The following is a 72,089-nucleotide window of genomic DNA, read 5'->3' on the forward strand; positions in this document are numbered from 1 at the left end:
CAACGTGTACTGCATTGTCCCGCATGCTTTTGAATTTTTTTTCATGAGAGACTCATGGAAAAGTGCCCTATAATAAATTTAATTATTAATAGGTTCCGTCTTATACAAAATGTCACGTGTTGACATGCCATTGGGGTTTCTCCTTTTCTTAATATATATTTGTGTCATAAGCCTTTTCCTTTTCAATAGTCTATTTTTTATTAATAATGTTGAGATGGATACAAAAAAAAGATAAGATATATTTATAATGAGCATATTCATTAAAAAAAAAAGAAGAGTGAGCTTGACATCTATTATTGAGAAGAATAAATGGTAGAAACTCATTCAAAATTATTTGGACATGTACAAAAAAAGTTGTGTGAAAATATGGTAAGGAGGATGGGGCATATAATCTTAAGCTGTGTGAAGCAAGGTAGGAAAAAGATTAAAGACAGCACCCATAAATGAAGTTATTGAACGAGAGGCCTTTTGATTAACAGTATTCGAATACAATGATGTTATAAGACCTATGTAAATGACTATGTAGCAAAACAAGGCTTCTTTTTGTTGTACTTACCATTCTCATTAATTAATTCTTATAAATGCAATTCTTTATAGTCAGATTCTTTGATTCTTACCATTTTTCATCAATAAAACTTTAAATTTTAAATTTTATAGTGAATGCAGCCATTATGATAAAGACCTAGCTAGATGATGTCCTTATTGTCCACTGCAAAAAGAAAAATGACTTTCAGCAGCGACACTAAAAAGTCATCGCTGATTCTAAACTTTCAGTTTCTACGGCAACAAGATATAGTTGCCACTGATTGTCAGACTTTCAGTGGCGACAAGTGCATGTAGCCGCAGAAAGTCACACTTTCAGCAGCGACATCAAATATTGCCGCTGAAAGTTTAGAATCAGCAGTGACTTTCTAATGTTGCTGCTGATTGTCATTATTTTTATAATTTTTTTAAAAAATTATGTTACAAGTTTCAGCGGCAACATACATGTCGCCGCTGAAAGTCGAGAATCAGTGGCAACTTTCTAGTGTCGCCGCTGATTGTCAGCATTTTTATAATTTTTTTAAAAAAATTATATTGCAAGTTTAAGTAGCGACATACATGTTGCCGCTGGAACTCGAGAATCAGCAGCGACTTTCTAGTATCGCCACTGATTTTCAGCATTTTTATTATTTTTTTAAAAAATTATGTTGGAAGTTTCAGGGCCGACATACATGTCGCCGCTGAAAGTCGAGAATTTGCGGCGACTTTCTAGTGTCACCACTGATTATCAGCATTTTTATAATTTTTTTAAAAAATTATGTTGTAAGTTTCAGCATTGACATACATGTCGCCGCTGAAAGTTGAGAATCAGGGGTGACTTTCTAGTGTCGCCACTGATTGTTAGTATTTTTATAATTTTTTTTTAAAAAATTATGTTGTAAGTTTTAGTGACGACATATAAGTCACCGCTGAAAGTCAAGAATCAGTGGTGACTTTTTAGTGTCGCCGCTGATTGTTAGCTTTCTTACACTTTAGAAATTAAATTTTATGACAAGTTCAATTTTTGTGTTTTCAAAATTAGATTAAAGTATTTTCCATAGGAAAAAATATATTTTTGTTTTACCAATTTCATGATGTTCTTTTTATTTAAGTTTCAATTTATTTCCATTTCCATTGCCATTTATTTAACCAAGTTGTATGTATGTATGTATAGATACAGATACATATCTTATAATATTACAAGTGGAGAGAGGTTTATATTAAGAGAGAGAGAAAGGGCTATTTAACTCAATGCCTGAAAAATCAAAAGTCTTCTGATTTTATAGAAATTTAGAAAAATCATGGTTAAATTAGCTCTTTTGATTTGCTTCAGTTAATTTCCTTTTTTTTTTGCTTAAATTATTTTTTGACAAGATTCAACTCTTGTTTTTCTTTTGCTTTTTCTTTTTCTTCTTTTGTCATATTTTTTTTTACCCGTGATTTCTTGTGTCTTTCTATTTCAAAAAGAATTTGGATATTCTACACAAATATCTCTTTCAAATTTTTCTATTATTTAATTTATTCTATTTTCTATTTTTGATATTTCTATTTGTTCTCCAATTCTTTTATAATATATTTCTTTATTTCTACCTCTTTTACTTTTTCTTTAGGTTTACTATTTCTATTTGGTTATAAACTAAGACTCTTAAGACTTATTTTATTCTTCTTTTCTAACTTAGATCCTAATATTTTATCGAACCATCTCATATTTTTATTTCTACAAGTTTTATTTTCTATTGATATTGTTTTTTCTAAGCTTAATAGGAACAACACTGCCTAACTTTCCTATTCTTTCACAGGATTTTTGAATATTATATTTCTTGAATATTCTCTGTTTGTTACTAAACTTACTTGGCAATATCAATTTTTTATAAGTTATATGTGATATTATGTTCATGTATCTTTGTTGATTTTTTCAAAAGGGGTGTTATCTATTTCATTTTCTATATTTTCTTCTGCTTTTATTTTACTAGTTATATAGAAGAACAATAAATTATACTGTTTTAACATATGGACAAATAATTAATATTATAAAACTAGAGTTAGAAAAATACAAGCCCCCTCTAGGAAAAATAAAAAATGAAATTATATATAATATTATTATAAAAGATATATGAGACATAAAAAATATTTCCTGAAAAAACATAGAAAAACCTTTAGAAAAGATAATTTTAAAAAAGATAAAAAATTATATTTTAAGTTTCAATGGCCACATACATGTCACCGCTGAAAGTTGAGAATCAGCGATGACTTTTTAATGTCGCCGCTGATTGTTAGCATTTTTATAATTTTTTTTAAAAATTATGTTACAAGTTTTAGTGGCGACATACATGTCGCTGCTAAAAGTTGAGAATTAGTGGTGACCTTTTAGTGTCATCGCTGATTTTTTGCATTTTTATAATTTTTTTTACTAATGTATAATCATCAGTATTTTTACTATTTATTCTTAGATATTTTTTATGTTATAATTATAAATATGAATATTAAAATAAATAATATAACAACCTCAAGAAGTACAAAAAATTAAAGTAAATAATACAAATTATATTGTATCAATTATATTTATAATTTATTTTAAACAATAAATAATATAATTTGTAATTTTATAAATTAAAAGAATTAAATTGAAGTATTTAAGGATAGTAATGATATTTTATAATATTTAATATTTAATATTTAATATATATGTGTGTTTGTATAGTTCAATAATGTGTGTGTGTGTGTATTTAATTATGCAATAATAGACTACAGGTTCATTCCAGTTCAGTGACAAAATGGTTGGACACAAAAGGAGGAGATCACGAGTTCAAACCTTGGAGGAGATAACTTTTAAAATAAAAATATAAATTGATGATATAATGACACGTGGTGTGTGGTGAGAGCAACACATGGAGAGTGACATAGTGCCACATGGCGTAAGGTAAGGGCGATACATGGAGGATGATATGGCGCCATGTGGTGCGAGGTGGGGCCCTATGTGGAGGGTAACATGGCGCCACGTGGCGTGAGGTAGGGTGCCACGTGGGGTATGGTGAGAATGACACATGGAGAGTGACATGGTGCCAGTGGAGGGTGACATGGTGCCACGTGGCATGAGGTGGGGCACCGCGTGGACGGTAACGTGGTGCCATGTGTGTAAATGAACTAACATTATTTTTTAGCGGCAATTTTTTGATAGCTTCTGCAGCGATAAATGTCGCCACTGATACTTAATATTCATCGGCGATTGAAATAGTCACCGCTGATGTGTGGTTTCTGCGGTGACATTTGTTGCCACCGATTCTCAACTTTCAGCAGTGACTTTTATTGTTACCGAGATTGAATCAGCAACAAGAGCTCTCGCGATGACATTGTGACAACTTTTTGGCTTTTGGTGGTGATAAATGTCACCGCAAATTCTCAACTTTCAGCAACAACTTTTATTATCGTCGCAGATTGAATCAGTGACAGGAGATCTCGGGGTGACATTGTGGTGACTTTTTGTCATCGTTGAAAACTTTCAGCGGTGACTTTTTGATTTCAACGGCGACAATTTATCACTGCTAAAGTCAATTTTTTTGTAGTGGTAATAGTATATCAATAAAACTTTAAATTTTAAAAAATTAAGCATAAAAATTCATTTAAAGTTTTCGAAACTTATTCATATATGATTCTTTATATAAGTCATTTCTTATAAAACTAAATCATTAATTACTTTTGTGCGTTTTAATCCTTTTACAAATTTTTAGAGTAAATTGTTACACGAGTCATAAAATATTTGTAACTGTTGCATTTAAGGGTAAATTGAGAAATTCTTTTCTTTATTATACAGTATTATCAATTTAATTACCTCACCTTGATTCTAGTAATGCAATTAATTAAAAGTGACTTAGACATATATATATATATATATATATATATATGTATGTATATATATATATATATGTACACACTCCACCTGATCCTTAATCTAAGACGAAGTTTGAAAACTTTTCTAATCCTAAATATAAGACATAGTGTGATTAATGTTTTTTTTTTAACTTTACCAATTATTTATTATTTTCATTTGAATTTCTAAGTAACAATTAATTTATCACATTCATTAATTACAGATAAGGATAAAACTGAAAAGTTACAAACTAACATTTCTTAATAATTCCCAAGTTTGTTAAATTTATTTTAGAAAAAACATACATTTTAGTCCCTGCACTTTACTTGTATTTTATTATAGGTCCCTACACTTTTATTTTTCAGTGTTCCAAATTTCTAAATGAACAAAATAAATAATGTGTAAGTACCTTAGAACACCGCAAAATGAAAGTTTAGGGATCCAAAATACTAAAAAAAAGTGCAGGGACCTATAGTAAAATATAGGCAAAGTGCAGGGACTAAAAGATAAGTTTTTCCTTTATTTTATATGTACATATATATACATATATATAGTGTGTGTGTATATATATATTTATATATTAAGGAACGGAGTAGTATTGAATTGGAAGGAAGGAGTACATTGGAATCGTAACCTATTTCGTGTTGTTCTCAATTTAATTGGAAGGAAGGAAGGACTATTAATTACTTTATCTTATACAAAATTTATCTAGAATACTAGACTTTTTCAATATTGCTCGTTCGTAATTATATTTTGACTGAGCATTAATATATACGTCCAGATTGATTGTATGTCGGCTATTACACATATTGTAATATTTTTACCGTAGAAAAAATTGCTTGATCAATTTTATATATGATATGTTGGATTGTTGGGTAATAGGGTGCACTGGATATTTACAAAATCATTCAGAACTTACAGCCATTATTACATACTTATAATTTATTATCGATATTGGATCAGATCTTATTAATCAGTGTTTAATTTATTCGTATGTCGACCGAAGACCAAGAATACACTGGTCAGAAAACTCTATTAAGAAGCTCGAGAATGTATTTAACTTAATCACGTTCAATAAATCATGCCATGTCATCCATTCGTCTGAGTTTTGGGAGATGTGGTATATTTTTTATTTATATAACTGCCTTTTTTTTTGTGCAAGCTAGTTATTTAATTTAAAAATCTGAATGTCACAATCCAAATTAAAACGTGCTTTATACGTGAATAATTTAGACCCAGTCAAATTAAGTTTGTCAAAACCAACTCCATCTGATCATGTATTTTGTTTTTTTTTAGATAGTGTTTATCGACTTCTTCATTGATCGTTACCACTAACTAGATTAGTCAATAGAGAGGCATGCATGTGAGTGAGAATTGATTATTTGGCAACGTCAATTTTCCCCCCATGTATCTTTAATTAATTTGTTTACTTTTCTAGTCCTGTTATCTTTTTTTTGGACAATATCTCCATCAAGTGGGGCCTCTTCACTTGAAAAAAATATTACATATCATGAATATGGAATTTTAGATCCTGCACCACTTTTCTTCTATTTTTTTGCATCATCTTTATTAAATATTTCAAATATTAAATCTATTTGATTAAACTTATATCCAATTTTTTTTTCAATTTTTATCTCAAAGATTATTAAAATGATGAATATATATATATATATAATTGAATTTTTAATTGTTAAATTATTTTAAAAAATATTTTTTTGAAAAAAAATTACCACCTAAACCAAGGTGCTAGCTTCGCCACTATCCCTATGTTAGATTTGATTGATGTAACTTGAAACTAACTTAGCTGCTAATAAAATGCTTATAAAAATTTAACGTTGTTGGAAATTCTGTTTGAAACATAAGAGTATTAAACATGTGCAGTTATTTCAATAAAGATTTAAAATTAGAAAAATATAATCATTAGTCCCTATAATTTTATTGAGTTTTATTTTTAATCCCTATATTTTTTCCTAATAATGTTTGTTTTTCAAATCTCTATAGTTTCAGTTTTTTTTTTTTTATGTGTTTAGTCCTCATAAGGATTGTAAACACTCAGGGAAAAAAAAAAACTATAACAATTAAAACCAAAACCCGATAAAACTAGAAGAATCAAAGATTATGTTTTTTTTTTTAAAATTTAATTTGCTAGATTATGATGGATTGTAATTCCCTCCCATGCATCGACCCAACTGACGTTGATGGTTACAGAATGATTTTTATTTTTCCCAATTTAATGTAATATTTAAAACTCCATGCCTAAAAAAAAGAACTTTTACAGGTATAGCTCATGTTATAAAACTAAACTAAGCAAACATCCCAACATTTATTATATTTTACATTATGACCATTTGTTATATTTGTTAATAATATATTGTTGTGTATCAATGATAAATTTCTTATAAATCTTCAAATTTTCAATGATAAAACCTCTATATAGTAATAATAAATACCTTGTATATCAATGTGAACTAGTTATACTTCTAAATTTTTAAAAAATTGATTTATATTTTTTAGGCATAAGAATTTTTTCGGCCAATGAGCTAATTTATCCAAAAAAAAAAATATTAGGGAGAATCACATATAAAGATCACTCAAGAAATTTATTTGTAGAGGTGAGGACTAATAACAAATCTCATTTCAAAAAAGCTAAGTATATATTCACTAGTACAAAAATGATTTTTTACAGTGGTTAAAAATGACTTTTTATAGCGGTTAACGAGACGATGTTGTTCCAGGGGATGTAAAAAGTCTCTCTTTTTATATCGGTTATAAACCCGATGTAAAAATTAAATTTTTTACATTGGTTATAGAGCCGATGTTGAAAGTTATATACAAGAAAATTAAAAAAAATTTACTTTAACTTTTTACACCGGTTCTTATCCCAACCGGTGTAAAAAGTGTACTTTTTACACCGGTTGGGAGCAGAACTGGTGTAAAAGGTACACTTTTTACACCGGTTATGACTATAACCGGTGTAAAAAATATTATATTTTACAACGGTTGTGGTAATAACCGGTGTAAAAAGTATTTTATTTTTTTATATTATATTTATTTTATCGATTTTACCCATTCCTGTGCATAGAAATTGCCAAATCAGATAGCTCAATTAATTTACAATTGTTTATCAAGTATTTATCAACTATACAAAGCTATTTAACTATTAAAAAAACTAATAATTGTCTAAATTGTCAAAATTGCCATTCCTGTGCATAAAAATTGCCAAATAGACAGCTCAATTCATTTACAATTGTTTATCAAGTATTTATCAACTATACAAAACTATTTAACTATTAGGAAAACTAATAATTATCTAAATTGTGTCAACTATCAAAATTAAAACATGTCTAAAAGTAACAAAAAACCTCACAAGTTCTCCACAAAATAGGTTGCCCAACGTATGCGGATGTCTTCAATTTCAGCTTCAGAAAATGCATCCGAATTGTCGAACATCTAAAATTTAATTCATAAAGTAGGCATATTAATCAATTTCAAATAACATAATAAAATAAAATTTTTAAAAATATATATATTTACCTCTTTTGTAAATTCGGTCATGCCTAATGTGATAATATTGAGCATGTGCCTCATGATATATAACCGCACAAGTTCGTCCTCACCGGTTGTCTATGACTCTATATAAGAACAAATCATAAAAAATTAGTAAGAAATCTTAATGGTTGAATATATTAATAAAGTATAGCATCACCTTTGGCTCAATCCATGTGGGATCCTTGAGCTCATGTCCATGCTTTTGTAAGACTACATTTTGATATGTTCTCATTGCCCTATGATCAAGATTACCAAGTTAGTAAAAATATTCAAAAAAAATTAAATTAAATAGTTTAGTAAAAGTATTCTTACAAGTCTATCATCTTCTTCATTTCTTTCCCAAGTTTGTAATGGAGGGAGCATAAAAAGACGACAGTGTTGCTCTTCATTGAAAGAACAAATAACTGCCAATGGTCCCTGCTAAATATGATACAAGTTAAAGTAAATCCATATTAAAAAACTATTAATTATAAATTGATCCTTACGAGTGCACATATGGAGCCATAAAAACGTCCTTTTTGACTTCACATATTCTCTGTTGGAGGTACGCGGCCCTTAACTCTGGAGTATTACCTTTCTCTGTCATGTGATGAGGGCAAAGGAATCCAAACTTATCACCTTTGCCCGATATAATGCACAAATGATGAAGATACCTACAACAATGCAATTATATTAGTTTACTAAACTTGATGATTAAGTTTACTTACAACAATGCAATTATATTAAAGAAAAATATACTTACATCATAAATAGTTCAATGTGTGGTGTGGTAAGCTGATTATTTGACAGAAGTCGAACCAAATCTTCCGTTCAATTGTCACTATCATGTCTTTCTTGCCCACAACCTCCGGATCCATTTCTAAACTCTTGAACTTGAATGATAAATCATACGCCATTAAAATCATTCGCTGATGCGGAGTCAACGAGGGTTGTGGAAGCTTTGGGAGATTCGACGAGGAAAGCTTCTACATAATAAAAAGACAAGAAATAGTTAATAAAAAACATATATTAGGAAGTTGCTACATAATAAAAATTTATGAAATTTCGTACCACAGCTTGAACTAGATTCACAAGTCTCTTGGGCCATAGGATAAAATTGCCAACAGCTTCAACCACAGTCTTCACCTCATCAGTAGGGAATGGAACCAAAGCATCTGGCACTTTTGGATCTGCAACCACCACTCTTACTTGATCATCTTGAATTTGCTTGTGGTGGATGGTTGACCCCAAGCTATAGATGCTACCAAGAGCAACCAAGCGTTTATCAGGATCTTCTAGAAATATCTCACATGGTTCACCAATGTTGTCACCAGAAGGACCCTCTGACACATGCTCAAGAATATTACTCCCTTTTGTACTATGAAATGCAGGAGATGTATGAACTGGTTCAGCAGTTGTCTCCTGTCGTGAGCTCATCATGCTCATCATCTCCTCCTTCATTTGCTCTTTCATTTGTAGAAGCCGAGCTTCAAATGAAGCTTCAAACTCATCCTTAGTCTGTTGCCTCACAGTGGATATCAATGTATCAAGCTCTTCTCTAGTCACTACACCTCCTGAATTGGGACGTGCAGGTGCTCCAAAGTAGTCCTTAATGCCCACACCATATCCAACGCCCCTCACACGACCCGGATGCTCTGGCTTGCCTGTAGCAACTGTTAAGATATCATTTCTGCCCTCTGAAATGAAGCTTCCTTGGGCTTGTTGCTCCTTAAGAGTATCCTATAATATAAAAATAACAATATTAATTAATAATATATACAATTGTATAGAAATTTAAAGGGACAAGGAATAATAATTTTACTTACAATCCTCTCGGCAATCTCCCGTGCTGTCTCACTTGTATAGCCTCCTTTCTTGTACTGATGTCCATATCTCCATTTCTCCTCTCGAGAGACAGGTGATGGTGGAGAAAGGAGTATGGAAGGATCAGACTTGGCTTCTTCTTCTCTCTTCTTCTGTTTCTCTGCCATCAGTATATCATCAGCTCTAGCATAACCTCCACGAGATAAGGTGTGGGGGCATTGATTCTGCCGAGCAATTTCTCGCCCTTTAGCTCGTTTTTCCTATTAATAAATTGAATTTTAGATTTATAATTAAAGTAAATCTAAATAAAACTTAAATAAATTAAAAGTTAACAAACCATAGCCTTTTCAGAAGTCTGAATCCTGACAAATTCTTCCCAAGTATCTTCATCAAGGAACTGGTATGTATCAAGAGGATTGGGACGAGCCTGACCCTCTGGCACCTCGATAAAGATATATCTTCTAGCAAGATCAGTTTAAAATTTCTCCAACGTGTTCCACAGTAAGAAATCAATTTGTGTCGACAATCTTGATTAGATGGAACATCGTATGTGAGCTACAATGAAGACATAAGATAATAATCAATAATTGCCCAATAATATATAACTATAAAAAATTTTAATTTTTAATTACTTACCTGAATACTTTCCCAAATCTGTTCCTTCACACGTTCTGGCACATCAAGCCAGTCCTCAAACACAATAGGAGGCTTGGTACGCGAGAGGAGGCAAGAAAACTAACAAACTTGGCTTTATGTGGCCCTATCGGATTCCATCTCCGGTCAAATTGAATTGGTAACCTATGCCCAGCACTCCTACTTAATGTCAGATCTCTTAATCGTGTGCCACGTCTCCCCCTCCTCACAGACTGGCTCTGACTCGGCTCCTCACTAGGGGTGCCCTGACTTAGCTCCCCACTAGGAGCAACATCACCAATTGATTGGCTCTGAGTGTCATCACCTTGATTCTCCATATTCCTATTAATTCAAATAAATGAAATTAATTAAAAAAATAATCAAAGATAAGATAATTAAGAAAAACAATCCCACAACATAAATTTAATTGAACTAAATTAACATACTTTAATTTAAAAACTAAACTCATATAGGGATATTCTCCCATATCCCTTCATGGTGATCACTTCTTATGGCATGTTCATCATCTACTTCATCTACCACATCCAAAATTGGTAGCCCACTTGAGAAGTTAGGAGTTTCAGAAATATCAAAATTTGATTCATGATCGTCATTACTATCAATCATCCTTTTTCCTTTAAGTGCTATTGACCAATTTTTATTTGCTGGATCCGTGACATAGAAAACTTGTTTAGCTTGGTCTGCCATAATAAATGGCTCATCTCCAAAAGTTAGTTTTTTAAGATCAACCATTGTAAATCCAAACTTATCATCATGAATACTATTGACGTCAACCCACTTGCATTTGAAAACAGGAACTCTAAATTTTGTATAATCAACCTCCCAAATCTCTTCAATAACCCCAAAGTAAGTCCTGGATGCTAGTTTAGGTTTCATATCTTTTGAACTAGAAAAGTGTACGGCTTCAGCCATTATCATAACTCCACTATTTTGCACCGTACTCTTCTCATCCAAAGACTTTGTATAAAAGGAATACCCATTAATATCATAGGCACTCCAACATATAACATCAAAGTTAGGACCTCCAGCCAACCATTTAACTGTTTCAAAACACCACTTTCATTCAAAATTTTCTGCTTGAACCAATTCACAAAAGTCCTATTATGCTCTTTCAACAACTTTTGTTCTGTCATTCTCATTCGATAATTTTTTGCCTTTAAAAGTTCTTTATGAGAAGATATGTAATCTTTAACTTCATCAATATTATTCAAGATATATAAATGTGCTTCTTGTAATTCATCATGATTCATGCTCTTCACTGATACTCCACGTGTGCCTTGACCATATTGCCTTTTCTCATGACAAGATTTAGGAAGTCCAATTGATTCTGTACTTGACAAGTAATCAGAACAAAACTCCATAGCTTCTTCAGCAACATATTTCTCAACTATTAATTTCTGACATACCCTTTCAGTATTTTCATGTATCTCTCAACTGGGTACATCCATCGCAAATAAACAGGGCCACACAATTTTACCTCCCTTACTAGATGCACTATTAAGTGAACCATAATGTCAAAAAATGTAGGAAGAAAGTGCATCTCAAGTTGGCACAAGATAGTACAAGCTTCTTGTTCTAACTCTTCCAGTTTACGGGGATCAATAACTTTACTGCATATAGCATTGAAAAAGAAACAAAGTCTGGTTATTGTAAGTCTTAAATCTTCTTTCAATATGCCTCGAATAGCCAAAGGTAATAGTTGTTGCATCAAGACATGGCAATCATGAGATTTTAAGCCTACCAGTTTCAACTCTTTCACAGATACAAGCTTCATAATATTTGAAGAATACCCCGAAGGAACTTTGATTCCATGTAAACACTCACAAAAACTTGTTTTCTCAGATTTGCACAATGTATGAGAGGCTGGGGGACAATAAGTTCGTTTACCTTCTGGTCTTGGGTGTAAGTCTTCCCGTATTCCCATTTCTTTCAAATCCAATCTTGCATTCACACCATCCTTAGTCTTACCTGGTATGTTCAGAAGCGTTCCAATAATACTATCACAAATGTTTTTCTCCACATGCATAACATCAATACAATGCCTTACTTCAAGATTGCGCCAATATGGGAGGTCAAAAAAGATAGACCTTTTTTTCCATATGCTTTTTGCACCAGTATTCTTTTTAGTCTTACCGAAGACAATATTAATGTTTTTCACACGTTCATATACTTGATCCCCAGTCAAAGCATCCGGAGCATCATTGTGTTCTTGGTGACCATGAAAAGCTTTCTTCAATCTACGATATGGGTGATCTCGTCTAAGAAACCTCCGATGGCCAAGGTAGACTGTCTTCCTTCCATGTTGAAGTTGATGGTAGTTTGTGCTTTCTTCACAAATTGGACAAGCTTTATGACCTTTCACGCTATAACCAGACAAATTTTCATATGCAGGAAAATCATTTATAGTACAAAAGATCATAGCACGTAACTTAAAATTCTCCTTCTGATTTGCATCAAACATTTCCACACCTACCTCCCACAACACTTTCAAATCTTCAATCAGAGGTCTTAGGTAAATATCAATATCATTTCCCGGTTGTTTTGGTCCCAAAATCAACATGGATAGCATCATGTACTTTCGTTTCATGCACAACTTAGGTGATAGATTGTAAATCACCAAAAGAACAGGCCATGAACTATGTATACTACTAAGACTACCATAAGGATTCATTCCATCGGTAGAAAGTCCAAGCCTCAAGTTCCTTGGCTCATTGCCAAATTCGGGAAACAATTGATCAATTTTCTTCCATTGAGGAGAATCGGCTGGATGTCGAAGTTTTCCATCAGATATCCTCTCATTTGCATGCCACATCAAGTTCTTTGCATCATAACAAACTTGAACCTTGGTATAATTGGAAGATACCATAAGACTTTTGTAGGAGCCCCCTTCTCTTTGTACCGTGGTGCCTCACATTTCGGACACTTCTCCTCCCCTTCAAGCTCTTTTCTGTACAACACACAATCATTAGGACATGCGTGTATTTTTTTATACTTCATACCCATTGGACACAAGATCTTCTTGGCATCATAATAACGATTTGGTAGTACATTGCCCTTCGGAAACATTATTTGAAGTAACTCTAACAACCATGTGAAACTTTGATCACTCCACCCAGCTCTTGCCTTTAAGGTAACTAGTTTTAACACCCCAGATAACAAACTAAAATCAGTGCACCCCGGGTATAGAGGCTTCTCTGCGTCAGTGCACAAGTTATCATACACATGTGCTCGTTCAAAAGCCTCTTCCCCAACATCACGGATCATGTCCTCTAATCGATCTTCATTCATTTCTACTTCATCATCAAGATTATCAACTCCCACACATTGAGATGTGTTACTATAATTTTCCAATCGTTCACCATGCCAAATCCATATTGTATAATTTTTGCAAATCCCATCACAAACTAAGTGCTCTCTTATTTCGGGAACACCTAGTCTCCTCTCATTCAAACAATTAACACAAGGACAATAGAACCTTTCACTATTGTCAACAGCATTTTTCTTAGCAAATTCCAAAAATTCTTTCACCCCATTATCATACTCGTCACTCGTTCGTCTAGCATTCATCCAACTACGATCCATATGTCACCTCCTAAAGAATATAACTAATGTTATTATCTTCAAACTATTTTAAAAAACTAAGTTCCTAATTAAATTAAGATTTGAAAAAATTTCGGCAGAATCTCCCCTAAAAATTGGATCTCCCAAGACTTTTAAAAAAAATTTACAAGAGAAAATTGACAATTTTAAACCAAATAAATGATCACATACAACAACCTGAGGCCTTATGAAGCCACTAACAGCACTCCCAGCAACAATCAATATCATTAAAAACTAAATTTAAAAAAATTAAAGGAAAGAATAAATTCAAAAAAATTTCGACAGAGTCTCCCCTAAAAATTGGACTTCCCAAAAGTTTTAGAAAATTTTACACGAAAAAATTAACAATTTTAAACCAAATAAATGAATCACATGCAACAACCTGAGGCTTTATGAAGCCACTAACAGCACTCCCAGCAACAATCAATATCATTAAAAACTAAATTTAAACATTATAAAATTTAAAAATTTATATTCAACACATACCTGGGTGGTGGCAGCTGCAGCAACGGCTCAACACTGAAGAGGGAGGGAGAAGGAGTGGTGGAGGGGGGCAAGAGGGAGGGAGAGGGGCAGGGGCGGGAGAGTGAAGGGGTGGGCAAGGGGAGAGGGGGAGGGGGAGTGGGCAGCGGGACGAGTGGGAGGGGGAAGGCCGAGGAAGGGGGAGTGGGAGGGGGACGGGCGGCGGGACAAGGGGGAGGGGATAGGCGGCCGAGGAAGGGGTAGTGGGAGGGGGAGGGGGCGGGGTGGGATGAGGGGGAGAAGGAAGGGGTTGGGCGGACCTAGGGGGAGGGGAAGGGGGCAGCCGGACGAACCGAGGGGAAGGGGGAGGGGGCGGCGAGGGGAGGAGGGGGAGGGGGAGGGGGAGGGGGAGCGACAAGATGAGGGGGAGGGGCTGGGCGGACCGAGGGGAGGGGGAGTGGGCGGCGAAGGGAGGAGGGGAGGGGGCTCGGCGACAGGTGGGAAGGCTGGGCGGACGGGGGGGAGGGCGGCCGGTGAGGGAGAAGACGAGGGGAAGGGGGAGTGGGTGGACGAAGGGGAGACGAGAGGGAGGGCGCGAGAAGGAGGAGACGAGGGAACTGATGAATGAAGGGAGAAATGAATTTAAAAAACATTTTTTTACACCGGGTGTTCAGGCACCCGGTGTAAAACCCCGGTGTAAAAACTACTTTTACACCAGGTGAGGGATTGGGTGCCTGGACACCCGGTGTAAAAAGTGTTACATAATTCAAGATAATTATGCCACTGCCTTTATTTTTTACACCGTTTGCCTTCCAACCGATGTAAAAAGTACCCCATAAATTTTATATTTTGTACTAGTGATTCCTGTTTTGACAACAATATATTTCGTATCAATTTTTGTTTATAAATAAATTTCTTAAGTAGTTATTAGATATGATTCTCCCAACAGATTATGACATACAATCACACATTAAATCAGGATAACTTACACATGCTTATGTTTTTTTAACACCAAAAGTTAAAAAGCTAAAACCATGTGTATATAAGTGTATACGTACATATAGAAATCTATAAAACGTTTTCCAATGAAAAAAAATAAAAGAATATAACTTTTCATTTTTAACTTGCATCGGACATAAAACCCCTGCACATGAGGGCGAAATTGTGTAACAAATAATGAAGATTATGTTATATTCTGCCAGTTAATTTTTCCCTCTCAAGTCCCAAGGTCATAATTGGTCTTACCATTCAAGTTTTGTGAGGGCAAACTAGGCATCTCAAAACAAACAAATTATAAGCTTTTAATTTAAGCACGTTTAAGTTATCAAAGATAATAGAAAAACACACACACACCCTATTCTACAAGTAATAACTGGCTGAAAGGAACGAGTATTATGTGAGAGATCTGGACATATATTCAAAAGATTAGATATATGACTATTTGGACAACAATATTTATATTCTCTCTTGAGACGACTATTTGGACATGTAATTTGTAAGCGTTCATTGAACTTGAATATGAGCCACCGCTTGGTGTTATATACGATATAGACTCAATTATTTTCTTATCATGTAATAAATTTTAAAAAGTCAATATCATAGCTAAACATGTAGCTAATAATTAATTATCACAGATATGATCTGCCATGAATGAATGCTTAATTGTCTCCCGGCCATATTACAGTATACATCCAAACATTTACTATAATTATCATTTTCTTGTGATCATCATTTTTTAATAATGTTTTTCTATTTCCCCTAATTTACAATATTTAAATTATTTTCGCCAATTGGTGATGTATTTGAAAGAGAGACTGTGCCTCTAATTTATTTTCCTCGTAATTTGATTGATTTATATTTGTTTGATACTCTAAACACTAGCTATTAGATCTAATTAATAATAGTTCTTCCAATACAATTTTTTCATTTATAAAAAGTTTGAACTTCCAATCTTAAAAAGATAAAATATTAGTCATTATATTATCTACCGGACCACACTACATAGATCATGATTAATTATCTCCTCCTTTATTGTGTGCATATCTACTCCCTAATCAAATGCCAATTTATCCCTCAATGATGCTGACTCACACCCACTCGTTGACTAAGTATGCGTCTGATTACCATTAATAACTTTTTATGCTTTTATAGTTACATATTAATGTGCACATCTAACTCCCATTATTAAACTTTTATGCTTTATATTTACATATTAATTTTGCATCTAACTATCATTATTAAACGTGGATGTACTTACCTTCTTTTTTAAAAAATAACCTTTTGGAATAATTGTTAAATTTGAATCAAACAAATTTATAATTTTATTAAAAAATAGATAATATATAATTACAGATTTTAAAAATGTAATTTTATGACAATATATTTTTAAAAATATGTATATTTTCAAAATAACATTTAATTCAAATGTTAATGTTTAAAAACAATTACTTAATAATTTTTTAAGATTTAGGCTCTAATAAATTGAACATGAAAATCCAATTAATGAATAATTTTCTTGTCAAATTAGAAAAGCGAAGAAAATAAATTCATTTATTTTATTCAAAAAATAATTATAATTTAAATAAAGTTAGATCATTAACATAAACTAAACCATCTAAATTTATTAGTTTTTTTATTTTTTTTATAAAACTAGTATGGGTCCTCTGCATTATATAGACAAATAAATAAATAGTATGGCTTGTCCATAAATAATTGAAGACAAAACCAAACAGTAATAAACAACTACATATATTATGCATGTTTCGTTATATATATATATATATATATATATTGTAGCCTCTAGCCTCGCCCACAATAGTGCCTTGTACAGTGCGCGTGCAGAAGATAGCCATGGCATCGTCTTTGCCTGCAAACTTGATAATCTGTGATCCATCTTCGTTGAGTGTGCAAGAGCTCGTTAAGAATCCTCTTCTCTCTCTTCCTAAACGCTACATTCGTGAAGATCATTGTCAGCTCTCTGAAACCCTCACTGATGCAGCACCAATACCTATTCTTGACATGAACCACTTGCTCTCTGGAGAAAACACAGAGACTGAGCTCCAGAAATTGCACTCAGCTTGTAGAGACTGGGGTATCTTTCAGGTTAGAATTCGCCTTCTGCTGTTTCGTTTCTCTTTGATTTGAAGCTTGTTTGATCCCAACCTCACATTATTCTCTTGCTGAGTTCAAAGGAACATGATGATCACCGCCGTGTATAAAGCGTTAGAATATCAATTGCACAGTTCTTTTAGTTTGTGCTTCTTGATTGTTTCTTATTTTCATGATATTTTATGTGAGCAGGTTGTGAACCATGGAATCAGCGAGGAGGAGCAAGAGAAGATAAGAAACGAGATTGAAGGATTTTTCAGGCTGCCACTGCAAGAGAAGATAAAGTACAAGATAAGGCCAGGTGATGTTGAAGGCTATGGAACCGTAATTGGATCACAAGATCAGAAACAAGATTGGTGTGATAGGTTCTATATGACCATCAACCCCCTCCACAAACGAAAACCGTATCTTTTCCCAGAGCTCCCTTCATCCCTCAGGTTCTCTCTCTCTCTCTCATCATGCAAATATTCACATGTTTGATTCACACTCAATCTTAATCATGATATCTTGAATATATCAAGAAGTAAAGATGCATGTCAGCGTAAGGAAGGGGAAGGGAGAAGATAATAGGGAATAGACAGAAGATAAGAGAAAAGGGAAGAGACAGAAAAGGGTAAAGATAGAAACAGGATAGAAACAGAAGAGAGAAATTCAAAAGGAAGGCAAAGAAAATATGAAAAATAATTAAATAAAAAATGAATGGAATGAAACAAAATAATAGCAAAAAGAAATAACTATGATAGAATGACTTGAGATGAAGGAAAATAAAAATAATCAAGAATAATAAGAAAAAGAAATTGAGAAATGAAATAAGTAGCAAAGGAGTCAAATTGATGCAGAATTGGGAAGGAGAATGAAGAAGATAATAAGGAATAGATATAGAAGATAAGAAAAGAGGGAAGTGACAGAAGAGTGTAAAGGTAGAAGGAGGATAGAAACATAGAGAGACACTCATAGAAAAACAAATCAATATCAATTTTTATGTATTTAAAAGGCGTACAAAACTACCATTAACCTAACCCTAAAAATAAAAGTATTAAAATCATAATATTCTATAAACACTAATATTTAAATGCAAATATTCTAAATAATTTAAAAGATAACATAGTAATATAAAAGATTGCATTTATTCTATATCCCATCATTTATTCATTTTGGTTCCTTTGGTTACTTGTTTCGTTTCCTAATTCTTTTTTCTCTATTTTTGATTATTTTCATGTTCCTTCATCTTAAGCCATTTTATCATATTTACTTACTTTTTTCATTATTTTGTTCCCTTCATTTTCTTATTTAATTATTTTTCATATTTTCCTTGCCTTCTTCTACTCATTTGATTCTTCCTTTGATTTAATCCTAAAAAAGAGCCAAAAAAAAAGTAACATAATATTAAAAGGATATTCTATAAATCCTAATATTTAAATGCAAATATTATCAAATAATTTAAAAGATAACATAGTAATCAAAAATATTACATTTGTTCAAATCAAATCTTAAGATCATTTTAATAAAATAAAAATCTTAAATCTAATTAATTCTATAGCCCACCCCACAGGAGCATACCAAACTAGCCTGTGACTTTGATTATTGTATATGTGCAGGACTGTCTTGGATTTATACATACAAAAGGTGCATAATCTAGGAATGACACTTCTGGGTCTGCTGGAAATAGATCTGAAAATGGAGGAGAGAGAGATGAGGCAGTTGTTTGAGGATGGGATGCAATCAGTGAGGATGACATACTATCCTCCATGCCCAAAACCAGAGCAGGTGATGGGATTTGGTGCTCATTCAGATGCTACAGGAATCACTATCCTGAACCAGGTCAATGGAGTGAGTGGCCTTCAGGTTAAGAAAAATGGCGTTTGGCTTCCTGTGAACGTCCTCTCTAACGCCCTTGTTGTCAATGTTGGAGACATTCTCGAGGTTAATTTCTCATCATTCATCATCATCATCATCATCGTTCAGTCCTACTGTTAAAGTTTACATGCATGCTAGTTACAGTTAAAAAACCCTTCGTGGTTGTGCAGATTATGAGCAATGGCGTGTACAAAAGTGTGGAGCACAGGGCAACAGTGAACTCAGACAAGGAAAGGATCTCCATGGCTTTGTTCTTCCTCGCCAAACTTGAGTCTGAAATTGGACCTGCAATGAGTCTTATAAGCCCAGAAAATCCTCCCTTGTTCAAAAGGGTTGGAATGGAGAAATATATGAATGATTTCTTCTCTAGTAAGCAGCAAGGGAAGTCATTCTTAGAGCACATGAGGACCGAAAAAGAACATCTCACCAGCAATATATAATCATCTGTTGTTAATTACCATAAGTGTGACTCTCTGTTTATCTATCATCTTGTATATGCTTTTAAGGAGATTGATTAGGACTGAATAAAAGTGGTATGTGATAGTGTATGCATTAGATTCCTGTGTGTGCAGTTCAGTATGCTGGTCTTATATCTTGCTGCGCGCGCGCGCGCGACATGTAAATAAAATGTTGTGTTATATATACTGTATTATATCCTGAATAGTTTAAATAAATCTATGTCCGATTATTCGTATTGTCATACAAGAAAATTCAAGAGACCTGGAGAAATAAATGATTTAATATATTTCACGTGGCTGTTTCTGGGATTATGTATGGCTTTCCAACCTTATCCGGTAAACGTAGACCTTCTTGGTAAGACTATTCCACCCTTGAACTTTTGAATGCGAGGCTGAGGAATGTATAATATGAAGTTTCCTTGTGTGCAAATCTCGTAATAGCAGTTTCTAGATTGTTACGTAATATCTGCATAGTGACAAAGATATTTGGTTATTTTGAATGTAGAAATAAACTTCCTATGAATTTTGAAATTACAAGGAATGTCTCTCAAATGTTCAAACAAACAGAGACGAGTTTTTAAGATTTCTACATTAACATGATAATTCAAAATCAAGAGCCAGGAGGCTTTGATTGAATAGAAAATACCGAAGGGCACAGAATTACCTATCATGCTGCAAAATCAGCATTTTCTTTTCTCATTTGAGAAGAATATGTGGATATGGAAATAAGAGATTATTGCTTTAAGTAGTAAACAAGTAAGAATAAATCAGGTGCAACCTCATCCTCACGCGTAACCTTGTATCCTGCGTCTCCTTCGAATAATTCTCAATCCATCAGCTATCTGACAGCTATATAAAACCTGCAAAACATAACCCTGCCTCTAATAGAGTCTCTGTCCCGTTGTACCAAATACTCAATGGTGCTGAAACTATTAGCTCAAAGTATCTCCCATGCCAGCTATTTTCTTCTGTACTTAGCAGTTCAGCTTATGAAGCTGCCACTAACATTGCACTTCATAAATTAAGACTACATAAAGGCGATTAGCTCAAGAGAAAGATATTCAAGCGAATATGGCAATAATATTTGAGAGAGTTTCAGCTGTGTGTTTCTGTTCTGTGCCTTTTTGGGTTTGTGTTTAGCCATTGAGGCAGGTAATTTCAACGATGACACTGACATCACTTAGGGCGACCAACGTGCAAAGATACTTAATGTAATAACCCCCGAATTTTAGTAGAGTTAAATTTATGATAAGAAATTCTGATTGTATTTTAATTTATTTAAAGTTTGGGAGTAAATTATAATAACCTAGGAATTTAAAAGAATAAAATTAATGATAAATTATTTGATTGTTAATTTTTGGAACAAATAAGACTAGAGGGAATGTTGGGTGCAGTGAAAATGGTGTTAATAACTCATCTATTTGGATCACTGCTTCGAATTTTTGCTAGTGTTAGAGAGGTGTTTTATTTTTTTTTCAGCCTTTAGTAAGATTATTATAATAACCCAAACCAGTAAGCAACAACAACAATAATAGAAAATTGGTGATAAGTTATTTGATTATAATTCTATTAATTCGAGCGCAGATACACAAGAGATGATGGTGATTTGTGGACTTCATGTGACCTACATATTTTAAAAAGGTTTTGGGTTCGATCTTAATGGGGCCATGAATTTTTCCCTCTTTTAGTTTCCGACTATGGTGAACTTACCACAATGGCCTTCAGTAAAAAAAAAAAAATCAGATACAAGAAACAGAGACTAAAACGCACACTTCAATCTTCATTTCCCTTTTGCTGACTCCTTCAGAACGATAGAGAGAGAGAGAGACAGAGAGAGACAGAGAGACAGAGAGAATCTCTGACTGGAAAACACCCCTCCCATCAACTTCACTCTTCATTCCTCCTCCTCTCTTCATTGCCCCTGTGTGTGTGTGTGTGTGTAGTAGGGATGTCTATCGGCCGTAGCAAGGAGCTTCGAAAAGAAGTCACGATCTCTTCCTACCTGTCCCCACGTTACAGTCGATCTATCCTCCTCCCTACCTTTGCATCGTTGCTGTGCTTGTGAGTGTGACAAGATTATTCATCCTCCCCCCTTGTTCTTCCTTGTTCGTGGCATCGGCCTCTTCTCCCTGGTCATGCTTCAAGCCATTCAAACCTCTCCTTCTCCTCTATTCTTGCCAAGGGCATTTAGAGGAAAGAAGAGTTTATTAGAGTTGTAAGAAGCAAATTACGAATCTTGTGAATATTACAAGTAAATGGATAACGTTCCAATCAATTTATAAATTAAAAAAATTTTTGTTATCAAAATATTAATTTAATAATTTATAGATATTATAAATTTCTCTTGCATTATTTCTTTTTGTAAATTAGATTGTTTTACTTCTTGAAGTCATAACTTATATGTTTTGGATTTATGGAAATACTTTTACAAATGTTAGTAGTCTATTATTTAATAAAGCCAACTATAAAAATTAGTGAACAATTTATGAAATACTAATTATAAATTTTTATATTTAGAAAGATTGATGTTTTACATGATTCATATGAGTTTGATACTAAGAAGAGAAATTATATTTTGTAAGTAATGATTTTCTTGCATGTTTAAAAGTGGATTTAAAAAGGAACCTTACATAGAACACTGGTTGCTAACGGCAATTTGCTAGCCCTTAGCGTGTTATGGTTCACCTAGCTAGCAAGGTACTTATAGAAGGTTTTAGCCCCATGCAATGGTCAACGCACATGGAATGAAGGGATGGTTTTTCGTGAGTATCGTACTCACGTTTGTTTCGTGGTTTCAGCTGCGTTTAGTTACTTATCCTCATCGATTGTGTGTCCACATTTATTTTGTGGTTTCAGTTATGTTTGGTTACTTACACTTATGAATTGTGTATTTACATTTGCCTTCGTGGTTAGAGCTGCATTTGGTTATTTACCCTCATTGACTATGTGTACATATTTGTTAATTGTTCTGATAAGTCTTTGTAATATGAATTTGATTGTTTGATGATTTTACATTCCATTAGTTTTAATTAGTAAATTATTTATAATTATTTATTTTATTTTTTTTGCTTTCTTGAATCGAGTGATAATAATATTTGATAAGGTATTTTAATAGTTCAAGATTTTATTTAAAACTTTATAAAATCCTTTTATTTCAACGTTTATTAAATTTTTATAAAGATCGTTGCCTTTTTAAATTTCATAATTGTTTCAAACTTTCCTTTTATTCATGTTCAATTATTTATTATTAGGACATCCTTCACTGGGGAAAAAAAATATTTTGGTCTCAAATAGTATAGCTAAAATTGTGACTTGAAGTATTTACTAAGAAGTTTTATTCCTGAATTAAAGAAGAAGAATTATTTTAATCAAATCTTAATTTGATGAAAAATTGAACTTTATATTTATGTTGGATTTTGGCCTTACATGCTCCACGTAGACTACAGGTAGGACCCTCACATTTCTTTTAAAATTGAATATATGATTTAATAATGTAACAATTTCTAATTACCCTATTAGTATGTTTTAACGTATTTTCTTCAATCACGGTTTAAGGGATGTAAGTTTTGTGCTCATATCTCGTTCTGGTCACACCTGTTTTTTAGGGTGTGACACTTAAAAGGAGGAAGCTTCCGAACACTCTCTTGATGAGGCTTCTGGCTCTGGATTCCAATCCCGGAGAGAATATCTGTTTGGGAGATTTGACATGAAGATTAAGCTTGTCTCTCGCAACTCAGCTGGCACAGTTACTGCATACAATGTAAGAGCAAGACATATCCCCTCGTCTCAGTGTCTGCGGTATTTACAGTGGCCTTTGAATTTTTACAGTGTTGTTGACTGAGGTTATTTCTTGTTGTTTGTTTGTTTGTTTGTTTGTTTTTTTTTGTTTGTTTTTTTTTTTTTGGGTTTAGTTATCTTCAGAAGGGCCAAACCATGACGAGGTAGATTTTGAGGCTTTGGGAAACGTCAGTGGACAACCATACACAGTTCACACCAATGTTTATACCCAGGGCAGAGGTTCCAGAGAGCAACGGTTTTATCTTTGGCTTGATCCAATCAATAAATTTCACACCTATTCTGTAGTATGGAACCCACAAAACATCGTGTGAGAAGCAATAGACATACACCTCTCCTGACCCAATATTTAATTTTTTTTAAAAATATTTTTCTTACAATAGAAAATTTATATAAACTATTAAAGTTTTTTTTTTTCCTGCTGAAAATACATTCATCCTAAGAACATTAATAGATATGTGAAGCACGCTTTTCGTCTAAACCTAGCTTCATTCGCATGGTATAGATATTCATTATTGACTTTGTTCATTGATCCGTAATAAATCAAGTTAATCCAACAATATCTCAAATTAAAATGGCCTGAGTACGAAGCCCCCCACAATTTTTTGCAAAACAACTGTTAAAATTCTATCATTTGTCACGAAGTAATTCTTTTAGTTTAAATGTCATTTGTGCCTCACTTTCAAAATAATTATTTATGATATTATTTCTGTAAAATGTCAAAAGTCATAATCCTTCTCGCCTTCAAGTTCCGCACGAGGGGAAAAAAAACATCGATATGCGAGAAAAATAACTCAAATCCTTTGTACATCTTAGAGACAATTAAATGATTTAAATAATTCAGATCAAATCAAAATGATGCATCGTCTCTGCAATTTACTTGATTACTAAATGTTTTTGTTCTATTTTCAACTGTGTGAGCAGCTTCTTGGTGGACAACATTCCTATTAGAGTGTACAACAACTATGAAGCCACAGCTGTTCCCTTCCCTAACAGGCAGCCAATGAAGCTATACGCCAGTCTATGGAGTGCAGACCTGTGGGCAACCAGAGGAGGGCTTGACAAAACTAACTTGTCTTGTGCTCCTTTCGCTGCCTCCTTCAGCAACTTCAATGTTATACCTACCAATAATCTTTGCTAATAACAATGCTCAGCAGCTCCAAGCTCTAAACGCTAATGGCGGAAAACCACTCAGATGGGTACGCAAGTATTACATAGTTTTTAACTACTGTCAAGATCTCAAGAGATTTCCTCAAGGTCGACGACACGAATGCTGCAGGCTTTCTAGTTTCTATGTTCCCTTAGGAACACTCAGCAATGTAATGCACTTCTGTTTCTGTTATGATCAAGGGGTCCAATACAGATGCAGAGCCCAGCTCGTCCACTGTTGGGCCTTTGCATGCACCTAATCCATTATGTAGAAGCCCTCGAGCACGTGGAAAGTCAGGGAGAATGAGGGTATTTAGAGCGTCCTCTCTTAGTAAGAAGGGTGTCGAAGTTTTGATGAATATTTTCCTTCTAAACTCTCTCTCTCTCTCTCCGGTTATCTTCTCTCTTTTATACATTTCTGTTAGCTTTCTGCTATTTCCCTCCATGAAAGTTGTAATACTGAGATTGTAACATTTGATTAATAAATCACAGTGAAGTTTCTTCTGCAGTTTATTAGTTAATTCAGGTTACATCATTTGGTGCTCTCTGACCTCCTGCACCCTTTCATGTCGAACGGCACATGACTTTAGATACAGGCGGGTGATGTAATAGCCCAGAGATAAAAATAAAAATAAAAATAAAAATAAAAATAATTAATTATAATTAATTAATATATAACTTTGTTTTTAATAGTAATTATATTAATTTTGGGAATATGTTTAGCATGAAGAAGAATTGGTTTAGTAGCTACTATGTAATCACTTATTCAATAGGTCCCAAGTTTGAACCATTCCTGGAGCACAAAGAAGAGGTTTTATTTCTTTTGCTTCAGCCTATAAAAATTACCATTTTTGCCCTTAGAACAATAATAAATGCTAAGGTACTGAAAATTGGACCAATCATTAAATCGGTCAAGCCAACGTGTTATGAGTTAGTGGTTCAACTTGAATTGAATTGAGGGTCAAGGAGGGCAATTAAAATAATACAATTTAAATAAAAAGATATTAATTATGAAATTATTCAACTAAATTCAAGATTAATGTCTAATACAAGATACAAATACAACAATAATTATAGAATTACAACTAACTAAAAGTCTAATAATAATAAAATATTACTTTTTAAATATTCATTCTTACAATTACAATTTGTAACCCTTCAATCATTAAAAAGTCCAAAACTAATCATCACTAACACTAAAATCATCAACAATGATAGTCATAATTCATAAATGCTAAGCAACAATCAAACAAATGGACAACAGCAAATAATGAAAGATTAAAACAATTAAAGCACAATTAACTTAAAAGAATACTGAATCTTTTAAATTTGAACTTACAATTAAGGCCCTCTATTTCAACATCAACTGTTACATCTCCAAAATTAGCTCAAGCCCCTCTACTTCCAACGCCAATTGCCAAGTTACAATGCCCTATCCATTGCATCTCCCCTATTGAGATGTAGTTGTGCTAGCAAAAATGTCTTATCATAATTGTGATGAGAAGTTTATGTGGAACCACAAGTGTCCCAATCATCAATTCTTAATGTTCTCATTATCGATGCTGATCTAACTAGTAATATTATGGATATTGATGATCCACTAGAGCTTATTTGCCCGAATCTCCTAAGCCTTCCTTGCATCATCTTTCCTTACAAACTTTTTAGGGTTTGTGCGGTAATTGTACCATCCATTTTACGGGTGTGAGTAATGGCACTTCAATTCAAATCTTATTAGATAGGGGCATTTCTAACAACTTCATCCACTCGTGAGTAGTTCATCACCTCAAACTTCCAATGGAGTCTCTACCTTTTCCTCTGTGTTCAAATTAAGTAACAAATTTAGAATAATGAAGAAAGGCATAATCAATCACATACTGATAGGCTTGATGTCTTGTATTTATGATAAAATAAGATACAATAAATTAGTTGTCAAGTAGTTACAATAATATAACTGAACACATGTTACTACAATTAAAACACAACAGATACAAATAATTATTTAATAACACATGTACTATCTCACATACCCCCTCAAGAGAAGGGATGCTAGAAGAATCTCAAGCTTGCTTTAAAGAGACCAAAATCTAGTATGTGATAAAGGCTTTGTCATACAATCAACTAACTAATCATGGAAGGAACATATCTAATAATCACTCAACCAGCTAATACAAGATCTTAAATAAAGTGAGCATCTAGCTCTATATGTTTTGTTCTAGTGTGAAAGACAAGGTTGCTTGCAAAGGCCTGAGCATTTACATTATCACACTAGGTTTAAGAAGTTCAATACATTAGAAATTCAACTTCTTAGAGTAAAGACTAAAGCCATATTCATTCGGTTGCCAGATTAGTTAAGGCATGATATTCAGACTTTGTGCTAGAATGAGAGACAACTTTTTTCTTGTTGGAATTCCAAGAAATTAAAGAGTTGCCAAAGACCACATAATAGCCACCAACAAAAAAATTATCATTAGGACATGAAGCCCAGTCTGCATTTGAATACTTAGTAAAATGATGATTGTTTGACTTTTAAATGTGAATACCTAGAGTTACAGTGCCTTTGAGATATAGTGGAACACATTTGATAGCTTGCTAGTGAGTGATAGTAGGCTTATGGAGAAACTAACTTAGTTTATTAACTACATATGAGAGGTCAAGCCTAGTATAAGTCACATGCTACAACGTACCAACTATGCTTTGATAATGAGAAGGATCATAAAGAGGATCACCATCAGAGGTTCATAAAGTTTGACCAGGAACTATAGGTGTGGGACAAGGTAAACAATCAAGCATACCATGCTTCTTTAAGATATCAATAATATACTTAGTTTGACAAAGGTAAAGACCAGTAGAATCATATTTGGCCTCAATTTCAAGAAAATAATAAAGATCACTTATGTCTTTTAGAGTAAACATATGATTGAGTTATGCTGTAAAAGTTTTAATTTAGAAAGCATGATTTTTAGCTACTATAATATCATCTACATAAACAAGGACAATAATATAGTCATGTTGTTTGAACCAAAATAGAAAAGTATCACACTTTGCATTTTTAAAGCCCCACTAAAGTATTGTAGTTTGTAACTTGTCAAACCACGCACATGGTGCTTGGCTTAGACCATATGAGGCCTTATGCAATCTATATATGTGATTTGGATTTTTTTGATCAACAATGCCCTCTAGTTGATATATATAGATAACTTTAATAACAATGCCATTGGAAAAGGCATTAGTAATGCCAAGTTGATTAATACACCAACCCTTAGCAACTAGATGGCTTTGTGTTTTTGAAGACTACCATCTATATTAAACTTATTCTAAAGAACCCACTTGCATCAAACTATACTTTCACAACCAGTGTAAGGAACAAGGTCTAAAGTTTTATTTCACTACAAAGCATTAAATTCATCTTTCATGGCATTATACCAAGAAGGTTTGGATAGAGCATCAAAAATAGTGAGAGGAACTAATTCAGCTTTAATAATCTATTTAGAAACACCAACAAATAGATAAGAAGGTATTTGCACAACCACTTTTACTTTAAGTGAGCATATGTGTTATTTTTAAGTAAGGGAAAAGGTGTGGGAGAGGAAGGTTGAGAACATGAGGAAGGTGTGGGAGAGGAAGTAAGTAAAATAGAAGGAGAAGATGAAGATAGGATTAGTTTTGGATAGATGTTAGGTGATGTAGTAGAAGGGGTACTAGTTGAAGTAAGGACAAGTGAAGAAGAGGAGGTATTATAGACTGGTTAAGGACTAGGAGAGATGATAGGTACAGGTGGTAGTGCAAAAAAGATAAACATGTTCTAATTGCTATTAGTTTAGAAAACCATCTTTAAAAGGAAACTTCAATTCATTAAAGATAACATGGCAAGAGATAAAGATAAGTCTAGTACTGCTAAGACATTTATAGTCTTTATGTTCAAGACTATACCCAAGAAAAACACCCTTTGTGGTGTGAAATTGTAATTTGTTCCTATTATATGGAGTCAGACATAGAAAACATGCAGTTCTAAAAACTTTGAGAAACTTGAGATCAATTATGGTGCCAAACAAGGTTGTAAAAGGAGAATCACCATTTAATATAACAATAAATAAGCAATTAATAAGATAAATTCATATTAAAAAGCATCATACCAATAGTGAAATGACTTAGAGGCTTGAGCAAGTAATGTAAGTCCTGTTTCCACGATATGCCTATGCTTTCTTTCAGTTCTCTTGTTCTATTTAGAGGTATAAAGATAGGAATGCCTAAATTCAATAGCATTATTAGCTAGTAAATTAGCAAAGCTATGACACTAGCCACCCCAGTCACTTTGAATAGTTTTAATTTTTTATCAAATTTATCTTCAACAAGCTTCTTAAACTGAAAAAAGACAATAATTGCATCAAATTTAGCCTTGAGAGGAAAGATCCACATCAAGCAACTATAGTCATGTAATATTTGAAACTAGAGCTACTAAAAAGAGGTGTAAGGCCCCATATATCAGTATGTAAAAGATCAAGTATAGCAGAAGCACATGAAATAGACCATTCAAAAAGCAATAAATGGGACTTGCCATATTGGCATGCATCACAAGAAGAGTAAGCATATTTATTGATATTCATATTACAAGAAGACAAAGTCTTATAAAAAACATAGAATGAGGGATGGCCAAGATGTTGGTGCTAAAGTTGAGATTGAGTATTTGAGATAGATTTAGAATGTACAATCAACGTAGTTGGACATTCTTCTTCAAGCTTCACTATTGCATAGGAACTTCCATTAAATATTCCTTATCACAAGACTTTTTTGATCATTTGAACCTTAACATAACAACCAATATGATCAAATTCAATAGAAATATGATTATTAATAGTTAACTTGGCAATACTCAATAAGTTATATTGAGATCTACTACAACATTTGAAGTTTATAGCAGCAATTAATTTTGCTATAAAAGACAACACGTTTTTGAGTATTCCATTTAGATAGTAGTTTAAGTAACATACATGAAGCAACACAAAGAAACTATTGCCTATTATAAAATAGGCAACACTTGTGTACCTGTTACAATTTATTTTTAAAATAGGCAACCTATTATAACTATAACCTATCTAATTTATATTAAACCAACAAATAAACCCGTTCCTTAATTTAATCTCACTACCTCCCACCACCATTTTTATTTTCATGCCTTTCTTTAATTTATTTCAATAAATTTTTTTAATTAGCTTTAATCATAATTGGCTTTAATCTCCCTCTAAACCCTAGCTCTTCATTCAATCAACACCTAAAACCTTCAAAGCCATGCTTCATTTCTTGGTCACCACTGGCATTTCTTAGTTCATAGCAAGATAGTCCAGTGAAACCCTTTGTTGCCATTGAAGTCCTCATCACTAGATAGATTCTTCCTCTATTATGCCATCTCTAATTCTTGCTTCCTTTCTTAGACACCAGTGTTTCTTCATTCATGGCAAGATGGTCTAGTGAAATGCCTCATTGCCACTAAAGTCTTAACTATTGTGATTGATTCTTCCTCTACCACATTGTCTCTAACTCTAAAGTCTTAAGGTTTGTCTTCCTCTAGTAGCCTATCAAACTTCATCTCTATCTTTGGTTAATGTCATTACTATTAGGGCTTGCAAATGGAGGGAATAATTTCAGATACTTCTTAGATTTTGTAAATCATAGCTTTAGATGTTGAAAACAATTGATAAAAATCATAGCTTTAGAAGACTCAGTGAATTATAAGGGAAGAGTTTAGAGGTTATTGATCTGAATGCCCTAACATGCATCATTGCCTTATACTCTCATATAAAAACAATGTTACATAGTTTTGTCCAACTGGAGACAAACTCTCCAACTCATCAATTTAGAGGTGTTTGGTTAAGTATGCCACACAAAATAAAAGGAGAATGTACACTTCACTCTCTCCTATAATTTAATTGGCATGTATATTGCATTACTAGCTATTATGGTGCGGTTACACACTACATGTCAAGTTCATATATTTATTATTATTATCTTATTCTATAAAATGTTGAATAATGAGCATGATATAATGAAGTGGTATTGGAAGTTGTATAATACCAAACCTATATGTAACCAAGAGCATTTCACTATTACTATTTTTGTTTTAAAACCTTAGTCATAATATCATATAAACACAATAGTGAAACTGAAAGAGTAGAAAGTCTTGTAATCTACTTGAATTTATAAATACATGCCCATTTCTTTATATCAATCACTAAGTAAAATACTAGAAAACTCTTATGATATGTGAACTTGCTTAACTTTATAAATAGATAATTTCTTTATCATGTCCTGTGCAAAAGCATGACAGTTAAGATAGTGTTTAATGATGAGATTGTCATTTGCTTCAAACAACTTAATCACATATATATGATATGAATGAAGAGCACGTTCTTGTCATAAGTAAAAAAATTAGAAGCTAGAGTCTAAGGAACTAGGAAATTTCTCTATTTGAACATTTCTTGATCATTGGTAAAAAGAACTTAGATTGTTTCCCCACAATGTAAATGTGAAAACTCAGAAGGAAGACCAAGAGCTCTATGCTTTTTGCTGTAGAAAATCATGACGATCATTCTTTATAAGGCCCCCTTCTAATATATCAAATAAATTAGATGATAGAGTTGAGGAGTTATATATTTCAGAATTCATGATTCTTTAAGGGAGTAATCTCGAAGCAATTATTTTTACTCTTGCTTAATATTTAATAGAGATACCATTTGTCTTTTTTTTTTGCATATATGGTCTGATTGAGTGAATTATTTTGTAATCTTATTTAATTTTATTTATATATAATCTAAATTTATTTATATTTTACTTTAATCTGTAAACATGAGTTCTTTGTTCATAATCACATGTGCTTACTTTAATAGTCAAAGACAAGGGACAAGATCATTGGAGTGGGGATTAGGCTAATCAAGATTAAAGTAGTAGTCTTTGTTATCTTATTTATCTACAAGAGAACTAAAAGTGATGTGTCATGCTTTTATGACTTGATCTTTTGTCTCCTCTCTTTATATCTTCACGTACATTTTTAAAGCATAAACTTTTTTTTCATGCCATTTTTCATTCGTTATATGTCACAACCTAAGCTCATGTCATGTTCCCAATAACTCTAACTTTTAGAAAATCATATAATATTGAAGAAGGATTGGGTTGATTTGCCTCGACTTGGTGACGATTACATTAAAGGTGTTGATTACTTCTTGGATTTTACTTTTAGTAAGGGAAATCCTATAAGAAATAAAATTTTATGCCCTTGTGCTAAATGTCACAATTGTAGGTGGAAAAAGAGAGATGTAGTGTATGACCATTTAATAAGTAAGGGATTTATACGAGGCTATAAAGAGTGAGTTTTTCAAGGAAAAGGTACAAGTTCCATGGATGCTGATGGTGACATTGGTAGTGAAGGTATATTATGCGATGACGTAGATGGTTTATTGTTTGAGACATTTAAAAATTTAGTTGAAGTAAATGATGTGCTTGAAGGCCTTAATGAAGATGCCAAAAAAATCCTATAAACTGGTTGAGGAAGGAAAACAAGAGTTGTATCTGGGTTGTAAGAAATTCCCCATCTTATTATCTACCATCTGAATTTATTTGTTAAAATGTCTTTCTGGATGGAGTAATGTATCATTTACTTTACTTCTAAAGTTGTTAAAAGAAGCTTTACCTGATTTAAATATTCCTACCTCTTTCGGCAAAACAAAATCTATGATAAGGGACTTGGGATTAGATTACAAAAAGATTGATGCATGTCCTAATGATTGTATGTTGTTTTGGAAGGAACATAAGGATGCTAAATGTTACCATCTTTATAAAACTTCACACAGGGTTGAACATTCTAAAGTAGATAATGAGGTTGAGGAATCTAAAAAAGCTTATAAAGTTATTGCTAAAGTTCTAAGATACTTTCCTTTGATTCCAAGATTGAAAAGGCTATTCATGTGTTCAAGGACTATGGATTCATTAAGGTGGCATGTCGAAGGATGTATAGTAGATGATAAATTAAGGCATCTAACTAATGGCTAAGCATGGAAGGATTTTGATGCCAAGCATCCTAAGTTTGCACTTGATTCCCTTAATATAAGGCTGGGATTAGTTAGTGATAGATTTAATCCATTTAGAACCATGAGCATATCTCATAAGACATAGCCAGTGGTAATGACCATATACAATTATCCTCTAAATTTGTGCATAAAGCTTGAATATTTGATGATGTCTTTACTTATTCCTGGGCCACGGTCTCCAAGAAATGCAATTGATATGTACTTGCAACCATAATTGATGAGTTAAAGTTATTATGGGATATAAGGGTAGAAACTTATGACATTTCCAAAAATCAAACCTTTCAATTGCATGCAGCTCTTTTAGACTACCCTACATACGCTATGTTATCTGGTTGGAGCACTAAAGGAAGATTGCATATCCTACTTGTAATTATGGGATGACTTCTACTTATTTGAATCATAGTCAAAAGATGTGCTATATGGGTCATCAGGTTTTTTTAGACTTAAATCATAAGTGGAGATTAGATACAACTTCATTCAATGGGGAAACTGAGTATAGACACCTGCCCCCATTATTATAGGCAATAAGAATTTTAGAAGAGCTAGAAAATCTTTCCTCTGTGCTTGGGAAGAATAAAAAGAAAAAGAAGGATGGTCCATGGAAGAAAAATCCATCTTTTGGCAATTTCCATATTAGAAGGATATTACTTTATATCATAATTTTGACATGATGCACATAGAGAAGAATATTTGTGACAAAATAATTGGGACTCTTTTTGAGATTGCTAGAAAAAAAAAGAGATAAGAATTAGAAAGAAGCTTCATTTAAAAGCAACAAGTGATGGTCAAAGAACAAAGATCCCTAAGGCATGTTTCTTGCTAACTAAAGAAGAGAAATCAATATTTTATGGTGTTTTAAAGCACTACTACAAAAATGGGTATATATGACAGGCCTTATTTAACGGTTATAATTATAACTATCCAATAAATTAAAATATTGGACAGTTCAATAAATAACCGTCCAATATAGGTTATTTTTAGAATCGTCCAATATATGTTTGAATTTTTTCAATTCCCTCTTTTTTTTTAGACTTTATTAGATGATTATTATGAATAATCATCCAATAAAGATGTTGACTATTGGACAGTTAATATTTTAACCATATAATATGTGCTTTATTTCATTAACTTTGGCCTCCCCTTCTGCATTTTTCCAGATCTGATTCTTTTAGTTTTTCGTCTCGGCTCTCTCCTCTTCTTGTCTCCTCTCCTCTCATTTTAGGCATTAATCTCTTTCAAGCTCTCTCTTTCTCTCCCACCACTCTCTTCTCCTGCTTTGCCACCGAAGACTCATCTCCTACCACCGAAGATCTTGTCTCTCGTGCTCTACTCTCTCATACATAAGTGGTCTCATTTTTTTTTCTCATTTCTTCTGAATCTCTTACTCTCTGAAATGATTTAACTTGATTTTTGTATTTCATTATTGCATGGATTACTAATTCTTTATTAGGCTTTTGTTTTGTTAGATTAGATTATATTGATTTTGGGTGTTATTGATATTGCATGCAAGCTGTTCAGTAAAATGCTTCATAGAAAAAAATGAGCTTTGGCAAGAACCCACATAAAATTTAAGTTATGGGTCACTTGAAAATGCATGTTAGACTAATAATATATAATTAGAAGAGAGTTATATTTATTTTTATTTTTATCTGAATTTATTGTCTATTTTTTATTTATTTTTTGTTTGAACAATATTTAACTAGTTTGATTGAAAAAAATTTATCACTTGGTTCTTTAATTGATGATTGAGTAGTATATGAAGTTTCATAGTGATTGGAATTGTACATGAGTACTTGTAGCTTATTCAAAATTGTTACATATGTGTAATTTGTAGTTTTAAATAACATGTGATATTATTATTTTTGATAATGATGATAATGTGATTAGAATGAAGGCAAAATGCCTAAGAAAATTTTATTTTTATGTTGTTATGCTGCCAAATTTTTTTTTGAAATTAATAGTTTGGCATTTTAAGGGCCCTTTTGTTTAACTTTTCTTTTTAAATTAACAGCAAATTTTTTATACAAGAATTTTTTTTATTTGTTTTGAATAGGGGTAGAAAATTTCAATGAAATTAGTTTTTATAAATTAGTGACATATAATTTTTATAATAGTTGGGCCTATATATTAATGTTAATACTGAAATATATATATATATATATATTACTTATTATTATAAGTAAAAAATAATTTTTTATGATTATAACTAACATAAAATAATTCTTAATTTTTTTTAAATTATAAATAAAAGAATTCACTTGTTGGTAAGTTTTCACATAAGATAAAATACTTATAATTAATTTAATATAATTATAAATATTATTTTAAATTTAATTATCTTAGAAAGGGATGATATATATGTGTGTGTGAAAGCATGTGACTCATGATTGATAGAGTTAGTAATTAATGTATTCATTAAACTAACTCTTTCAATATGATTGAGTTACTAATATGATTTTTCTTAACAATTCTTATTAGATTAAGAGAGATTATGGATAAGAAATGGATGTCTGCAAATAAAATCACAAAAGAATATGTCGATGGGGTGAAGGAGTTCATTAAATTCGCACTAGAGAATGAGGCAGACCATAATAGTATTGTATGCCCTTATGTGAAATGTGGCCTCTTCAAGGGGGTTAGTGCGAGTGAGTTGGAAGATCATTTAGTGTATTTTAGAATTGATCATACTTATACATGTTGGCATAATCATGGTGAGTTGAGGGATACAATTAATAGAAGCCATGCGTATAGCAATGCGTACATGCCACATGATTTCGAAACAAGTATAGACGAGGATGATCGTGTTGAAGAGATGACTAATGCTATTAAAGAGGAACTTTGGGATTGTCCAGAAATACTAGAGAGGTTGAGAAATGATGCAGGGACATCTTTATACACCAATTGCACAGAATTCTCAAAATTAACCGCTATGTTGAGATCGTTCAACTTGAAAGTAAGAGGTAGGTTGATTGATATGATCCTAATAGAATTTCTTTCACTTATTCATGAAATGTTACTGAAAGGTAACAAGCTTTCAACCCAAACATATGATGCAAAACAAGTGTTGCGATCTGTAGGCACAAGTTATGAGAAGATACATGCTTGCCCTAATGATTGTGCTTTATTTTGGAATGAAAATGTATCATTAACTGAGTTCCTAAATGTAATGCATCATGTTATTAGGATAATGGAAAGAGTCTAGAGAAGGTGGTATGGTACTTTCCCATTGTGCCTAGGTTTAAATGCTTATATAGCAGTGTAGTAGATTCAAAAATTTGATATGGCATGCAAACGAGAGAATTAGAGATGGTATGCTAAGGCATCCTGTTGACTCTACGTAATAGGAAAAGGTTGATCGAGAGTACCCGGACTATAACATCCCAAAAATTTTAAGACTCGAATTTATTTTAAAAAAAAAATAAAATATCTATAATTAAATTAAAATTTAGAATAATTTAATAGAGATCTAGAATTTAAATTTTTCTCAGCAAAAACTTAGTTTTATTTGATTTTTAACTATGGGAAAAATTACCAAAGTTAACCCGAGATTTTGTGCTATAATAAAAAATGTTAGGCCCTTTCTTGTAATTTTCTCCAAACTTTTAGACCAGCATTTTAAAGAGAAAATAGAATACAAAAAGGAAAAGAAAGAAACAAAGGAAAGAAATGAACATGAGAGAGGAAAAAGAGAAGAGAAAGAGAGGGAGTTAGGCTCGAATCTAAGAGTCTTTGTGACCGTTACGAGCTCGGCTACATGATAGGTAAACTTCCTACTTCGATCCTCTTCCTTTTCTCTTGATTTTCTTCAATTTTTGAAAGAGAAAATTTCTAGATTTTGATCCTAAAGGCTTTATTCTTATAAGCTTTTGTTTTTAGGAATCCTAGGGAGGATGTTTTGAGTTTCTATATAGTGATCTAATATTTTGAATGGATAATTGGATGAAAAAAGGTGTTTTGGGCACAAATTGAACCCTGAGAGATTGGGTTTTGCTCCTCAATGGTTTAAGCTTATTGATTTAGTTATAATTTTGCTATTTGAGCCCAATAAGATTTAAATTAAGGTTTGGTTTTCATTATAAGGGCTAATAGTGAAAGTTGGTGATACTAAGTCAGGGTTTTTAATTGATTAAAAATTATATAAATTGAAAATTAGCCTAGTGATGGCTAATAAATATTTTTGGTAGTTAAGTGATACTATGTGAATGGTTGGTTTAATATATGGACCATTAGGATGGATTATGACTCATTGACTCAAGTTGTGTGGTATGAGTTATAGTCTTCATTAATGTTATTTGTCATGATAAATGATATGGATCACTTATATGTTGTAGGGACTGTTGGTGGAATTTGTTCGGAAGTTAAGGAACAAGCCGAGTCCTATTTTATACAAGAGGTACTATTTTGGTACCAAAGGGTTGAGGTAACAAGGAAATTTATATTTCTTATTACTTTGTTTTAGCTATTTTTAAATAAATATTACTAGCTATCATGCATTACATGTTTTAAAAGATTAAATGTGCTTTATAAGAGGTTATGGGATACTACTTTGATTATAATGCAAATATGTTTTCTAATTGTTTAACAATAATGTTTTTATGAAAACAAGATTTGTTTACATGTATTTTAATCATAAGGAATAGAAGTTGCACTTGAGAAAGTATAACTAAGTAATGTACCTTAGATAGGCTAAGGAACCATTTAAGGAAGATTTATAAATGTTATACTACCATAAAGTGTTGAAGTGGTCAATACTCGAGAAAAGTAAACACGAATAAAAGGCATGATCTCGGTGGGAGTTCACCAATGAGAAGGTGTGGACTTTTGATATTCTATGGTACACTGCTAATACTCAGTGTTGTCTTACGTATTGTGGGCTCAGTACACTAAAGTGGTTAGTGTATTGAGTGTTCGACACCTCCTAGTGGGGGAGAAAATCTGACATATGAAGTGTGAGGTTGAGTGCTTAGGCCAAGGTAGCCCTTACATGGAGAGTAAGTTGGGCTGGCTCTGAGAGGGAGTTAGCTTTGACTGCTCAAGATTCACACCAAAGGGGCATAGACGGTTTGGTGGATTAGATCATGCATTAGATTATATTTTGTACCTGTAGAGGTACAAGTAGGTGTAAGATTTACCTGTGAGTTAAAGAGTGTCAGGGGGCATTTGTTGGTCATGAAAGGCCATACCAGCTTACGTCATGCATTCATGCATTTTAAATGGCTAAAATATATACTATGTTAAATTTATTATTCATTTATTCGATTATGGCTTACTTTATAATAATCAATGTAGATTTCTCTGTTACTGAGACTATGGTTGTCTCACCCCTTTCTTTTCAATATTTCTAGGTCCAAGCGAAGGAACCAGTGGAGGACGGGGAAAGGAGCAGAGTTAGGGGTTGTTTGTGAATTATAAAGAACTGCAACCCCTTTCTTTTGAGCGATCTATTATAATGTATTTAGGATTAGGGTGCTAGTAAGATATGATTATGTATATGTCTATGAGTATGTATGGATTGTATGGCTTGTGTATGAATTTTTATTTGCTTGTAAACTTATGGCTAGGAAACTTGGCTATAGTGTGTGGTTTTGATGGATTTATTTAGTAGACCAAGTTTTCACTACAAGCAAATATTTATTTTGCTATATATATGATTCCATAAACAAATGCAAAGTAGTTGCATTGCAAATGGTGTGCTATGGGCAAACATACACCTTGGATAGAAAGAGTGGGTGTGTGGGCCCCACAGAGATCTCTGAGCCAAGTGAAAATATTTAGCATGTGTATTCATATGTATATATGATATTTGAAATAGTTTTTGATCACTCTTGTGTGATTTGTGCATTTTGGAGGTTTAGGGTCCATTTTGGGAAATGGCACCCGGGTGGTCAAATTTTGGTATAAAAGGTTTTTCTATCATTTAAATGTTCTATCAAGTATTTTTAGTCCTATTTGATGTGTCAAAGTGTTCTCACAAGTTTGTGACCATTAGGATGAGATTTGGACAATTTTGAAAATAGTTTTTATTAAAAACCTACACTTTTGCATCTGGGTATCCAAATCTTAATCCGACCGTTGGATTTCTCTAAAATTTGGGTCACAAGTAAAACCTCTTATAATCTTCGTGTGGGCTTTAGAATCATGTCAATCGGATATCAGACAGAGAAACAACACACTCAGAATTTGATCCGGAGGAGTGTCATGATAGCAAAAGTGTTGTCATGATAGCAATAATTGATAATGTTGTAACATGTACGAAATTCAATCTGTTTGTTGAATATTTTCAAAATTTGATATGCTAATAGTACTATTTAAAAGAAACATGTGGGCTTTGGAATCACTCTGATTGGAGATCGGATGATGAAATAGTGAACCTCGAAAGTTAGTCCGAAGGTGCTGTCATGACAGCAAAAATAACTAATGTTTTAACTTGTCTAATTTTTAATCTGACGTTGGATCTTTTTAAAATTTGGTACACTTATAGTACCCTTTGAATGTGACGTGTGAGCCTTAAAATTACTTCGACCAGAGGTCGAATGACAGAACAGCACCTCCAAAAGTTGACCCAGGAGGGCTGTCATGACAGCAATTTTACTGTCATGACCGCATCTTTTTATTTCACTTTCATCTATCTTGCTTCCATGTGCTATAGGTAGAATCTATAATTTTTTTTTAAATGATTTATTTCTTAAGTTGGTTGGAGGATCAACCCCTTAACCACATTTAGTTTATTTGAATTATGTGATTTTTGGATAACACTCGAGGCAAGTGTTACACAGACTTTGTAAAAGATTCTAAAAACCTACGCCTCACACTAGTTACCGATGGAATGAATCCACATGGCATGTAAAGCAGTACCCATAGTATATAGCCAGTGATGTTAATCATTTACAATCTACCTCCATGACTATGCATGAAGCGCAACTATTTGATGATGTCCTTGTTAATATCTTGGCAAAAATAACTAGGAAATGATATAGACATATACTTGGCTCCTTTAATTGAAGATTTGAAGCTATTGTGGGGGACAGGGGTCGAAGTGTATGATGCGTACATGAAGGAAATATTTAATTTGTAAGCCATGTTGTTTGGCATAATTAATGACTTTCTAGCGTACAGTAATTTGTCTAGGTATAGTATCAAAGGAAACTTGAATGCCTTATTTGTGAAGATAGCACATAGTTGGTGAGATTAGAACATGGTATGAAAAATGTCTATATAGGACATTATAGATGGTTGCCTCAACAGCATTATTATCAAAGATTAAAAAAATCTTTTGATGGTAATCTAGAAAAAGGTGGGCCACCTCCATTTTTATCTGATGATTAGTTGTTTGAAAAGGGTAAGGATTTGGATATTGAATTTGGAAAACATTTTGCGATGCACATTAGCACAAGTGGGTAAAAGAAAATATCTATTTTTTTTATTTGTTGTTTTAGATAACCTTAAATGTGCAGCATTTTCTTGATATAATGCACATTGAAAAAAATGATTGTGAAAGTATTATTGGTACATTACTACAAATTCTAGGAAAGACCAAAGATGGCATAAAAGTAAGACTAGACATGGTTTCTATGGGTATAAGTAACTTGGCACCCGAGGAGAATGGAAGTTGTACGTTTCTTCATCTAGCAGCTCACACATTGTCTAAAAAAAGGTCATTATGTGAGTTCCTTGGTGCAATTAAAGTTCTAGAGGGTTACCCTTCTAATGTGAAGAATCTTGTGTCAATGAAAGACTTGAAGTTGAAAGGTTTAAAATCTCACGACTGTTATGTCTTGATGGAAAATTTTCTTCCAGTAGCCATACATTCTATTTTACCTAATAGGGTGCGTAATGCGATAATGAAACTGTGTTTATTTTTCAAGTCAATTTGTAGCAAAGTGATCAACCCTCACAAATTACCAAGGTTACAAGGTTGAATTATAAGAACATTATGTGAACTTGAAATGTATTTCCTACCTGCATTTTTTGACATAATGGTTTACCTTACTATTCAATTAGTTAAGGAGGTAGAAATGTGTGGCCCGGCTTATTTGAGATGGATATACCCGATTGAACGTAATATGAAAGTACTGAAAGGGTATGTGAAAAATTAAAGTAAACCTTGAAGGTTACATTGTTGAAAGGTACATTAGTGAAGAGGCTGATGAATTTTGTTAAGAGTATTTAAGAGATGGCAAAGATGTTGGGATCCCAGTAGATAGACATACAGGAAGAGAAGATGGGGAAGGAATGAAGGGAGTCAAATTAGTCACTATCTCATAAACATATTAGGAGCAAGCACACCTATATATGTTACATAACTTTAAAGATGTTGACGAGTATGCAAACAAGCACAAGTCCGACATTAGGAAGGACAATCCTGGAAGAACTGAAACTTGGTATGAGAAGGAACATAATAAGAACTTCACAAGTTGGTTAAAAAAGCATGTTTCTGACTAGTACAATTTCAATCATAATTCTATTTCTGAAACAGTAAAATGGTTGGCTAGAGGTCCAAACATACAAGTTGTCTCTTATAACAGCTATGTAATCAATGGATACACATTCTACATCAAAGAGCTAGATGATCGGAGCACAATGTAGAACAGTGGTGTAACTCTCATAGCTGAAGCGATGCATATTTTCAGTGTAAAAGACAAAAATCCTATGTATGCATTAATATCATATTTTGGAGTGATTGAGAACATATAGGAGTTAGACTATGTTAAGTTTAAAGCTCCAATCTTTAGTTGTAATTAGGTTGATTATAAAAGTGGCCTTTAAATTGATGCATCATCTGGGTTCATACAGGTAAATCTTATAAGGCATGAAAATAAGGATGAGCCTTTTATTTTGGCATTGCAAGCTAAACAAGTGTTCTATGTTCCTGATGCTGTATAACAAAATTGGTCTATTGTTTTATTGTTAAAAAAATAATTAGAGAGATGATTGATGTTGTTAAGGATGATCCTTTTGAGGGGACTCCGCTTGAAAGCAATCTTATCGAAGATGGTGCCAACTATATAAGACATGATCATAATAAAGGTATTTGGATCTCAAAAAGGGACAAAAAATGAAAGAGAAGATTATGAAATTAAATCAAGCTATCAAGGTAAAAAAAGTTCAAAAGAAGATAAGGAAAAGAAAAATATTAACCTAATCTTATGGTGATCAATTTTCTTAATTACTATTTGTGTTTTATTTGTGCCTTATGTATTTTAATTTACTTTTTTACTATTTGTGTTTTATTTGTGCTTTATGCATTTTAATTTTCTTAATTACTATTTCTGTTTTATCTTTTAACTATTTCATTACAAGTAAATGGCTCCCAAAATACCACCTAGGAGACTTGGTGACCCCACTCAGACCAATAACCTATTTGATAATCCTCCTAGTGCCACCAGTTCACCCCCTGACTCGCTGATTGACCCACTTCCTGACCTCCCGATGGGTAATCATCCCTCTACATCTACTAATTAGCCTATGGCTAAAAATGCTCAAGAAACTATGGCTGCATCAATTAGAAAAGGCTTGGTATTGATAGATGAGGTTAATCAAAGACGGTTGGCTGGACAGAAATATTCTCTTCAATGAAATTCGAAGGGTCAACTAATTAGGACCCACAAGCATAAGTTGTCTAGCTACATTGAGGCTATAACCAGAGGGCATTTAGGATTATCAATTAATAGTTGCATGATGTAATCAGCCTCCATGGATTTCATATGGGAACAAGTTGAGGTAATATATATGTATTTGTAATATTAATTGATCTATTATATTATCATGTTAATTTTCTAACTTATATCTTAAATTTGTTGATTAAGTAGTCGGCATTTAAGATTGATGCCAATCAAAGGCATTTTATCATGGAAGTAGCATATAAGGCACATCGTGCCTTTTGATATTTTGCAGGATCAAAATATATTACTCATGTCGGTGGCCGTATTAGTCCTACAGTCCCTGAGTTGATAAATCATTCTTGGTAAGGATTTATATGAATTGATCACTAAAATCATGGTAATTTTTATGTTTTTAGGAACTAAGCCAGAAGAATAAAGATTTAAGGGCAAAAAATCTTTTTGCCTTCTTAAAAGGGCACTTAAGGTATTCAAGGATCGAGCAACAAGTGGTATGTTTTGAATTTATTAATCGATATGCAATATGTGATGTCACTAATGTATTTTAATGCATAAATTGACAAAGAGGGCATACCAGATAGCTCTATATCTCGAGCCAGACTCTTTATATTAGGTCGGACTGATAAAGATGGCAACTATATGGGTGAACATGTTTAAGAACTTGCTGAATAAGTTGTAAGCATTTTCATTCTCAACTTTGAATAACATGATAATAATTACTATTTTAATAACTTATGTTTTCCAAATTATGATAAAGAGAGTATCATCTTAGAAGAAGTTTCTAAAGGCAAACTTCCCTAGGACAAAGATGTCTTTGAAAAGGCATTAGGGAATCGTGATCACCCGAGTCATGTTAGAGGTATTGGCATGGGGGTCTCAAGGAAACAAATAATGGAGGGAAAAAAGAGTCTAAAAGATGTACCTTCTTGAACTAAATTTAATGCTCTAAAACAACAAGTAGAAGTGCAACAAAAAATGATTGAGGCACTGCTGAGTACTAATGATTCTAGGAAGTCGCCCTTTGAGCACATAAGTCCCAGCAAGATAAATAGTTGCACTGTGGCCCAGCTATCTGGTCAAATTCTCAAGGTATATATTATTTTTATTCCTTAACTTTGGTTGACCATTATTTTATTAACTTATACTTATTTTTATTTAGGGCGAGCACGATTTCTTTTTTATGGCAAATAGCCCTAGTAGACATAAAGTGCCAAGAGGTTGTGTGTTTAACATCCCTGGGGAAAATACCATACACAATGTGCCGATGCTTGCAGATTATTTGCAAGGGTTGATTCTTAAACCCATTGATGCCAACTACCCATTACCCATTCTAATCTTAGATGCATTTACTGTTGGAAAAGCAAGTGGCAACTTTATTATATGGCTCAGGGTTTGCTTCTGTGTAGAAGATGAAGCACAAAATTGACAGGTATACTGGTTACCCTTTTATATATATGTCATATAATTGGTCTCTAACTATATAATCGGTGCGTAGTCTACGGCAAAGGGCATCACTATACAATTGGGCTAATTATTCAAGGTTGAGTTAGTCGTGCTAAACTAATTGCCAAAAACCTACAAGAGCGTACTTGAGGTATATGCAAAGTTATTTGCTAATTCTATAGTACTTATCAGCTTTGACCAGAGCATGTATGGCAGAGAACAACACGATTTGATTAAGGTTGACATGGTCAACGAAGTCCTCAAGCAAGTTTCGATTACCCAAAATGTGGTTCATTTTTATATGAGGTACATATTGTTTATATGACTTTTTATTATATTTTAAACTTAATATAATATAATAATTTGTTTATTTTTTCATTTAGGTACCTATATGAAAATTTTATCGTCCCTAGTGATCTTACATCAAAATTTGTCTTCGTCTATCCTCATGATGTCTCTGTTCATCACAACATCATTATCGAGGTACGGTATAGCCAAGCTCAAACATTAACAAAGTACTTTAAGGTAAAAAACCCTACTTCAGGGACGTTATTTCTAGTACCTTATGTACAAGGGTGAGTTCAGTGGTATCCTAATTTATTTAATTTATGTTGTCATTTTAAGTTTCATAACATATGTTTTAAAATTGTTTTAGGAGCCACTAGATGCTAATCAGCATTATACCGGCTGCTGTTAAAGTTGAAAGTTTTACTACTTGAATTCTGCTAGTGGACAACCAGATAATAGGCCAGATATGATGGAATTATTTAATTTGTAAGTTTATATTTTGATTAACATTTCTATATTTTTCATTTTAAATTTCTAGTTTTAACTTATTTTCTTTCTTATCAGGGTCATGGTGCTTTATCGAACTAAAAAGAACTTACCTGTTCCATTAAGGTACAAGTCATATGATCTAGCCTACCCTAATTGAAAGATAATAAAGGTACTTCTCACTACTAATTTTAACAATCAATTTTAGTTTTCTAATTAATTCAACAACATGTTTATTGATTTTTATATGCAGTGTCCATGACAAATAGCATATAACGAGGACTATGGATATTACATCATGAGATTTCTTAAAGACATCATCACTCATGGGATGACTCTAATCTCCCTTGTAGTATGTATGTTATTTACATTAAATTATATGTCATTATGAATTTTAATTTGTTGAAAAAATTAACATGGTTGTCATATTACATTATTGTAGTATTATCTTGATTCATATTATGAAGAATTCAAGGATCGTCACATCAATGAAGTTATTAAGGAATGGTGTGATTATATTTTTCAGCTGTGGGCCAGAAATAAGTAAATTGCACTTTTTCATTTTAGTTTTTATAATGTAGAATAATTTTAGTTTAGTCTAGCAAATAACTTTATTTTACTTAGTATTATGTTGAGCAATTGTATAGGTAACAATTTTTTTATTTTAATAAAATTATTAGTTTACTATAATTCAATTTAGTTTAGTATAATTATAGATTGAACTGAATTGGATTGGACTGGTCTGTATTTACATTATACTGTTATATGGGGGCTATAAAAAATGTAGCTAGCATATTAAAAAAATTGCAATACAATAACCGTCTAATATAACGAAAGTATTGGATGGTTATTTTATGAACTGTCTAATATATTGTTTCCCTATACACTCCATTCTGATACCATATTGGACAGATCTTTGAACCTTTCAATATTATATATTGGATGGTTTTAATAATCATTCAATATTTACTTTATCAATATATGACGGTCTCATATTAGATGGTTCATAACCGTCTAATATAGGCAAAAATAACTGTTCAATATTCCCTTTCCTGTAGTAATGAAGGAAGTGAAACTTCCTGATGGTATGGCCTCCAACATTTTAAGATGTGTGCAAGTCAATAAAGGAAAATTTTTTGGATACAAAAGTCATGATACTGCACTGCTTATTACAAGTATCAATACTAGGGATAACTCCTGAACAAGTTGCTATTCCACTCATTCAACTTGGTAGCTTCTTTCATTCTTTATGCCAAAAGGTTGTTGAGGAGAAAAGTTTAGACACATTGGAAATAGAGATTGCAAAAACACCTTGTCAATGGGAAAAAACATTTCCACCTAGTTTTTTTTGACATAATAGTTCACTTACCTATTCACCTAGCAAATGAAGTTAGACTAGGTGGACCTATTCAGTTTTAGTAGATGTATTACATGGAGAGATATTTAGGTAATTTGAAGTTATTTGTTCATAATAAAAGTCGACCAAAAGGCTCTATTGCTGAAGCATATTTGGCTAAAGAGTCATTGACATTTTATTCAAGATATTTGTCTAGTAATGTAGATGTAAAGATGAATAGGATGACTCGTAACAATGATGAGCATCCAAGCACAGGTTATCCTATTAGAAAAAAAAATATTTTTGCTTCAATAAAAGTTGTCCACCAAGCCTATGGGTATATTTTGTTCAACTATGATAAAGTACAAGACTATGTTAGGTGCTTTCATGCATTAACTCATTACCTAAGTCTTGTTAATATTTTATGTTTTATTGTTTTATTGACAAGCCTATTAACTCTTGTAGTGAGCATGAGGCTGAGGTTCACAATCATCATAAAAGAACCAAGTGGATGAAAGCCAAAACACAAGGGGAGGATTTCATTCAATGCTTGAAACACAAGCTACACATGATGACATACTAAAATTAGTTAAGCACTTAGCTAGAGGGCCAAATTGTGTTGCTAAGAGTTTTTTTAGGTATGTCATTAATGGTTGCAAATTTCATACCAAGTAGCATGATGTAAAGAGTAAAACTCCAAATAGTGGTGTTATATTGCAAGTAGAAACTTCAAACTTTAAAAGTGTTAAGGATGAAAACCCAAAAAAAAATGTCTTACCATCCTATGGGGAAATCACTAATATCATTAAGTTAGATTACTATGGCCACTTTAAGTATGTGTTGTGCTAGTGTGATTGGTTTGAGGATGGAAAAAATAAATATGAGATAACATTTGTCAAATTTAATAAAAGGTGTAACAAGAATGATCCTTTTATGCTAGCCTCTCAAGTGCAATAATGCTTTTATGTTCAAGAACCTTTTGATGAAGACAAGCATGATGTTATGAAGACACTTCCAAGAGATCTATTCAACATAGGAGATGGTACAAAATGGAAATGCCCAAGAATGTAATTTAAGTGAAACTTACAATGACTTCCCATTAAATATTCATGTGATAGAGGATAATGGTGAAGCTGACTTGGTTAGGCAAGATGTGCCAAAGGATATTATTGAAATGCCATTGTCTTTATTTTGTGTCCAAGAAGGTGAAGGTGAAAGTAAAGATGAAGATAAAAGTAAAGGTGAAATTGATAGTAATAATGAAAGTGAAGGTGAATTAACTTGTATTTAAAAATTTTTCACTCTTAGGTCTTTTTGATGACTAACTAACATTATATGTTTGATTAATCATGTCAAATTTTTATCTAGTTGGTTCATTTTTTGTGGAAATTGTTTGAAATTGGTTCTTTTATATGATCTTTTGATAATTGATATTTTTATTATGTTTTTTCAAGTGAGGTTTAAAAACCTAGATGGCTTTTTAATTTAACTTCATAAACAATTGGAAGCCACAGGTCTATTTCTCTTCTTCAATGTATTCTTTAGAACTTTACCTACACCAAGATAACTCTTCCTTAATAAAAAATATTTTCCTGGATCATTAGTAATTTTTAATGTTATGCACTATGTCTTGCTTTATAAGACCTTCCTTTATAGTTAACACCTCTTAATTAGACTGATTGCTTGCTCTATAGGGTGTCTAAATAAGGAAAAGACAATCATTTCGTCTTGTTAATTAGGCTAATATCATTTAGTCTTGCTCTATTTTGTTCTCATAAAAATCATCATGTTTTTTTTTTAAATTTATGCTTTTATGGAGAAGTGATCCTTGGTGAATAATGCAATTCATAAAAATTTTTCAAAACAAATAAATTTAATATATTTCATTGAGCACATATTAGTATCATAATTCCAAGACTCTAGATTCCTCAGTCATCTATTCCAGCTTTCTTCATTTTTTAAAAACTTTATCTGATTTGTTCTTTCTTGGCTCTGTACAATGCTACCTATATCATGTATCTTCCCATTTCCTTATTTCCTGATGAGTTTATTTTTACTCCAATCTTTAGTGCTACCTTATGCTTAATTCAATACAAAATTTTTAATGTTTTCTTTGCCTCGTATATAAACAAAAGTATAAATAAAAAGTGCCTGCTACCTTTAAATATGTACACTAGCTCATAAAAGTGACTGCCATGATCCTTTGTTTGATAAGCATAGATGTAATTTCTTTGCCTTTTGGATATTCTAGAATGATCATTTCAATTCAAATTTTTTTTCATGTTTTATTTTCATTTCATATAACCAAGAACCAAGACTACAAATAGAAGGGCTACGTCTATTTTTGTGAGCACATCAATTGTTTAAAGTGGTTGCTTGCTTCAAGATGGGAATGGAAATTTATAAATAGTTAGTTTAATTAATTACTTAAATTAATTCTCTTCAGGTTAATATAGTCAATTTTCTTAATCATTTGGAGAGTTCAATCTCACCGCTTCTCTTAATTTTTGTGTACTAGTGGATAGTCCTTTTACTATAGTTTTCTATCCTATTATTCTTATGTCTACCTAAACTTGTGGTTTATTTCCTGAAATGTCATGAATGACTTACAAAGGATCAAGACTATATTTGAATAATCTCAAATAAGATCTTTTGACATAAACTAAGAACCATTCTCAATTTAGACTTGCTATAATCAGCTTTAAAAATGAAAGAGAATTGCTTTCTCATTTGTTATGAGATATTTCAAGAAATAAAATCTCTATTTAATGTTAGTTTTTACTACTTTGCTTGTAAAAGCGTACAACTAATGCAAAATAGAGGATGAACTATTGATACAACTTTGCTTTTAGGTAAGAGATTTTGGTTTAGCAAAAACAAAGGCAGATATTAGTTATTGTTATACTAGTTATCTGGGTAAGGTTCCTTTTAGTCCTTTCATTTTGTTATTACAAGGACTTATAAACTAAAATACTTATCTCCCAAAATTTGTTTCTTTCACATTGTCAAAAAAATGAAGATGGGAGATAACATCAAACAAAAAGGTTCTATCACAATAACATCAAGACTAAATCAAAGTCCTCTTAAATGGAAAGGCCTAAATCTCTCTGTCATAGCAAGATCAAGCACAAAATTGCTGAGAAAGCTCAAAGAAATAAAATGTGAAAGGTTACAAGAGAATAAACAAAATGATTTGACATCAAATTGTAAAGAAATTCCTCTTAATAACAAATCAAATCAAATCATAGCTCTAAAGAGATCTTCATTGGAAAAGCAAAATGTGGAAAGGTCTTTAAGATCTATTTCTCAACCTCGAAGCTATAATGAAGTGCAGCAAGATCTTTCAAAATAGACAAAGAAGACTCCAATATGTCCAGCAATGTTAATTGATGAATTTGTTAAAACTCATGGTGAATCTCAAAGAGGGTACATACATTATCATCTCAAACCACTAGATAATACTCTTACCAATTGTCACCCTATCTCCAATTAAACTAATGATAAAGCAAAAAAATTTAAAACAGTAAAGAAATGAACTTGGTGAGGAAAATGATTTTGAAGAATTTCATGATCATATTAATGAAGAAGAGGAATCCAACAATGTTGTAAAAGGTAAGTGCTTTATAGCTTGTCTTTGTATTGAGTACTATGTATACATTAGTATGCCAATGACTATCACAAAAATAGGAACAACTAAAAAAAGAACCCGAGGGAAGACTATGTGCTCAAGTATTCATGCTAGAATCTTCAAAAAGCAAGTACAAATGTCATTAAATGATGATGATCAACATATTGGATCTACTAAGAAGATTGTCTCTAATTTGAGTTTCTTTTTGGGAACTTTGGCTAGAAACTCTACTCTTTGTCCTTTGATATATACTTCTTGGAAAGCCATGCCAGAAGAGAAGAAAGATTATTTATAGGGATATATTAATATACATATAAGATAATTTAAATTTCTTTATTTTTTTGTGATCTTTTTTAAATTTTCTAATCTTGAAACTTATATATTTTCCCTTGTGTTCTTGTAGAAAAAGTTTATTACTCCAAATAAAGGAAGAGCTTGGGTGGAGACTACTATTCGAGATGCTTGAAGGTGGTATAAGTGTGCAATTAAGAAAGAATATTTTCTAAAGTATGCAAACATGAATGAAAGATTGAAACATTGCCCTACAAATGTGCCAGAACCTCATTTCAAAATGCTTTGTCAATATTCGAATACAAAAAAGAAAAACATAAGACAACTAACTTTTCTCATTATAAATGTTAATGGATTAAATAACTAATTTGGTATAATTTCATTTTATTGAATGTGAAGTCAATTAGTGCTATAAACACTCAAAATAGAGCCAAGCAAAAGTAGAGGCACCATATGGGCCCAAAAACCTTCGCTACACTATGAGAAATAATAGTAATATTATTTGAAAAATGCCTATTATTGAATAATGCCTATTTTACTTGTTTTACAAAATTTTATTTGCTAAATTAGTTTAAATGAACTAATTAATATTACCATTTTATACAGAATGCAATGTGTGATAAAGATCCTAGTCAAGCATAAATGTTTATTAAAACCTGCCAAGGTTATAAGGGAAAGGAACTAGATTAAGAAACTGCAACCATAATTGTATGTCCAAAATACAACTATAATTTAATTTGCATATTATAATTATTTTCAAGAATTTTTTACATATGCAAGTGACTTTTTTATTTTTGTAAGTCACAACTTCAAGGTCTAATAGAAATAGCAATGGAAGTAGTTTAAATGCCTTTCAAGAGTTGTCTAGAAAGGAGAAATCAGGCATGGTGTATTGTTATAGGAGAAGTGTTACACCAACTGCTTTGAAACAAAAGGAATAGATCAATGCTATCAAGCATAAACATGATGAGGATGTTCATGAGCTTCTGTAAGATCAAGCTACCTTGAAAGGACAAATGCAAGCTGTGCAAGAACAGGTTCATGGGCTACAAGATGCTCTTAAGACCTAGATACAAAATAGAAATCCTAATGGGATCAATATGGAAGGATTATAAGCTCTTCCAAGATCCTCTATAAGTGATGCTCACAGTGTACAAAAGTTAGATAGGCAACCTTATCTACATTTCTCTATATCAGTGCATGTTCCACATTCTGAATAGGAATATATAAATCTGACTTGTTTGTTGTTTTTTTAGTTAGTTAAGACATATGATTGAACAAAGATATATATATATATATATATATAGATTCTACTTTTTGTTAGTTATGAAACTAATAAATGATTTCTTTTATGTCAGCTTTTTTCAAAATATAGATAGGTTGAAGATTATGCATGAAAAGATGATTGAAGTAAAACCATGATGTGTCCCTTTGAGTAGTGATTTTGGCTAGCAATGCACTTTAAGAATTTGATAGTGTTATATATGATGTCTTATTAATATATTTTTAGAGTTTGATCTTATATTTACACTTGAACAATTTGTTTAAGACCAATCAAAAGACATGACCTTATTGTATGTCAACCTTGATACTATATTTTTTTTGCCTGATCTATTTGACATGATGAAATTCTTTTTATTGTAACTTATAGTAATGATAATTATGTAATATTTTTATGTCGTATTGTTTTTATTGAAGATATTAATTAGCATGTAAAAATAATATAGTCAACAAGTAGAAGTTCTAAGGAAAAAAAATGTTTCTTATGATACATTAGGCAACAAGTGGAATTTGTAACAATAGAGCTTATAAGCAACAGTTAAAACTTATAACAAACCAAGAAAAACAAAAAAAAACTATTGCCTTAAAACATTTTATTGTGTCAAAAAATATGGCCATTGATGTTATAAGCAACATAAGAAAATTGTTGCAATAGAATAGTAACAGGTAATAACTGTTGCATATGTTCATACCTCAAAACCATTGCCTATATGCTAATAATAGGCAACAGTTTTTCAATTCATTGTCGAAAGTTGTAAAAAAATGTTGCCTTATACTTTAAGTAACAATCACTTAGAGTACAGTTGAAAAACATTACCTATACATATAGGCAACAATTTTCCCCCTTATGGAAACATTTTTTGCTTGTTGCCATAGGCCTAAAATATTATAGTGAGAACTAGGAATATAAAGTATGTCAAATAGATGAAGTGACTAATGAGGGGTAGCATAAGCTAATGATGCAGTTCCAAAACATAGAATAAGAAGCTGAGAGCTATTATAACTAGTTAAAAATGCTTACTATCCAATACAACTTGATCCTGCATCAAACGAGGATCATGGACAATATAATGTGTGGCTCTAGTATTCATGAGCCAAGCAGGATCCTCAACAATTTGAGTTGTAGCAGTATATATAGCAGGTTGTGAAAGAGAAATAAAATGTTGTAAGCCTTGACAAATTTAATCATGGTTGTTATTGTGGAGACAAAATTGGAATCAAATTTAAAGTAGCCATTAGTAGCAATATAACTAGTTTTTCCACATACTTGACATACCAATCATTTACTTTGACCATAGTACTCTCAGCTATGATTAGATCTGTCTTCACCTCCTCAAATGTTCAAGTTACCATGATCGTGATTATCAAAACTATCTAACTTGGTGACACTAGCAAAGGGATTAGAAATAGAAAGAGATGACATAGTTTTATACATCTTAAGATGACATTCAAAGGTTACAACTCTTGTTGAAGAGAAATCCATGTGAGATCATGTCTAACCATCAATATACATATAATGGAGTTATATTCCATGTCAAGACCATACAGATTAACTCCTCATCAAGAACAAGATTGCCAGCAAGGCTTAATTGATCTATAAGATTCATGACTTATGCAAGATACTTAATCATTCTGAGAGTATTCTTCTAATGCATTGAAGCTTTTCTTTATGCATCAAAACTTTAGATCTATTGTATATACTGATCAAATCCCTAGTGGCTATCTAGAGATCATGTGAAGTGCGATAATGAACTAATTAATTATCACCTTTTGACATCATGCAAGAGAGAAGCAAACCAAAAACTATTTGATATGTGGCGATCCACTCTTTATATTATAGATTAATCATTGATTCATCATCAACTAACTACTCTATAAGGAAAGTCTTGAGACCTATCATGTAATCATCAAAGTGTTAGCCTCAAAGAGGATAAAAACTCATTAAACTCTAGTACATGTAGTTGTTGAAGCTTAAGAAAGGATAAGGTAAAGGGAGAAGAGTTGGTAGTCAATCAAATAGGTAGCCATTGGAAAAAAATTGAGGCTCATGATACCAAGTAAAGAATTTAAAACAATAAAGAAAGGCTTAACTAAATAGATACTGATAGGCCTGATGTCTTGTATTTATAATAAAATAAGATACAATAAATTAGCTGTCAAGTAATTACAACAATATAACTGAACACATGTTACTATGAAACACAACAGATACAAATAATTATCTAATGACACGTGTACTATCTCACAAATATGGGTTCTATATGTTTAGCAAAGGTCATGTTTGAGAAATACCTTCAGCTTTCTAGGGTTATTCTCTTACTATTGATATATCTGTCCTCACCATTGTAGATTTTGATATGGTGTTGGGTGCAGAGTCGCTAGCCACTTTAGGAGACCATCTTGTCAATTACCATACTATGACCCTTAAGTTCTTGGTCAATGGTACTTATGTGATCTTATAAGGGTATCACCTTACTTTACCTCAACAGATGCAACTCAATCAGTTTCATCATCTCACAACAACTAAGGCTATTGTAGATTTCTTCCTCCTCAATTATAAATCCTTAACACCCACTCCTATGACTCTAAGGGAGGATACTTTACTAGATTAGCTGCTTTATTATAACACTATGATTCCATTTTCTAGTATCTAACAAGTTTACCACCTCATTAGTCCCATGACCGCATGATTCTACTTAAGGATGGTACTTAACTTATTAAGGTTCATCCCTATTGCTATCTGGTAGTTTAAAAATCAAAAATTGAATGATAAGTTGCTACTATATTGGTCAATAAGTTGATTCAAGCAAGTCAAAGCCTGTTTTTTAGCCTAATTATACTAGTGAGAAAGAAGAATGGTACATGGCATCTTATACTGATTATCGAGCTCTTAACGTTATTACCATTAAGTATGTTTATCTTATACCAATAGTCAATAAGTTGCTTGATAAATTGCATGGCTCCCAATTCTACTTGAAGATTAATCTTCATTTTATTTTTCATTAGATTATTGTTCATTCAAAATATCATTTCAAGACAGCTTTTTGCACCCATCATAGTCATTATGAATGGGTGGTGATGCCTTTTGGCCTCACAAATGCTTCGATACATTTTAGTCCTTAATGAATGGCATTTTTTACCATTCTTGCAAAAATTCATTTTAGTTTTCTTTAATGATATCCTTATATATAGTAACTCATGGTCTCATCATTTAGAGCATCTGATACTTACTTTTGATCTACTAGCACAACATCATTTATTTGTTAAGTTTTTTATGTATTTAAGCAGACAAGAGTTGTATATTTAAGTCATTATGTATCTACCTAAGGGGAGAAATGGACTCATGCAAGGTTGCAGCTCGAAATGCACTAATTGCGTATGCACCAAATTAAACTCAGTAGACACCCTAATATGTATAGAGAGTAACTTAGGTCAAACCCTTAGCAATTTGGATTTTCTTTTTTGGTGAATGAAGAAATCCCATTTTGGGTAGTTAGTGTGATAGGAGACACGGAAACAAAATCGTGCTAGTTTAGAGATAAAACCTTAAGTCATAACAAAAACTCAAGAACAAAAAAGAAAGAAATAAACAACAGGATAATGATCAAGGATAAGATCCTCTAGAGTACCTGCCTCTATGAACCTTAACATTTGAAGACATTACAAGAATTGATCATGCTCTTGATCACGTCTGTTTCTCACACGAGATGTCACCATAAAGCACTAAGGCTCACAAGAGTTATAAACTCTATAATGAATAATTTCATTCAACTTTTGTTCTATTTACAAGAGGAAGCATGCCTATTACTAAAAGGAAAAATAATAAAAAATAATAAAAAAATATTCAGTCACATAATTTAGGAGATGTGATCCTAAAATTATGAGATTACAAAATTTAAAAATTAATAATATAATTAATTCTAATCTTTGACTAGACTCAAAATAGGAAATCAAATCAAAGGACCAATAAAATAATTTAAAAGATAATCAAGGGATCATAAAGGATTTAAAATCATACCACCCTTGACTTTTTCACTAAGGCTTCATGCCTTCTTGCTTATAAGAGGTTCAACTTATAGTCTTCCTTGCATTGGACTAAGGTTTGCATCTCTTAGGCTTAGCTCTTTATGGATTTTAATCTTAAGCACATTATACACATATAGATGCTCTCCTTTAGGCTTGAAAGGAGTGCCCCAATACTCTCCAAGCTCTTGGACTTCTTGCACAAGACTAAACAAGGCTTGCAGTTCGAGCTCTTGTCATTGGACCTCCAATATGTTGTAATGAGTCTTTAGGAACGTTGGATTGGAAGTATTGGGCTCATAATTACATTCTCATGGCTCCTTCCATGTCACATGCTCATAATTACATTCTCAAGCTACATTACCATTAACGCCATGTCATCCGTGCCATAGGGTCCATCATTCCCTCCCAGTTAGAAAGGATTCATCCTCGAATCTACAGAATCATATAAAGATAGATCAGAAATATTAAATGTGACACTAACATTGCCATAAGAGCTAGGAAAATCAATCTTGTAAGCATTATCATTAATTTTTCCAAAACTTAAAAAGGTTCATATTCTCGAGCTTAAAATTTGGACTTCCTTTAATTAGAAAATCTCTCTTTCCTTAAATGTAACTAAATCCAATCTCCAGGCTCAAAGATCACACATCTCCTGCCTTTATTAGCTTGCTTGGCATATTACTCATTCTTTCGCTCTATGTTTGCTTTAACCTTATTATGTAAGTCCTACATAAACTTAGCTTTTTTTCTTGCTATCAATATTAGTATGCTCAGAAAAAGACAAAGGTAAAATATTAACAGGAGATAATGGATTGAAACCATAAAAAATTTCAAATTGAGAATAAGAAGTAGAAGAATGAACAGCCTTATTGTAAGAAAATTCAATATGAGGTAAACAATTCACCCAATTCTTTCAATTCTTTTGAATTATTACTCTTAACAGTGTAGTCATAGTTTTATTAACTACCTTAATTTGACCATCAGTTTGTGGATGGACAGTAGTGAAAAAAAGTAACTTAGTCCCTAATTTATGCCATAAGGTATGCCAAAAGTGACTAAGAAACTTCACATTCTGTCACTCACAATAATCTTAGGTAAACCATGCAAACGAACAATCTTTTTAAAGAATAAGTCAGCAACGTTAACAGCATCATTAGTCTTAGCACAAGTAATAAAGTATGCTATCTTAGAGAATCTGTCAACAACAACAAATATGGAATCTTTGCCTGTAGAAGATTTAGGCAATCCAATTACAAAATCTATAGAGATATGTTCCCAAAGGTAAGAGGGGATGGGTAAAGTAGAGTAAAGTCCATAAGGTTGGACCTTAGATTTTGCCTATTTGCATTTAATGCATTTATCACAAATAGATATGACATCCTTCCGCATATGAGGCTAAAAGAAATGATTAGATAAAATAGCCAAAGTTTTCTCTATACCAAAGTGTCCCATCAAACTACCACTATATGCTTCCTTAGTAAGCAACTCACACATAGAATAAATAGAAATGCATAATTTATTTTTCTTAAAAAGAAATCCAACAAATATAAAGAAATCACCAGATTCATGATTTTCACAAGATTTATAAATATTTTTAAAATTAAATTAGTTTTTTAAAGATCTTTTAGAATCTCAAAGCCAAATAATTGAGCATGCAATAGGAAAGTAATGTATACTTTTAAGATAAAGCATCAAAAACTATATTTTCTTTACCTTTCTTATGCATAATCACATAAGGAAAGGTGTCAATAAATTCCATCCAGCGAGCATGTCTTTTGTTCAACTTACCTTGAGACTTGAGAAACTTTAAACTTTCATTATTAGAATGAATGCTAAATTTCTTGGGCCATAAATAATGTTTTCGCATTTCTAAGGCCCTCTTTAGGGCATAGAGCTTTTTGTCATAGGTGAAATAATTTAAAGTTTCACCATGAAGCTTTTCACTGAAGTAAGCTATAGGCTTAGAATCCTGCATCAAAACAGCACCTATACCAATACCAGAAGCATCACATTGAATTTCAAATGCTTTAGAGAAATTAGGTAAAACAAGTAAAGGGGCATTAGTCAATTTATCCTTTAGGGTTTGAAAAGCCCTTTCTTGTGTCTCACCCCATTTAAAGGTCACATTCTTCTTAACAAGTTCATTAAGAGGAGCAGCAATGCTAGAGAAATCCCTAACAAATCTCTGATTGAAGCTTACTAAGCCATGGAAGCTTCTCACTTCACTTGCATTCTTAGGGGTTGGCCATTCACAAATAGCCTTAACTTTCTCCTCATCCACACAAATTCCCTATGATTTAACAATAAATTCTAAAAAGATAATAGACTCCATGCAAAAGAAATACTTTTGAAATTAGCATATAGCTTATATTCCCTCAAGGTGTCAAATATAGTTTTAAGATGATTCATATGATCAGTCAAAGATTTACTATAAATCAGAATATCATCAAAGTAAACCACGACAAACTTTCCTATAAACTTTCTAAAAACATGATTCATTAATGCCATAAAAGTACTAGGAGCATTAGTCAAACTAAAAGGCATAACTAACCATTCATATAATCCAAATTTAGTTTTAAAGGTAGTTTTCCATTCATCACCTTCTTTTACACAAATTTGATGATAACCACTTCTAAGATCAATTTTAGAAAAGATAGAATCACCATGCAACTCATCAAGCATATCATCAAGTCTAGGGATAGGGTAATGATATTTTACAGTGATTTTGTTAATTACTCTACAATCAGTACACATCCTCCAAGATCCATCTTTTTTTAGAACCAAGATAAAAGGGATAACACAAGGGCTAAGGCTCTTGCGCATAAAGCCTTTCATCATCAATTCCTCTACTTGGCACTGAATCTCCTTAGTCTCTTTAGGGTTAGCCCTATAAGCAGGCTTGTTTGGAATAGTAGCTCCGGATAAGAAATCTATCCTATGCTCAATTCCTCTTAAGGGAGGAAGTCCATCAGGAATCTCATTAGGGAATAAATCTTCATAATCCTGTAATAAAGAGACAACACTAGAAGGCAAAGTAGGGTCAAGAGTGTCGGTAGAAAATAAACATTCTTGAGAATTACAATAAGAGCTTGCTCACTCATCAAAACCTCTTAAATCTCACTTTTCCAATACAATAATATTTTCTTTTTACTATTTTCCTTCACTCCATTCTACTCCTTTTCTCTTTTCTTTGATCAATTTTCAAGTAAAGTAATTCTCTTTCTTTTCTTCTCTCTCACTCATGCCACAATCAAGGAGATCTCTCCTTTTCTTGTAATCTTGAGCAATCTTCAGTTGATCTTTATAGGCTTAGATGGCCCAAGAGGATTTAATACAATAGTCTTGCCTTTAAAAGGCACCTTGTAATAATTTTTAAAACCATCATGTGTAGCCTTACTATCAAACTGTCAAGGTCTACCTAATAACAAGTGTCCAGCAAGCATAGGGCTATATCACATAATACACATCATAACTATAAACCTTAACAGAAAAAGTAATCAACACTCACTTAGAAACCCTAATTTGGTACAATCATTCAACTATTACAATTTGTAGGGCTTAGGTGTGGAATTAAAGGAGAGATAATTTATCTACAAGTAAAGTACTAGCTTCGTTAGTGCAACTACCATCATCAATTACCATGCTACACACTTTCTCTTTAATGAAGCATATAGTGTGAAAAATATGCTCACGTTGCTCATGTTCATCATCCTCCTTTGTTTGAATATTGAAAGCTTTTCTTGCCACCAAGATAGAGTTAACTACACCATTGTATTCAAGCTCATCATTTGATTCGTGGGAGGTAGAATCATCATCAATATTATCAACATCACTTTCATACACACTATCATAGCCACCATCATCTCTCAAGATCATAGTGCTTTTATTGTTACAATCTCTCGCCATGTGGCCCACCCATGGCATTTGAAAACACTTAATAGGAAAAATGTTAGATGAATAAGAAGAGGGTTTAAGGTTAGAAGTTTTACCCTCATACTTGGTCTTTATTTCTTCTTGGCCTTGGATGTATCTTTAGCTTTGGAATCTTTCCATTTGGAAGTTGCCTTGTAGTCTTTCCAAGAGGACTTGGAATGTTTGTTCTTATTTCTCTGCTCTAACTTTATAGCTTTGTGTATGAGCTCTTCCTTGTCCATAAAAGTGTACAAGTCAAGCTTATCTCTCAACTCTAGCCTCAAGCCATCCATAATGCTTGACATTACTTCACGTTCATTTTCTTGAATGTTTGCACGAAACATTAAGATATTCAACTCGTGCACATACTCCTCCACTATCATAGATCCTTGAGAAAACATTCTCAATTTTCTATTCAGCTCTGTATAGTAGTAGCTAGGGACATAAACCTTTCTCAAGTATTTTTTAAGCTTCTCCTACGTTTTAATGGGCTTTTTCCCAAATTGGTTTCTTTTGTACTATAAATCTTACCACTTATAAACAGCATAGTCAATGAAATTCAAAGAAGCAATTTTACCTTCCTTGACTCAGACAAATCAAGAGTCATGAAGATTTGGTCCATCTTTATTTCCCAATGAAGGTATTTTTTTTAGATTGTTGCTACCCTAAAAGGAAGGATACTTTACTTTCTACTTCAATAAGTCAACATCACACCTTAAGGATTTCTTTCCCTTAGGAGAAGGGGGCTTTTCATACTTCTCATCATCACTGGGGGTCTCACGCTTCTTCCTTTAGAAGAGGAAGTCTCCTGCTCATTTTTATCTCCTTATGGAACCTATGATCAAGTTCCAAGTGAAACTGATGCAATTGTATTTAATAAGTTCTAAGACAGAGTTCATATCAATACTAGGGGATTAATCCTTATTACTCATATTCACAGAAGCACTAGAACCATATAAAATAAAAATGGATCCTCACACACACTCACGTGTTTACTCTCAAGAGAAATAAAGTCACTTGTATTTCACAAAAAAAAAATTAATGGCCTTTTTTTTTTAATGATGAAAAACACACTTGCCTTTTATCACTCACTAAGCTTGTGGATAGAATTCCATGGTGAAACCAAACACAAATCAAGAAACTAAGAAACAACCAAGTAAATATCTTTTAAATTAAGGAAACTAGAAAACAAGCACAAGATGAAAAGATGAATTTTTTTTTTTTTGCAATTTTGAAACAAATAGGAAAGCAAAATTTTCAAATAAAATTAAGCTTGCCAAAGGAAAATTTAAAACCCTAATTTCCTAATACTAAAAGGAGAAATAATATAGAATAATGAGAAAATATTTAGCCACATAATTTAAGAGATGTGATCCTAAAATTTATGGGATTACAAAATTTAGAAATTAATAATATAATTAATTCTAATCTTTGACTAGACTCAAAATAGGAAATCAAATCAATAGACCAAGAAAATAATTTAGGAAACAATCAAGGATCATAAAGGATTTAAAATCATGCCACCCTTGACTTCTTCATTAGGGTTTCATGCCTCCTTGCTTGTAAGAGGCTCAACATATAGTCTTCCTTACATTGGGCTAAGGTTTGCATCTCTTGAGCTTGGCTCTTCATGGATTTAGATCTTAAGTACATTATACACGTATAGATGATCTCTTTTGGGCTTGAAAGAAATGCCCTAATGTTCTCCAAGCTCTTGGACTTCCTACAGAAGACTAAACAAGGCTTGCTTCATAACTTTAGTTTAGGCTCTTGTCATTGAAACTCTAATATGTTGTAATAGGTCTTTAGGTATGTTGGATTTGAAGTATTGGGCTCCTTGCTCCTTACCTTAGGCTCCTTCTATGTCACCATACTCATGATTACTACTCTCAAGCTTCATTGCCATTAATGCCATGTCATCCATGCTATAGGGTCCATCACAGTGGATTCAAACCTTAAACTTGATTTTAAATTGACTAAGAATGACTATTAAATTGTTTATAAATAACAAGAGAAATTGGTTTGATTAATTGTCTAGAAATGCAATTAAAACTCTACGTAATATTTATAAAATTTTGATTTTTAGAGAAAATGAGTTAACAAATGAAAAATTATTTACAATAATGGATGGAAGTGATCCTTAGGAGTGTGGTGATGAAGAAATCCTCATTCATTCAATTTAAATTGCTAAGAAAATGCTCTCATCGGCCAAATGTAGTTCAAGACTATCCCAAATATAGCTAACAAAGCCACACACAAGCCTAACATTAGTACTCATGTAGTAAATTAAATTAGCATCATTAAGCTCCCAATGTATTATTAGTTTGATTAATGGGCTTAGAACAGTACCTAAAACAATGCTAACCAAGAATTAATTCCAAATTAACCTCAATTAGAACTTGTCAAGGCCTCACAATGTAACTATATAATTGCTAATGCTAAGGACACTTAATAACAAGTATCCTCAATCAAAATGAACAAAGGCATTTAATCAAACATCCTAAGTGAAATATTACAACTTCACTAATTCAATGATGAAAAGAGAAATTGCAAGTAAAAAAAAATCAAGAGGAACTAGAGTCTAGAAATACTTAACCATAAAGTCCATGAATTCAATCTTCAAGCCATCAATCCCTTAGGAATCAAGAAGCTTCTAGCCATGCATCTTCAATCCCAAAATAGCTCCAAGCATTGCTAAACAATTGTTTATGGTGAGAGAAATTGATAACGTGCGATCTTGAAGAGATGAAAGAGATTAACCAAATTGTTTATGAGATTTTGAATTGGAATAGTAAGGGTTGAATTTGCACAAATTAGAATCTAGAGAATTGAAGAGAAGACAGAAGAGCCAAAAAGGAATGGCAAACGAGAAAGAAAGAAATGATGAAATGAGCTAGGCAAAGAGTATGATCTGAGTAATTAAGACTATGAAGTCAAGATTTAAGGGTAATCACATATGGCTTTTTTATCTAAGAGGAATATGGCATCTGCTCAATTAAAATTGGAATGCTCAATGAAGAATGCAATTAGAGTGGAGAGCATGTGATTCTTAAATTCAAAAAAGAGAGAAGAAGCAATCACATGAATTGGATGATTTGTAATCTTTTTTTTCTCATTGGAAATTAATTCCAAATCTGGAAATTTAGTTAAAGGGTGATAATTCTAAAAATTTTTTGGAATGAAAAATAAATTGCCATGTGAAAAATTAAGAGAGTGGAAAGTGTAGGAAGTGGAATTAGGTAAAAAATTAGCTAGCAATTATGAGAGGATAGAATGAGAGATTAACAGAATAAAGAATGGCTTAGGAAAAATATTAAAAAAAGAGACGAAAATAAAAAAAGATAAGGAAAATTTCCCAATTTATCCTCTTCTTCTCTTTTCAATATAGCCACCTACATATAAAATAATAAATCAATGGAAATGACTTTAGAAAAGAAAAAACAATATTCAATAAAATCTAGAAAAATATGCAATGAATAAAAAAATTTCCTAAAAATCCTTTTTTTTTGCCTTTTATTTAACTAACTAGAAATTTACCTATTTATTTTAAATTATATCAAAACAAGTCTAAAAACCTAAGATAAGAGAGATAAAAGTGTGTAAAATATGCGAATTATCACCGCTGTTATCCAATGGCCCATACTAAATAACATTACTGAACTTAGGGGTTTTTTTAGGTCTTATAGGTTATTACTATCGGTTTATTTATGGTTATGCTCAACTGGCTTATCCACTTACTCAACTTCTCTAATGAATGGGTTTCAATGGTTACTTGAGGCTCAATATGCTTTTAAAGGTCTCAAGCAAGTTTTATCATCAACTCTACTCTTGGAACTACTTGATTTTTCTCATCTATTTGTCTTGGAGATAGATATGTCTGGCGTAGGTGTTGGCACAGTACTCAATTAGGGTGGTTTCTTTTCCTAAAATCATCACCACAGATGCAAGCTAAGCCTACCTATGCCCACAAACTCTATGCCATTATAGAAGCTAAAATGGAATAACAGTAATCAAGAAATGGAAGAAACGTGTGGAAAGCAGAAACCTTCATCCGTTGGGTCACCACCATTACACAAACAATAAAGCTTTTGTAACTTTCCATTTATTTCCTTTGCTCTATTTCAAACTTAGAATAGTATAAATAGCATAGTGTTGTTCCGTGTACTAGCATCTCATATTGAAAGCAATACATAAGAGTTTTTTTTCCCATTCAGTTTTTAAGCCATTTTAGTATCAGAGCTAGTTTAGAGAGCGAGAGAGTAAGGAACAGTGAGGGATTACATTAGAGAAGAGAGATATTCAAAGGAGGAGTCCCTAATGTCTTTATGCTTTGCAATCCAGGCATTTTTTCAAGAAATTGACATCACTATAATTAAAGTTCCCCGTCGCGTACGACGTCGCACGCGCCCTCAAGTACCACCTGTTAGAGTTCTACGGGCCTTATCATCGATATACACGCCATCTGCAGGTTGAAGATGATGACATCATCTAATATGTTATCTGCCACGTCAGCATTCTAACTAATCAACAATATGTTAGCCCGATCATTATCTACCACGTGTCATAAAGCCACTCATCTTTACCCAGTCAGCCATATTTTTCAAATTCATAGTTTAACCCTAAACCTTTCTAATTTCCATATTAACCCTTAAACTTTCTGATTCTATTTTAAAACCTATAATTTTTCAAAATTACACTTTAACCCTTATAATTTCTAAAATTTCTATTTTTACCCCTATATTTTTTAAAAATCCCTACTTTGCCCTTATACTTCCAAAATCCTTATTTTGACCCGATATCCTTTCAACATTTTCATTTACTCTTATATCTTTCCAACATTTCTTATTCGTCCTCAAATTCACTAAAATTTTTACTTACCCTAATTTTTTTCCTAAAAATTCCTTATCTTAGCCTTGACACCTATCAAGATGCCTCCAAGGCACATGAATGTGCGCAGGTTAAGATAGAAGAGATGAGACCGCTGCCATCCATAACAACAACAATTCCTTTCTAATGACATCAAGGTAAACACTCCTGAATTCAAGGGAAGACTCAAACCAAACAAGTTCATAAACTAGCTTTAACTTGTTGAACGAGTATTTGAATATAAGGAGATTCTAGATGCACAACAAGTAAAGATTGTCACCCTCAAACTTAAGAAACATTCTTCCATTTGGTGGGAAAGCCTCAGATAGAAGCAAGGATGTAAGAGAAAGTGCATGATTAAGACCTAGGAGAAAATGAGATGCCAACTCACCAGGAAATTTCTACCAGATCATTATCACCAGGATAACTTTTCTCAACTACAAAATCTTTGACAGAGGTCTTTATCTGTAGAAGAATATACAAGAGAATTGAACAACTCATAATGAAGTGTGACATTTAGGAGAAGGAGGAGCAAACAATATCCCATTATCTTACAAGCTTAAACACAGATATCAGTCATCCAGTCTAGCTTCAGCAGTATTAGACCTTGGATGACATAATCCTCTAGCCATGCTGTGTTGAGAAGTAGACACCTAAGAGTCCTCCTTCCTAACCTTCTCCCTTTAAGGGTTATCCAAAAGCCTGTAAGGTAGAATTTCAATAGACTAACTCCCTAAGCAAGCTATAATCTAGCTTTATGCGCAAATTGTAACATTCTAAAAATTTTAAGACTCAATTTTATTTTTTAAAAAATAAAATATCTATAATTAAATTAAAAATTTAGAATAATTTGATAGAGATCCAGAATTTGAATTTTACTTAGAAAAATTTTAGTTTTATTTTATTTTTAACTATGAAAAAATTACCAAAGTTGACCCGAGCTTTGTGTTATAATAAGAAATGTTGGGCCTTTCCTTATAATTTTTCCCAAAGCATTTGGTATCAATCTTAGGTTTGTGATTCCTCTTTCTTAGTTGGCACCTTAAATACATTACTCTTATGCTCTTTCCCTTTGCTACTAACCTGAACTAATATTGTTTTTTTTCTCTGGCTTATTCCTTTAGGAGGGAAGAAAGGTCTATATGTGTGTGGCTGTACATCTTTCAGTTGTAATATGGCTCAAAAGGGAAGAGGTAGATTGAAGAATAGGAATGACCACCACCTCTACTACCTCTGCCTCCACCTTCGCCTCTACCACCACCACCACCACCACCACCACCGTAGGGGATGAATACAATCATAGCTAGGCTACTTGAAATGATGGTAGATATACAGTAAAATCTTAGAGGTCATATTGTTCCAAGTTAGCATGTTTGACCTGGGTACTGGGAAGGGAGCTTCTAATGCTGCAAAGCTCATAGATTGGTTGCTGACAACCGAGAGGATGACATATTCAGACCTTAGAATTCTCTTGCTCTAATCTGACCACATATAATAGTAGTAACTTGATGGGAAAGTTGAGTAGTAGTTAGATCAATGGAGCATTTATTTATTTTAGTAAGGTTTACATCTAAGTAAAGGGTTATCTTAGCCACGATGCAGCTTATAGTGAATTAAAGCATTGGTGGGATTTTGTTAAGCCATGAATGGAAGATTTATGGCTTGGGCTAAATTTAGAAAATATTTTATGATTTCACTTTTCACCAACTTTCAAAGACGAGAAAGAGGTAAGTTTCAAGTGTTTTCAATAGGGGGATGATAGGAAATTAGTCGCTTATCCTCAAAATTACACTAAAGCTAACCCTAATGCAATATAGGGCCAACCCTAGGTCATCTCCCAAGGAATGGTTTTAAGTCTAATTGAAAGTTATCTAGTAAAATAAATCAACCAAAGTTTGTAGGAATTTAGTTACCTAGCTAATTATCTAAACTAATTACCTAATGTGCAAGTAATTAAAATGCTAGTGAAAGTGAGTGAAATGAACTTTCCTTTTCACAATAATGGAACCCTAGAGATTAGTTGATTTTGGATTCATTATCTTCTCATGATTAGGCTAAGTTTAGCTTCCCTTTCCTCTTGACTAAAGCTGTCATGACTTAAGAAAATTATCTAAAGCCAATTAACCTAATTAGCTAACCTCCCTAGGTCTTAGATTAAAATCCCTAGTTCAATTAACCAATTGGTGAAGACATTAGCCAAGTGATTCACTCAAAATCCTCTCTCAACAGCCATGGTCAAACACATAAATTGAGCAACCACAAGATTATGTCAAGCTACTCAACAACACAAGCATTAACACCACAAGATTATGCAATATTAACACAAGAAATTCACTAATTGAAAAACAAAGATTAAATTTATAAGCTAAGATGATTAACCCTAGATTAAGGAATCTAACCATCTAGTAAAAAGAGAAGAGGATAGGAAACAAAAGAACTTAGCCAATTTGAAGCTCAAGACTCATCCTCCATCTTCATCTCTCTAGGATTCTACAAAGAAACTTAGCCAATCTTCATCTTCAAGAAACCTAGTGATTGCTTGTGAAGGCCAAACTCCATAGCTCTTGAATGATGGAAATGAGCTTCAATCCTTGTGAAAATGGAAGGGATGGAACAAAAATGAAGAGAGAAGAATGGTATGAGTTTTGTGGAGGTTTGGTGGCTGAAAATGGAGGTTAGGGTGCTAGAAAATGAAGAACAAAAGAGAGAAAATGAAGAACACTATGAACAAGAGAGAGAGAATGTGGAAGATGAATGAGAGATGTTGGATCCCATTTGGGGTTAAAATGGCATGCTCCTTGGTGTTTCCCATCAGCTGAAGCTTAATTAAAAAGAAATTTAAAATATAAATGGGAGCCTTGTCACACTTGCAAGGTGGCAACTTCCTATTGGTTTGTATGATTCCAATGTGTGCCTAATTTTCTCATGTGTCATCTACATCATTTCAGCTGATTTAATCCCTCAAATAATCATAATTCACGTGCAAACCATCAGCCATTGACCTCAAGGAGTGTTGACCTCAATTGCCCAATTGATGCACAAGTCACATGCCACCTATGTCACATAAATCACATAATTCAATTAAATAGCATATGATATAATAAAATCTAATTCATGTCCAGAATTAAAATTCATAATTAGAAGGGAGAATTTATTCAAATTAACAAGTTTCAGCTGCACAAAATTATATAAAAAATTTCCACATAAAGGCAAACAAAAAACTAGGACAAACTAAGACACTTAAGAAAGTGTTAACTTTTTTATTTAATTACTCCCAAACTAAAATGAATTTTAAAAATATAATTTCACCATTCATCAACTGGACATAAAATGCACTTTGTCAATTTTTCTTGTACATTTTCTCAAAAGTTTATTTTTTGGACCAAAATGCCCCTAGTGCACTGAACCTAGAAACTTAGGCAAAATTACAAATCTAATGCAATGTGTGCACTTGAAGGTGATAAATCATTATAAAAGGGTCCTAATTGACAAATAAAAGTGGGTACAAATGTGTTTTATCAATTCCCCACACTTAGCTTTTGCACTCCGGGCAAAATCAAGTGAAAAGGTTCCAAAAAAAACTATAAGACAAAGAAATAGAGAAAAAACAATGTTCAAAGTCACTAAAATACTAGCTCATGAACTTTTTAAATTATCATCAATGTGGCAATAATTAGGAAAGAATTATGCACATACAAAACAAACTTACCAAGAATCAATGTCAAAGAGTAAGCCTCTCTAGGTTAAGTGTTTGCTCTCTCATCACTCAAAGTGTATAAGGTATTAAATTTTACTCAAAATTTCTTAGGATACCCTACTATAATTTTTAACCCTTCTACATCTCCATCACTAAATAGCACTTGCAATCAAGAATCAAATGGACTTTATTAGGTTGTAATATAGGTAATGAAAGGATGTCTAAGAAATGCATGTATATAAAAAAAATAGGGTTAGCATCAAAATAATGCTAAATCAAGATATATCCCCTTAATATGCAAAGCATAACCTAACTCAATTGAGTGAACACCTTAACACAATGAGGATGGAAAGAAATGATAAGAAATAATAAACAAATGGAATGGATGAGCTAGGCAACTTTTTTATTTTTTTTTCTTTCTTCTTCTTCTTTTTGCTTCTTTTTTTCTAGCAACTTTATTTCTTTTCTTTTTTTTTTACTATATATTTTTTTTCAAATCTATCTTTGTTTTTTTTTTTGTTGCCCCTAACTCTTTGAAAACAATGGAAGTAATGGATGTAATGGTGTAGCAATAAAGGATAAAGAGTAATGGATAGAAAAATAATAACAGGCATCCATTCATTTGATCTAGGACATGCAATAAATATTAAAAAAGACATATTAAAAGTGTAACATGCATTCCTTAAGGAAAAAATAGGGTGAATATTTTTTTTTTAAGAATCAAACCAAAGGCTCAAAGTGGCTAACAAAGGATAATAAATGATAATAGGTTGGCTATTTGGCTCTTGGCTATTTTTTATGAATGCCATCTCTCATCTCCTATCAAACAAGTGCGAGATATGTGGTCTTAATTAAGAAGTGAAATAAATTCTAAGGGTAACATCACTAAGGAATTAATCACACATGAGTGTTTAGCCTCTTCCATGAAGGGTAATATGCCACTCTAATCCATTAATTCAAGGTAAAAGAATGTTCACTTCACACCTATTCAATCCTAAAAATTACCACATCTCAAAAATCAAATATCCATTTAAGAGCTAGGTAATTAAGTAACCTCAAACAAAACAAAGAAAGCAAAAAAAAAATTTTGAATTTTTTTTTGCAAAACCAAACAAACAAAAACAAATGTTTATTTCTCTATTCCCCCACACTTAAATCATGCATTGTCCTCAATGTATGTATAGACTAGTGATAAAATAAGGTGAGATCAATAATGAATGCATAACAAAAGTGTGTTGCAGAATTTTTTTTTTCAAACTAAGACACAAATAAAAAGTCAAATAAAGCAAATAAACTCTAATTTTCCTACTAGGTTCATCTCCCCCACACTTAAACTATACCTATCATTAAATATATCAATTAAAGGAAAGTAAAAGCTCAAGGTTGGAGAGATACAACCTTATCATGGTGGTTCAAAAACATGTTGAGAGAAGTCCCCTCCTTTTAAAGTGGTTTGGCATCTTTGTAGAGCTTGCATAGGTGACCATTGATTTGCATGGTAGAACCCGTGGCTTTATTCAAGAGTTGCAAAACCCCATAGGGAAACACCTTGGTCACTAGATATGGTCCCTCCCTCACTTAGACTTCAACTTGGCATGCTTATGAATAAACCTTGTTTGGAACAAGAGGACTTGATCTCCTTCTTGGAACTTTTTCCTCAAGATTAGCTTGTCATGAAGGATCTTGTGTTTCTCCTTATAGATCCTAGAAGACTCATAGGCATCCAACCTAAGCTCCTCAAGTTCTTGCATTTGAAGAAATCTCTCCTTAGCCGAAAGATGGAAATCCAAGTTGAGTTTCTTGGTGGCCCAATAGGCTCTATGCTTTATCTCCACAGGGAGGTGACAAGCCTTTCCATATACCAATCGAAAAGGAGACATGCCAATGGAGTCTTATAAGCGGTCCGATAAGCCCACAAAGCATCCTCTAAGTGTAAAGACCAATCCTTCCTATTTGTGTTCACCACCTTGGTTAGGATCTTCTTGACTTCTCTATTTGATACTTCGGCTTGGCATTAGTTTGGGGATGATATGGTGTAGAGATTTTGTGATGCACCCCATATTTAGCTAAGAGAGCCTTCATCATCTTGTTGCAAAAGTGGGATCCTTGGTCACTTACCAAGGCCTTAGGAACTCCATACCTATAAAAAATATTAGATTTGAGAAACTTCAAAACAATCTTAGCATCACAAGTTCTAGTAGGAATGGCTTCAATCCACTTTGAAACATAATCAACACCAAGTAATATGTACTCAAAACTAAAGGATGGTGGAAAGGGACCCATGAAGTCAATGCCCCAAACATCAAAAATCTCACAAAATAAAATGGGTTGTTAGGCATTTCATGTCTCTTACCCCAACTACTAACCTTTTGACATTTCAAGCATGCTTTACAAAATTCATAAGAGTCTTTAAACAAGCTAGGCCAATACAATCCACAATCTAAAACCTTTCTAGCTATCTTATTTAAGCTAAAATGACCACCACATGCATGAGAGTGACAAAATTCAAAAAAGAAGGCACATCAACATTATCAACACACCTCCTAATCACTTTATCACTACAAATCTTCACATCAAAGGTGGTTCCCAAATGTAAAATCTAGACTCTCTTTTTCAATTTTTCAATGGCAAAACGTGAAGCACAAGGAGGCAAGACTCTACACTCAATATAGTTAGCAAAAGAGGCATACCATGGAGGCTTAGATGAAATGGCACACAATGCCTCATCAGGAAATGAATCACAAGGAATAGTAGGGTTAGAGTTTACCATAGTAGCTTTTAAATGAGGTAGTCTAGACAAATGATCCGCTACTTGATTGGTAGAACCACTCCTATCCCTTATCTCCACATCAAATTCTTGCATCAAGATCACCCATCGAATCAAGCAAGCTTAGAATCTGTCTTCTTAAACAAGTACCTCATAGCAGCATGGTCAGTGTACACAACAACTTTAGAGTTAAGAAGATATGATCTAAACTTATCAAGTGCAAAAATAATAGCAAACAACTCTTTCTCAGTCGTGGTGTAATTAACCTAAGCTGAATCTAGGGTCCTAGATGCATAAGCAATCACATATGATAACTTGCCCTCTTTTGACCAAGCATAGCTCCCACAGCAAAATTAGAAGCATCACATGACAACTCAAAAGGCAAAGACCAATTTGGGGCTCTAAGAATGGGAGGGAAATGAGCATGCTTTTCAAAGTGTCAAAACTCCTTTTGCAAGCATCATCAAAAACAAAACAACATCTTTTTATAAGAGTTTAGACACAGGCAAAGCAATTTCACTAAACCCTTTATAAATCTCCTATAAAAGCCTGCATGTCCCAAGAATAATCTCAAATCTTTCAAACAAACAGGATATGGCAAAGAAGCAATCACATCTACTTTGGCCTTATCCACCTCTATGCCATTGGAAGAAATCAAATGGCCTAAAACAATTCTTTATCTACCATGAAATGGCATTTCTCAAAGTTAAGCACAAGCTTCTTTTCAATGCACCTACCAAGCACTTTATCTAAAGAATGCAAGCATGAATCAAAGGACTCACCATACACAGTAAAATCATCCATAAAGACTTCCATGCAATGTTCAATAAAATCATAAATATAGACATCATGCATCTTTGAAAAGTACCAGGTGCATTGCAAAGACCAAAAGGCATCCTCCTATAGGAAATGTACCAAAGGGGCATGTAAAGGTAGTCTTATCTTGGTCACTAGGAGCTATAGGAATCTGAAAATACCCACTAAACCCATCTAGGAAGCAATAATGGGACTTGAAAGCCAATCTCTCAAGCATTTGATCAATAAAAGGCAAAGGAAAATGGTCCTTCCTAGTCACATTATTGAGCTTCCTATAGTCTATGCATACTCTCCTAAGCATTTTGAACTCTAGTTGGAACAAGCTCTCCTTTCTCATTTTTTACCACAGTAATCCCCCCTTCTTAGGTACAACTTGTGTTGGAGACACCCACTCACTGTCAGTTATAGGATAGATGATCCCAGCACTAAGTAGCTTAACAACCTCTTTCTTTACCACATCTAAATCAATAGGTTAAGTCTCCTTTGTGGTTGCTAATAAGGCTTAGCATTGTCCTCAAGAAAAATTTTATGTGTGCACACAATAGGGTCAATACCAGGAATGTCAGCCAAAGTCCAACCAATAGCATGTATGTTCTTTCTCAACACATCAAGCAATGCATTTTCTTCCTGAGAGATAAAGAGTTAGAAATTATTACCGGAAGCTTCTCATTCTCAATGAGATATGCATACTTGAGATTGGATGGTAAAGGCTTCAACTCCAAGGTAGGT

General features: G+C 32.7%; 2 protein-coding genes and 1 pseudogene across 2 annotated transcripts; all 3 read left to right on the forward strand.

Annotated features, from left to right (window-relative positions):
* Nucleotides 1-14,747: 14,747 nt before the first annotated feature.
* LOC129305480 (glycine-rich cell wall structural protein 1.0-like) lies at nucleotides 14,748-15,086 on the forward strand. The gene has a single exon (XM_054945500.1). The coding sequence runs from the start codon at nucleotides 14,748-14,750 to the stop codon at nucleotides 15,084-15,086; it is 339 nt and encodes a 112-aa protein (XP_054801475.1).
* Nucleotides 15,087-17,285: 2,199 nt separating this feature from the next.
* On the forward strand, nucleotides 17,286-20,097 carry LOC129306945 (codeine O-demethylase-like). The gene is made up of 4 exons (XM_054947772.1): nucleotides 17,286-17,560; nucleotides 17,759-18,003; nucleotides 19,165-19,489; nucleotides 19,594-20,097. The coding sequence occupies exons 1-4, from the start codon at nucleotides 17,309-17,311 to the stop codon at nucleotides 19,861-19,863; spliced, it is 1,092 nt and encodes a 363-aa protein (XP_054803747.1). The 5' UTR covers nucleotides 17,286-17,308; the 3' UTR covers nucleotides 19,864-20,097.
* A 99-nt stretch (nucleotides 20,098-20,196) lies between these two features.
* LOC129305481 (xyloglucan endotransglucosylase protein 1-like) lies at nucleotides 20,197-25,085 on the forward strand (annotated as a pseudogene).
* Nucleotides 25,086-72,089: the final 47,004 nt, after the last annotated feature.

The sequence above is a fragment of the Prosopis cineraria genome, unplaced genomic scaffold, assembly GCF_029017545.1.
Source record: "Prosopis cineraria cultivar Desert tree isolate PC_DT_omini unplaced genomic scaffold, ASM2901754v1 PC3, whole genome shotgun sequence".
NCBI classification, from domain to species: domain Eukaryota; kingdom Viridiplantae; phylum Streptophyta; class Magnoliopsida; order Fabales; family Fabaceae; genus Prosopis; species Prosopis cineraria.

Excerpts from the sequence above, each read along its gene's own strand:
- LOC129305480 (XM_054945500.1), top strand. The coding sequence starts at position 14,748 with ATGAGGGGGAGAAGGAAGGGGTTGGGCGGACCTAGGGGGAGGGGAAGG.
- LOC129306945 (XM_054947772.1), top strand. The coding sequence starts at position 17,309 with ATGGCATCGTCTTTGCCTGCAAACTTGATAATCTGTGATCCATCTTCG. Across the intron at positions 18,004-19,164 it reads GAGCTCCCTTCATCCCTCAG|GACTGTCTTGGATTTATACA; the intron begins GTTCTCTCTCTC and ends GTATATGTGCAG. Across the intron at positions 19,490-19,593 it reads ATGTTGGAGACATTCTCGAG|ATTATGAGCAATGGCGTGTA; the intron begins GTTAATTTCTCA and ends GTGGTTGTGCAG.